The following is a 72,089-nucleotide window of genomic DNA, read 5'->3' as shown; positions in this document are numbered from 1 at the left end:
GTCCTGGGAGAAATATGCAGTCACCTTTCTTGGGGAGCTCCTTCTCACTGACTTACCCTGTACCATTCGGATCACTGTGTCCTCAGGTCACCACGTAACTTATATAGGCCTTCCCAGAGTGATTTTTCACCTTGTTGTGCCAAGTTGAAGCCGATCTCTGCTGGAGCTCCTGCACTACACAGCCAGTGCCATCCAAAGCTTGGCCACGCCACCGGGACCCAGACTTTTAAGACAGAAAATCAATCTCTCTCTCACGAACGTCCCTTGAAACTCAACATTGTTATGGACTTCCAGGAAAGGCTGTGCCCTGCTTTTAGAAACCGGAGAGTAACTGTCCAGTACAACCGCCGAACTTGTAAGTTTGGGTTCTTTCGTCTCTAGCAATAAAGTTTCATAGTTGGAGTCTGCCAACTGGGATCACTACGAAAGTAAGAATGTGAAAAAGGGGTCCACCGTGCTGTATTTTAAGTGACAGAACAAGCATCGTAATGCTACATGATTGCCAATGGAAAGTGGTTAAGTCAAGGGTTCTTGCAAATGGTGGGGGTCTCAATGGTTGGTGTTATGATCTGGTGACTTTGGAGCCGCATGAGAGACTTTCTCAGGAGTAGGTGGTACCTGTACTGACCGCAAACCCTAAACTAACACCGCAGCTAGAAGTAGCCGTGGGATGTACCTAACACGTCCTAGACATCTCGACACAGCCGGAGGACTAAATACCCCTATAGATGGAAATAGGAATTCTATCTTGCCTCAGAGCAGAACCCCAAAGAATAGGCAGCCCCCCACAAATATTGACTGTGAGTATAAGAGGAAAGACACACACAGGCAGAAAAACAGGATTTAGCAAAAGAGGCACTTCTAGCTAAATAGAAAAGGATAGGACAGAATTCTAAGCGGTCAGTATTAAAATCCTAAAAATATCCACAGCAGATAATACAAATATTCCACATCTAACTAAAGACATAGAAAGTATATCTGCATCTCCTGAGAATCCAGCATGACAGAAAAATCCAAAAAAAGTCTAAGCTGGACAAAAACACAATAAATTGCACTGAATTGCAAAGCACACTGCATGTGTGCACAGAGACAAAAAAACAGTCACTTATCTTAGATGAAATAGCAGCAGGGCATGAGGAGCCAGAGAGAGATGCAATCCCTCCAAGTACAATGGACAACTGGCACGGACTCATGGATCCTACACACCTAAATACCTAATAGAGCTGCAATCAGCAGAAACACCTGCCCGGATCACAACCCCAAGACAACTGCACTACCACCAACAACCACCGGAGGGAGCCCAAGAGCAGAATTCACAACAGGTTGGACTCCATAAATCAGACTTTCAAAATGAAGGTTTTTTATTAGAAATCTATATAAGATGCAGTAAATTTGCCATATACAAAAACAGATAATATGTAGAGATCATTATAAGTTGTGGCAATGCATGAGCCCATCACTACTACTACATCTTAGGTAAACCTGTGAGACAAATATTAATTAAATGGCAAAGGAGAATAAACGTTACAAAGCATTTCTCTAGAAGATGTATGAAAAGAATGTTTTTTTTATTTCAACCGTTGAACCATAGTTGGTAGCTGAACAAAAGGAAATAATGAATCCTTTAGATGTGGAACATTTAGAAAAAAAGGTTTCATGCAGAGAGTTCGCCATTGAGGTTAACTGGATGGACATTAGATTGCCCTGAGCCAAGCTATCTCATCACTGCATGTAATGTTCTGTACCTGAGATCTCCCAGTGATACATGAGACAGGTTACAAGTCACCGGTATATGGAACAGGACACTTCCTTAATCAAACAGTAGTTCAGATATGTTATGTTCATCCCCATGAGATTTAACTATAAAAAGAACAGTAGAAAATAATATTTATTTAAAGGGTAATATATATGTAATATCCCTACATTAGAGTTAATCCCTCTCCTGCTAATTTGTACTGCTGATATATACAGGTTCATACTGTTTGGCTGTTGTTATTGACTTGTACTTTATTAATGAGTAATACTCCGCTGATGTAGATGGCTAAGCCTTCTTCTTATACATAATTCACTGAGCCCCATCTGAAAAGAAAGTGCCTGATTGACTTTATTTTATTTTGAGGTTTCTCCAGGTGGAAGGGGCTAAAAAGGGGCTAAAAAATAAATAAAGGTTTGCTCATCTGTGCTTGGCTTGTCAGTCACAAATCTTACCAATACATTTTCCTGCCTAGTTCTCACTCCCGTCTTTGAATCTACTGGTCTCATCTAATAAATTGGGGGCCTTGTCAGTGCTGGAATATCCTAAGACAAGTGGAAGCATTTAGAGTACTAGGCCGGAGCCTACAAAAAGTATTTCAGCCACTATTTATCTTCCTATAAACAAATTCTGTGGGACCACCAGAGCTAATGTACTTTGATTGGCAAAGGATTGGGGGTGCAAGTATTTTGGTTTTTGATAAAATGCGATACTATTTTTAATTTTTTTATTTGTAATAACTTTTTCCAAAGTTATCTTTACTGGATTCTCTGAGATGTGGCAACCATATTTCTATAAGTGCATGCAAATAGTTGAAACTAGATGGAATTGTACCTTTTTATTAACCTATTTTGCAATTTTAATTTCTTTTCACCACAGGTTGTAAGTATTCCCTGGAGCCCTCTATTGCTTAGGTAATGTTAGGTATTATATGTCTTGTAGCACACGGAAACGACACAGTTGATGGATTAATGAACTGACTGCTTAAAGATGTCCTGAACACGCAAAACACTTCTAGAATTATAACATAATCTCGACTTACACATACAATCCCATTACAGATTATAATTCAGCTACCATTAAGCAGAATACAGATAGTCCTTGGTCCTAGACAATCTCGTCCTGTTTAATTCGTATATTTAGTGGCTGCCGTGTTAACTTATGTAAGAGCCCGACAGCAGGAACAGTGTGTTATATCTGAAGGAGATCTTGCAGCTTCCTTGATGTTCATTAACAGACAGTAATACATCTGTCTCTGTCACCTTATGCTGTAAAAGCCATCCTTACACCACAGCTCTCTCCACGCAAACCATAAAAAGTGGCTGATAGGGTGATAGATCTTATTTAAACACTAGGACATTGCTGTGTTTTTATGAAGCACTGAACTTTCTGAAGGAGCGACAAGTGCAGGGTAATGCACACATGACTGTCTGCGTAGCATTAAAAGTGGAAATACTTTGAGCCAGGGAAAATCATAATTATCCAGCAGGGGGTTGGGGATTGCAGGTGCTTTGAAAGATGCATGGAATATCTAGACTCAAACTTATTATTATTATTATTATTATTATTATTATTATTTATTCATATAGCACCATTAATTCCATGGTGCTGTACATGAGAAGGGGTTGCATAAAATTTATAGATATCATTTACAGTAAACAATTTTACGATGACAGACTGGTACAGAGGGGAAAGGACCCTGTCCTTGAGGGCTTACATTCTACGGGATAATGGGGAAGAGACAGAAGGTCGGGGGTGCAGCAGCTCCGGTGGTGGTGAGGAGGCAGCTCGGGCGGTGGTGAGGCGGCAGAATGGTTATTGCAGGCTGTAAGCTTTCTTGAAGAGATGGGTTTTCAGGTTCCGTCTGAAGGATCCAAGGGTGGTGGATAATCAGACGTGTTGAGGCCCAGAATTCCAGAGGATGGAGGATATTCGGGAGAAATCTTGGAGGTGGTTGTGTGAGGAATGAATAAGTATGGAGGAGAGTAGGAGGTCTTGTGAGGATCGAAGATTACGTGAGGGAACATATTGGGAGATTAATTCAGAGATATAGGGAGGGGATAGGTTGTGGATGGCTTTGTAGGTCAGTGTTAGTAGTTTGAACTGGATTAGTTGGGGAATTGGGAGCCAGTTGAGGGATTTGCAGAGGGGAGAAACAGGGGAGTAGCGAGGAGAGGTGGATTAGTTGGGCAGCAGAGTTGAGGACAGACTGAAGTGGTGCAAGAGAGGTAGCGGGGAGGCCACAGAGGAGGGTGTTGCAGTAATCGAGGCGGGAGATGATGAGGGCATGCACAAGAGTTTTAGTAGAGGGCTGAGGAAGGAATGGATTTTGGAAATATTTTGGAATTGGAGGTGACAGGCGGTGGCAAGAGTTTGGACGTGCGGTTTGAAGGACAGGGCAGTATCGAGAGTTACTCCAAGGCAGCGGATTTCAGGTGAGGGAGAGAGCGTGATGCGGTTTACCATAATAGATAGGTTGGGTAGGGGAGGTACGTGAGATGGAGGAAAGATGATGAGTTCGGTTTTGTCTACATTGAGTTTTAGGAAGCGAGAGGTGAAGAAGGAGGATATCTCTGATAGACACTCCGGGATTCTGGACAGCAGAGAGGTGACATCTGGGCCAGAGAGGTAGATCTGAGTTTCAACTGCATACAAGTGGTACTGGAAGCCATGGGACTTTATGAGTTGTCCTAGGCCAAGGGTATAGATGGAAAAAAGTAGGGGCTACAGGACAGAGCCTTGAGGGACTCCAACAGAGAGAGGGCAGGATGAGGAGGTAGTGTGGGAGTGGGAAACACTGAATGTGTGGTCGGAAAGGTATGAGGCAATCCAGGACAGGGCAAGGTCTTTGATGTCAAGGGAGAAAGAATCTGTAGGTGTAAGCAGTGGTCGACCATGTCAAAGGCAGATGACAGGTCGAGAAGGAGGACGATGGAGAACTGTCTGTTAGCTTTGGCTTTAAGTCATTAGTAATTTTGGTCAGGGCAGTTTTGGTGGAGTGATGGGGGTGGAAGCCAGATTGGAGGTTGTCAAGGACAGAGTTACATGAGAGGTGGGAGGAAAGTTGAGCATGGACATGCTACTCAAGAAGTTTGGAAGCAAATGGGAGCAATGATATGGAGCTATAGCTGGGCATAGCAGTTGGGTCAAGGTTAGGTTTTTTGAGAATAGGTGTGATGGTGGCGTGTTTGAAGGCAGAGGGGAAGGTACCAGAAGATATACATAGGTTGAAGAGATGGGTTAGGGCTGGGATGAGCATGTTAGTGAGGTTGGGGAGCAGGTGGGAAGGGATGGGGTCGAGTGCACAGGTGGTGCTTATCATTTTTTATTTCTTCCCAAAAAATTTTTTGGGTCATGTGGTATTTGCTGAATTTTTTATGCCAAATTGTTCAAAATGGTCCATAAATGTAGTGCAAATATTTTTTTTTCTTAGTGAGTTTTCTGCTACTTTGTAGCATCAAAAGTTGCAATCGCATTAAAAAGTCAAAAATTTAACCAAATTTAAGCCTCATCTGGAGACTGGGACTGAAGTGAGATATCATTCTAAAACATCAGGATAGGCAAAGTTGTCGAGGACAAAAAATACAAAGAATTAAAAAAATTGAGGAGAATGTGAGGATAAAACACAAATACTAAAGTCAATAAAAAAGGAGGTGTGAAGAAACCAGATTGTAAAGTATTGCCACACTGCTTTACCTTAACCCTGTGTTGTCTGTGTAGTGTATTGCCCACTGGGAGATAGAGCGGGAGTTCAGTGGTATCAGCCGTGGTCCATGCAGTCTTGCTAAAGACAGCCGGGCCAGGGGATGAGAGCACCCACTGACCTCGTTTCTCCACAGGAGGGAATTACACCAGAAATGTGGAGAAACAGCATGAATCAGGACCTTAGTGTGAGAGTGCTTCTATTAATCTGCGACATGCTAGTCCCCAATCTCGCTTTCCCCTTTGCAAATAAAAGGATAATACAAAAATTTACTAGTTATTTGAAAGGGTGTCAATTATTATGCTGGCGGCATGGATCTACAGTGTCTTGGCTTTTTGCCTATTTTGTTGCATTACAACCTGAGTTTAAATATTTTTGTAATCCGATTTGTGTGTCAGGTGCCCAGGACGGTAGTCATGGATGAGGGACTGTCTTCCCACACGCTGGTACCCCACAAATAAACAGTGTACCCCACAAATAAACAGTCTCCCATTCCATGAATGTTGTGCTGTGTACAATACAGTGTACTCACTTTCAGGCTGGAGGCCTCCGCTTTTTCCAGGTTTCCATATCCAGGAACAACCGCACATAAATCAGCAGCTTCTTATCAAACAGTTCTACTTTACTTAACAGTCCGAGTTCAATTGATGGCAAAGCACAGTGTATTTCCTTGTTCTATGTTTTTCAGCCTGAATTATCCCTTCGCTTACTTGCTTCTTCAGCCCCTGGCTTTTCCAATCACCCCTGCGGTATTCTCAAGACCTGTCCCGCTTTCCTTACGCATTTCCCTGTCCAGTTTCAACATGTTGGAAGAGAATAAGGCACTCTTCCTAGTGCCTAGTTAAGGCCCCATTCCCTGAATGTTACAGGATTGTCAGCTGAATAAAGTTGACAACATTCTCATACGGCCAGAACAATATGTACTTCTCGTACCTCCAACCCTCTGCCTTGAGCTCTCACCATCATTATCTCCAACTGATGCAGACAGGAAGTTCTTCCCTTTTTGTATGACCAACCTCCTCTCATGCTGGGCTGGTTTGAAACAAATAAACTGTATTTTAACTGGTGTACTACTTCCTGCGACTAAAATGTCCACAACTGCATTTTCTCTTCCTTAATCTAACCTCTAAGCCCTATACTAAATCGTATGCCTAAACGTAACTCTATAATTTCCCTAAACACTAAATTGTACAACAATTACTCTCTATAAGGTTATATGTATTTTCACATACTACATTACTCCATAGAAATACAGTAAATACAGTAAAATCACATTTCACAAGGCATATTACAGTCCCCACAAAGTGAGAAAGATATACCCATAATTTAAATTTATGGCATCAAATAACAAAAAATTGACGTGAGTCACCCCCGCCAGGGCCGTGGGGTACTCGGTACCGGGTCCTGCGGTTCACAGGGGGATGTCAAGGTGGCCACCCGGTCCGTGAGCCAGGGGGCCCATGTAAAAGGGAAAGGTCTTTAAAAGGAATAAAGTTTATGTTCGTGACGCCACCTGTGGTATTCAGTCAGTGGGGACCGACGCTGCTTTAAGGGGTCCTCTAGGGTGATGTTATGGCAGCTAGATGGTATAACTTCCCACAGGCGAAGTATATCCCCAGGGCTCCCGGTGAGTAGATGGAGGATGGTGAAAGGTGCAGTAAAGAATGAGGACACAGGTTTGCAGTCTCTTTACCTTGTTTAGTGTCGACTTCAGGCAGCCACAGTCCAGGGCACCGGATCACAGGGCAGATAGGGTCCAGCCAGCTTGAAGGCAAGTTAGGAGTCCCCTTATCCAGGTGGAAAACCAAAGTCTTCCTCTAGCGCCGTGGTGTTGTAGTCTCTTACTGCCTAGGACTTCCCTCAAGGTCCTCACAGATGTTATCTCTCTGTCTCTGTCCCCCGGATAGGATAGGACATAACCCGTATGACTGGTGGCTTGAGGCTTTTTATAGGGACTCTAGCACTCCCCAGCCTCTGAGGGGTTCCACCATGCCTCCTGGATGTTAGGTCGGACAGGTAACGTGGAGTTCAGCTGTCCTGCCGGTATCTGATGTAAGTAATAGAGGTCCTTACAACCTCGGTATTCTGGCTACCGGTCTCTGCTCCTCAGAAGGAGGCAGCCTGCTCGGGGCTGGTCTCCCCCTGGTATTCTCTCCTGTGCTTTGCTCTCCTGCATGCTCTCTGCAATGTATTTGGCTTTCTTAATGTCTCTTTCCAGGAGCTGCTGCACTGTGGCTACACAGCTACGTAAACCCTCTGCTGCCTCAGACTGATCCAGTCTGTTTCCTGGCAAGAACTCACTGACTTTCCCTACAGACTACCAGTTATATATATGGGGAGTCACCTAGTAAGTAGGATCAAAATCTCCCCCTGGTGGCCTGGAGTGTGAATGTGTTGCATGTTGGTGGTACCTGGTTACAGTTATCCCATCTTGCCTTCAAGCGTAACATCACTCTCCCCGTGAGGAAAGCAATTCTAGTGTGACAACCAGGACCCTGGGGCACCACAGACATGCATATGTATTCATTACCTTCATAAGTCACATACTTAGTGGAAGGAAGTCACCTGTGTGCAATCTAAGTGTCACATGGTATGTCAGTATATACACTTTACCTTTTATGAAAAGCCACAGAGGCATCAACATCATTATGCAAGAGGCAGCACTACCCAGACAAAACCATGAAGACCAATTTGATCCTGACTTTTTTAGAGAAGTAAAAGTCAGGGCTGGGTTAAAAATAAATCCCAATCTCTGATGATCCCCAGAGCACCATTAATTCCATTATCATCAAATAGGAAGGGCATGGTACCACAACAAACCTGGCAAGATAGGGCCTCCCACCAAAACTCTCAGCCCAGGCAAAGAGGACATTAATTAAAGAGGCAGCACAGAGATCCAAGGTAACCCTGGAGGAGCTGCAGAGTTCCCAAGCAGAGACTGGAGTATCTGGCCATACGACCACTATAAGCCGTACACTTCATAGAGGTGGCCTTTATGGAAAAGTGGGTAGAAAAAAGCCTTTACTAACACACACAAACTGTAAGACTCATTTTGAGTTTGCCATTATACATGTTGAAGACTCCCTAAATGAATGGAGGAAAGTGCTGTGGTCAGATGAGAGAAAAATTAACCTTTTTGGCCGCCAAGGTAAAAGCTATGTATGGCGCCATACCAACACAGATCACCACCCAAAGAACACTATCCCCACACACTATCCCCACAGTGAAACATGGTGGTGGCAGCATCATGCTGTGGGGATGTTTTTCAGCCACAGGAGCAGGGAAAATGATCTGAGTCGAAGGGAAGATGGATAGTGCAAAATACAGGGACATTTTTTAGCAAAACCTGTTTCAGTCTGTCAGTGATTTGAGATTGGGATGGAGGTTCACCTTCCAGCAAGACAATGACCCAAAGCATACTGCTAAAGCAACACATCAGTGGTTTAAGGGGAAAACATAAATGTTTTGGAGTGGCCTAGTCAAAGCCCAGACCTTAATCCAATTGAGAATCTGTGGTCAGACTGAAAGATTAGAGGAAACCATCTACTGTATCTTGAAGGAGCTGGAGCAGTTTTGACTTGGGAAATTGGCATACATTCCAGTGGCAAGATGTGAAAAGCTCATAGAAACTTATCTAAAGTGACTTGCAGCTTTAGTTGCTGCATAAGGAGGTTCTACAAAACACTGACTTTAAGGGGAAAATAGTTATGCACTCTGAAGTTTTCAGCTATTTTGTTCTATTTGTTGTTTGCTTGACAATAAAAAGAAACCCAGATGTTCACAGTTGTCGGCATGTTTTTTACATGAACTCATAGAAACCCTCAAAAAACAGTGAAATTCCAGGTTGCGAGGTAGTAAAGCACAAAAAATGCTAAGAGGGTAGGTGAATATTTTCACAGGCCACTGTACCTCTTTGGCATGCTGTCCAGAGTATCAATTAACCCCTTAACATCCAATGACATGCAGTGTTCAACATTGGATGCCTCCCCCATGGGTACTTTATTTTTGTAGACTATCAGTAAAACCAGAGCATTACGTTTGTAACTATCACGGGTTGTGGACACTAGTAAAGCTATTAGCCACACATATTTTCCCTTGATTATAAGAACTCTGATTTCCATCTTTTTATATGTCATTGTCAAGAACATAATAGAACTAGTGTGACTGGATGGGATGATAAATGCAGCATACAATCTCACTAGACTCCTAGCCTCATGTAATCAAAAGGAACTTATCAGCGTATAATTTCTGTGCAATTCTGTTGCAGAGTAAGAGGAGCTAAGCATCGTTAAAAGTAAGTTTGAGGAAAAATATTCAGTAAATTTTGTGTTTTTTCATTTATGTCCTTGCTCATTCTGAGCTTAATAGTTCCGTGGGTAATCTTAGTCTCTGATGGAAAGTAGAGTTTAGAAAAAAGATTCAGAGGACCGTACCTGTCACAGAGTAGCAACAGTAAATGCCAGACTAGGGTCCTGCAAATCTTTTCAATCAGATGCTTTAAACCCTTTACGGACATATGACGTACTATTACATCTTATGCCAACTCCTTGACTTTGATGCGAGCTCAAGAACTGAGCCTGCTGTTAGGTGTCAAGATCCTACCCCTGCACAGGGGGAATCTCAAACCATGTCCTCTGCAGTCTCCCATTTTTCCCCAGCCACAGAGGAGCCTGCTCAGCAGAGATGTCGGTCCCAGCATCTTGCTCAAGCTGATGCTGTACGTCTGGTTACTGCTGCTGTTCCAGGTCCAGCGATTATAACCAGCATTAATCAGCAGTGAGCAGACGCTCCAGGGACTAAGTCCTGCTTTTTATCTACTGAGCATGCCTGTGAGATGACCTCTCATTGGAGGTTGGAGGTTACATGCTGAGATCTTGTAGCGGCTCTGATTGGACCACCAGGAAGGTCCTGGAAGGACGCCGCTATAAAAGGTTCGCATGGCCGCTCGGCCATGCGCTAGTATAAACCTAAATTTTGTGTGTGAGCTTGTATGATTGTATCTGGTGAATGCTCCTTAATGTTCCCCTTCCCTCTGGTTGTTGCTTGGGCATTATGGTGAGTGGAGTTAAGATACAGCACCAGTCAGAGGCTAAACCTCCGCCACACACTAGGTCAGCGTCAGTAGCGGTTTACGCTATTGCTTTTCGTTAGCGGTTCGCAGTCACGTCCGCATTAATAATCTTAGTACAATACCTTTGTCAGAGTAGGGTGGAAATTCCTGCTTGAACCCAGAATCTGTCTCTGGGCATCCTCAGGTGCGGTTTCAAAAGCCACTGAGTGACAGAGCAGGTTCAACCACCAGTTTAGTGGGGGTGAGAGTTAGGGATCCCACTAGATCCTACTCTGCTGCACTCTGTGTCAGCTGACAGGGTACAGCATTCTATTGTGCTCTGCGGCTCCGTGAAGTAACAGAGTTCACGTCTTTTTACACCAGGTGACGTTAACCCTTGTGTACTTTCGTGTAATACCACCATAAAGTGCCACCATTACTCAGCAGCAGGTACCATCACTGCACGGTGGACCTCGGGCTGCGAACCCAACTTATTTCCATATTTATATTTATTTGGTGTGTTCCGCCAGTCCTAATACTGCATTTTTGCCAGCAGATGATGGCTATAATATTCAGCTATTTTCTGCCTCTAAAGGTGCAGTCTGATTGCTGTATAATTCGGGGATAGATCGGAATACAGTGCGCAGACTGGCTGGCGACTCTTCCGACCCGTACGTGACAGCTGCATAAAAATATATGAAGCTTTCATGCTTGGGTCGGGAGAGCCGCCGGACAGTTAGTACAATGTGATCTGATCTTGGTCTGATTTTTACAGCAGTCTGACTGCACCTTAGCAGCCGCACGTGGAGTGAAGCGAACTTGTTTATTGCCTTCAATAATTTCTGACAGCAAATTGTTGCGCATGTTCTGAGGGGTGCACTGTTGTCACTCATCACCGTGTCTGTGACAAAATCACAGAGTGCCATTTGGTTGCTTTAACAGCCAAGGGTCAGCTGAAGACCCCCTTACCTGTCATGACTCATGACGATACTCCTTTGAAAACCAGCCTGTTGCTGACATTCATAAGAAACCATGGTTTTTGATATGTGAAGAAATAATGTGGCATTGCTATATATAGCACTCGTGATCGGATGATCGCAAGTCTTCAAGTCCCATAAGGGGTCTACAAAATGCAATAAAAATATGTATTTTTTAATAAAATGTGAGAACAAAATAATAAAAGTTTAATCACTCTCTTTGCCCGTATAAAAAATGAAGAACTAAAAAAATACACATATGTGGTATTACTACATATATACAAGTCTTATCCAACTAAAGGGAAAATTAATTAATCCAAACAGTAAACCGTTTAATGAGAAAAATATCAAAATACCCGAGTTGCATTGGTATCATCGTGATCGTATTCGCCTGGAGGATCATATTTCCAGGTCATTTTGACCATACAATGAGAAATAAATAAATGTAAATAAAAAAAACACCAAAACCATTGGGCTGTATGTGCTTTTTTTCTATTTTGCTTCATTTGGAATTTTTTTCCCACTTCCCAGTAGATTATATGATAAATTTGATGGCGTGATTCAAAGGTACAACTTGTCCCACAAATAACAAGCCCTCTTACAGTTTTGTCTACTGAAAAATAAAAACATTATGGCTCTTGGGAGAAAGGGAAACAAAGTGCAAAAATGGAAAATGTCCATGTTGGGAAGGTGTTAATGAACAACTTCTGCTCAGCATCTTCTGTTCTGCACCAGCATTGCACAGAATTTCCAAGCTGACAGGTTCCATTTAATTAAGTATAAAGTAATCTAGTCAGTTGTATGGGCGTAAAAGGTGTTGAAAAGGAAGTTCACAGAAGTGTGAAACATCACAGCGTGCTGTCAGGATTCTACGGTGCCAGTGCCAGGACAGGCGATCATGTGACCACAAGTATGCTAAGGGGTGTCCAGATTTGGCCACATTCCAACTAGAATTGCACATCCTCATTCACTTCACTTGTATTGAGTGAGTCCACGCATATCTAGTCAGAATGTGGCCAAGAGTATGCAAATCACAAACCTGTGATCACATGGTTACCTTCTCCTGATGCAGGCACCAGAGAATCCTGACAGCTTATGTTGGACATGCCTTAGGGATTCCTAAGTGATATAGAGTGACTGCAGACTTTCGTGTCAAATCTGGACCCCTTTGGGCAAAATGTGCAGAAAGGTAAGGATGGACACTTCTATATGACTGGTGGATGGGCACATGTTCTGTATCGATGGAAAGGCCAATAAGCCCCTTCTTAGCCGAATGTAATATATAAAGCTGGACCATTATTATGTTGAATTTAAAGAGGTTGTCAAGGACTTTAACATTGATGGCCTACCCCTAGAATAGGTAATCAATTTCTGATCGGTGGCTGATCCCGACCCATCAGCCATTCCTGGAGGCGGCGGTGGTTGGAATTTCTCAGTTATGGAGATGCCCTGCGGAGTTCCGTCAACAGTATAGAGGCCATGGCAATAAACTGCACATCTTCCCCCTATTCAAATCAATAGGGGTGATATGCAGTACCCACTCAATGCCACTATTCCATCGACAGAGCATTGCTGCGTAGCCTCATAACTGAACAGTTCTGATGGCCTCCGACACTGGGAACAATTGATCAGTGTAGGTGCCGAGTGTCACATCCCCACTGATCAGACATTGATATGCACATTTCTATGTAGTTCTACAATAACCTTGGAGTCACACTTTCATTGTATGGCCGAGGCTTACACTGGCTATGTATCACTTTCCTAAAATTTTTTGAACTTTGTGATGTCACCCATATCATTTATTAAATTATGCCTTTCTGTTCATGAAGCAATAAGCAGAGATCGTATAATGCGCTCTCAAACCATAATAAACCCAGCAGAACACGTCTCTGCGCAAATGGTTGTGTTTGTTTAGATCGAGGGAGATTTGCATAAAGACAGCTAATCATGTGCATTGTAAACAACGTCAAAACAATAAAAACAGAAATGAACCAATAAATGCTTTACCCCGGGGAGCCTGGGATAAGGAGATGCTTGTCTTGGATATCGCCTTAGTAAGCTAACTTAGGCAATACTCTGCAAAGTGTTAACCCTGTGCTGCACGGAATGCATAGCAGATCAGATATTGAGCAGATATTCTTCATACAAGCCTGGTATGAATAGAAAAAAATAACTAAAATCAATGCTGAGTATTACAGAGAACTGCAGGCTGCAGGGATTGATAGGCTCTAGCTGGTTTTGGAAAAGTGGTGATAAACGAAATAGTCCTTCTAAAATGACAGCTACTGCTCCTTGTGTAGCCACATATGTACCCCCTCGGGATGGTGCTCCTTGCTGTTCAGCAGTACGGTGATTGCTCACTACAAACTACAGCATGAAAATAAAAGTTCACTCATGACTTCAAGGTTTATAGAAAAGGTCACATTAGGAGACGCTTGGAAGGTTTTTTTATTTAAGGTTTATGAAAATACCTTGAATACATGTTTTTGTCTTTGGTAAGCACAGGAGCTTTCTTGTTCATTCCGAGCAGAAAATAATGTCTGAAAGGGAACGTGTCAGCAGGATTATGCACAGTAGCCTACACACAGTGTCAGGTCGGCGACGTTATACTGATTAAAATGATACCTTGGTTGATGAAATCCATCTTGTGGTTGCTTTTTAATTTGTAATTTTCAGTTTGTAGTCAATGATATGCTCGAGCTCCGAGGCGGGACTGTGGGGGGTCTTCATATGGTGCTCTGGTTACGTATTCATAATGTAGACTGCTGACAGGTCACTGCAAACCCCCTAGTTTGCATAATGAAAGGTTTAAAAAACCTTCTTCAGGCAGGTGCCAGCCGTGGCATCTGCTCTGCAGCATAATCACTTGTTTCATGTCCCAATAATATATGTTTTTGATGTTATAGAGCTAGAATAAAAAGTCAATTTAAAAACGGCACCCACAGCAGCGCCATCTTACTGGAGAAGAAAAAAAAATTCCTCCTCCAAGATGGCGCGCCTCCATCGCCTGCGCAGTAGCAGCAGCCGAGAGGGATCAGTGAACTGTCAGCAGTCTGCATTATGAATACCTAATCAGAGCACTACATGAAGACCCCCATCCCCATAGGCCGCCCCGGAGCGCGAGTATATCATTAACTGCAAACTGAAAATAAAGATTAAACAACAACCACAAGACAGATTTCATCACCCAAGGTATCATTGTAACCAGTATAAAGGCACTAACCTGACACTGTGTGTAGGTTATTGTGCACAATCCTGCTGACAGGTTCTCTTTAATGGAAAGTGAAAAAAAATATTTGCAAAAAGTACAGTCATCACTAGAACAAAAATGTAACCTTAACAAAAGTAATGAGTTTACTGCTGATCAGAGGCAGTGTTTGCCACGCTGTCGAATCCGGTGTTTGGGGACCGAACCCGAACAGTAACAAGGACTTCCTGGTGAAGTCCATGTTCAGAGGCCATGCTCAAATAGTGGGTGTTTGGTGCGGACCCTGAACTTTACTGTTCGGGTTCGCCCATCTCTACACATGTGATCAATAAGACTATCATAGAATTCTTGTGAACCAAACCATAAGTAAAAGGCCTTAGTGGGAAGTTGTTGGCTGCATCCAAAGTCAGATCTGAATGGATTTTCATGCTGCTGGAACTTTTGGGATTTAAAGAGAACCTGTCAGCAGCATTTTCTGAAAAAAAGGACAGAGAGGGCCATATTGTCGCTGTCATACTAATTAAAATGACTACTCAGATGTAGAAATCCATTTTGTATCAAACAGGCAATCCCTGCATGTGTTGAGGCTGTCTCAAACATGTTTTTCGAACACGCCGAAGACACTCGGTTAGCATCCTAGCATGCTCGGATAACACCTTATCACAGCACGTTTGCTCATCACTAGTGGTGACAGATTCCTTTTAAGAGGTTATTATTGTGTGATAGCATAGCCAAATTTGACGATAGGACCACAGTCCATCATGAAAATAATATAAGTGACACTTGGCCAGATATATAAGTTATTTTATTAGTAGAATAAAAGAGACAGTTATAGGATTTAAGAATAGGAGCATGACACACATAACTGATGAAGTGGATCATACAGCATGAAATCACATGAGGTTCAACATACAGATCAGCATTAATGGAGTTAAAGGAATGGGGAGGAGAGCGCACAATTTTTTTTTAAGCCCTTCCCAGGTCTACAAATCCAGCAAAATGGAACCTGTCAGCTTTCATTTTTCTAAAGTTATCAAAAATCAAACAATCAACAAACCAAATATCATAAAAAAAATTAAGATTCTGCCAAATCCAAATTTGCAGGGAATATTGAAACTAATTTTAAGTATTAGGGATTGATACTCATCTCTAGTGATAAGTATGAAAAATGAGGAAAATGTTTTCTGGATATCTTGCTTTTGTAAAGAATTCTTTTTTATATATTACATTAACCCTTTCTAGACATAACAATTTTCTTTTTTTGCAGTTTCATTTTTTCCTTTTCTGTTTCCAAGAGCCATAACTTTTTTATTTCTCTGTCGATATAGCCTTAGGAGGGCTTTATTTTTATTAGACGAGATGTACTTTTAAATGACAGAATTCGAGACGTACTGGAAAGTTTGAAAGAAATTCAAAAGGTGAAAATATCCGGAATGATGTGGGCACAATTGCTGAGCCCACCTCAAAGAAGGAGATCCAACATATGACATACAAGTACGTCATGTATCGGGAATGAGTTACGGTAAGCATTTTCCATAGGTCAAAATGGCTAGAAGAGAGACAAATAGAATAGTAAAGTAAATTATTATCGCTGGATGTATTAGAACCTTACAGAAACTGTGCAATATCAGGCAAGAACAGATAGAACATGCTTCCTAAAATATTGGACACATTTTGGACTTTAGCTACAATGTACAGTACATTAAAAAGATTGTTCACTATTGGACAATATTGGTATTATTATTGATATTGTTGTATCACATGCTGGCTGCAACCAATCAACGGCCGTTGATCAGCTGCAGCTCATCAATATTCCATCAGAGTGGATGTCTTCTCTAAGGAAATAGTAAAGTCTGCAGCTGATGAGTGGATGCTCTTTGGTTGCAGCCGGCAATTGATACAAGAAGTCACGTCACTCTCCAGGACTGACAGCATGGACATTGCTTGAATGGAGTTTCTGTAAGAAATTAGTATAAACTGTTTTTATTTCACAAGGTGGACTTAATTAATTATGCTGGGGTTGTTCACTAGCCGACAACCGCCTTAAAGGAAAATTCTAGTGAGATGATAGGCCCTGTCCCCTTTTCTAAGTCCTGCCCGTTTTTAAGGAAAGGGCAAAAAGTCACAACATTTTGCGCAAATACTACTCGTTACAAATTCTGCAACACCTGAAAACAGTTTTTTTTTCTTCTTCAGATTTGACTTAAGTCAATTATTATAGTTATGCTCACTCAGGTAGTAGTCTGCTCTCTACTCACACTAGCTGGACTATTCCGATGTTTTCTATCAATGTCTAGTCTGCTCTTTCTGTTTTTGATTGTTACCAGGGTTTATTTTTCTAGATAAACCCTCTGGATTTGCATAATTAAAAGTGTTTCTTGATAATAACTGTCTCCTTAAGGCTATGGTCACACCACCGATTATGCTAATCCCACCCTGATCAAACTCTGATCAGAGTCTGATCATAGTGTCATCCGATTAGTCTCCATTTTCGACTGTCAGTCGAATATTTTCCACTGACTCATTGACTTGCCGGGTTGAGAACAATCCAAATATCGGATGCAAATCAACCATGATGCAATTTTTCTCCTCCGATACACTTGGTCCAAGGAAAGATTCAGACGTTTATGGCCTCATAGACTAACATTGGTCCTAGTGTGATCCTGTGGTTTGTTGGATTACACTTAAACCAAAAATGCGGTTTTCTGCACGAGCCCTAAAGGAAACCTATCATGTTATTCATACTACCTGAGCCATCTGTTTTACTTGGAAATGCTGTGGCAGATGCCGAAACGCGCGTCGGGGACTGGCACATCCAAGGAGACGGCAGCACTTCAGGTATACTTGGCTCCAGGCACTTTTCTTTTATTTGAACATGTTTACTATACTCCATGTTTTATGGAAAGCACTATGAATGATACCTCCTTCAGTGCCTATTGCAGCAGATACAGTTACCTGTATCAAACAGTTTCTCTAGTTGCTCCAGCAGTTAATTGTTTGCACCTGTGCACTTTATATTTGCACTTATTTCTGCACTTTTGCAATTTATTTATAATAATTTTTCTATGCACACTATGCTGGTAAAAATAAAACAACATATACCATATACCACATATACCAGTCCTATATTTAATGATATATATGTATTTATTTAATTAATTATTTATTTATTTATATTATGTCAGTACTGTAATATTCTGGGACTGTGTTCAGAATACTGCTGTGTCTCCTTGGTACCAATTTTGTGCCCCTTTTTTTTTTTTTTTGGTTTCTTTTCCCCCTACCAATCTATGTATTATTATCCTTTCAAAATAAATTTATTCAATTGATTATTTGGACATTAGTTCGGTTTTTTCTGTTCTCTGTCTTCGCCTATGCACAAATAGAAGGGAGATAAGCCAATCAAGCAATGTCAGCCTCTGAGAAGTTGGTAGGAACCTGACCATTTGACTAGTCTGTTAAGTCATCACCATGTTTGCAGCTCTCAATTTCAAATTTTTTACTCTGCAGGTTTCAGAGTAAAAAATATTTATATTTGAGGAGCCTGTCTCTGATTCAGGCTGCCTGTAGCTTGGACAGCATGAATCCCCTGAGAGGTTCCCCTTTAGAATGTTATGCTTGTTGCATTTCCTTCAGTTTATTGGTGACCTCCTTTTCTTATATTGACATCTCTTTCAACCACATTCTGAGCATTACCATCAAAAACTACTGAATGCAAAATTCTACACTTAGAATAATTTCCAGAGCTTTGGTCCAGATTTATGAAGACCAGCAATTTTCTCGTCGGTCTTCATGAGGGGGTTTGTTGGAATCAGACACTCCTGGTGAGCCTCTTTTCACTATGTCAGAAATCTTACTCCAGTCCCCAGTCGGGTACTGAAGTGAGTTTTCTAATATGGGGACACCAGAAATGAATTAAAGGAGCTATAGCATTACACCCCAGACTCACCCTGTCCCACCCCAACTCTACCCATTTTGGTGGAACTTTAAGAAACTGGTGTTAAAACATCAAAAGTCACACAATTTTGGCGCAACTCAGAATTGCACAAAAATTTTGTGACTTTTCAAAGCTTTAACCCCACTTTTTTAACATGAAAGCTTTGATGAGTTGGGGACTTCTATCTTTTAATGTGTCATTAAATCATGAGATAACCGCTCACACTCAACCATGGGACCATCATAGCAGCTGAGAAGGATCAGCAGGTCTCTGACGAGTAAGTAATATTTTCTTTTGTTAATAACTTTTTTTGCTCTTTATTTTCTTTTTTCCCCCATAACCTGAATAACATGCCTTTAATTTTATTTTGTCCATTTTTTTTCTTTAGTGGATCAACGTGCTTAAAAAAAGAATATAGAAAATGTTCACTTCACCAATTCCCATCACTCCTCCTCCAGCACTGCACCCTTTTCCAGCCAAAGAGGTAAGTGATCGCTAGAACCAATCACTGGGCAGATTGGCCTAGAACAGGATGTTCAGATGATCTGTACATCCTGTTCCTGTCTGGTGGACAAGTTCTCTGATTTTTCACATTTTAACCCTCCTGAATTACAAATCAATTAGACATCATTTAGTAGCTTCACTTCCCACATATTTAAAGGTAAATATCTATATAAAAATGATTGTATTGCATTTTCCCATCGTTTCTATATTAGTCAGTCACTGTCCTACATGAAGGAATCCTACTACTGTCAGTGGCTTATCAGCATGCTGTGATTGATTCTTATAATACACAGAAGATACAGAATAATGCATGGGCAATTGCTCCGGAGAGGCCTGTCATAATATTGGGAGGCTTTGATACATGTAGAATAATGCATTGCATATTCTGCTTGGACTGGATGTTTTATCTGCCACTTCTTACATGTGTAGAATAATGCATCGAGGAATACACTGAGGAAGTCAGAGATTCAGATTTGAGATGATATTGGGATGGACTATATATATATTATTATCAATATATATTATTATCAATTATTAGATTATTATCAATATTATTATTGACTGTTTGTTTACACAAATCTTATAGAAATTTACTGACATCTTATATATGTCAGATCTGTTTGGAGCTGATCTCAATAAACCCTGATTGGCTCCACTCAGTTATAGGCTAGGGTAGACGGCCATAGATTCTCTCATCCGAGAAAATCGAACCGATTATGCAAATTACACTCTGATCAAAGTCTGTTCACAGCATGATCATAGTGTGAGCATAATGTGATCTGACTCTATCGGATGAACAAATTGGAGCAAACAGTGAGGAGAAAAATATTTCTCCATGTTCTCCATTCTGTTATTGTACAGAGATCGGACTGGACTTAGATTTCATCCGAGTGCAGACCGATGTTTTCACGCCACCCGTAGACTTGCATGGCCAAATGCAGTCTAATATTCAGATCAAACTCGGACATTCTGCGACTTTTTTTTGTCTCGGACCGGCTCATTCCGAGAAAAAATCTGACGTTTGCACGGCCACGTAGACTAACTTTGTTCTGAGTGTGATCCTATGTTTTGTAAGGCTTCTTTCACACTTCAGTTGTTTGGTGTCAGTCACTTCCGACATAGTGACGGATCCGTCACAATTGTTGAGAAAACGGTTCCAACGGATCCGTTTTTTGACGGATCCGTTACTTGGGGGTTGTCTGGGAAAAGTATCTACTTTTTGGAGCATGCGCAATTGAAAAAGCGGATTGGGGCGACGGATCCGCCGAAATGACGGTCGCGACAGATCCGTCGCCCATAGGCGGCCATTCTATGGAATGACGGACGCGACGGATCCGCCGTGAACCGTCATGTCGGCATTGACAAAAAACGTTTCAATGTCCGTCTATGTCTAGACAACGTCCGCCAAATTTAGACAGATCCGTCGCATGACGGATGGAACGGACGACCATCCGTCACAATCCGTCGCCAATGCAAGTCTATGGGAAAATAACTGATCCGCCAAAAAAAAATGACGGATCCGTTATTTGAGGAAACTGGCGGTTTTAGACTGACGCCAAACAACTGAAGTGTGAAAGAGGCCTAAGATGAGACTCGTATAGAAAATACGGTGGTATGCACCTGGCCATAACAGAATCTGTTAAGGTTCTGATATTTTTTATGGCAATAATACAGCTGCTGATTATATTACTTCCGCCACCAAAAATACTGGGAAGCACAACAAGCAATAATGCAGATGTGAATCCAAAATCTTCATATACAGTACATTCAAGAAGGAAATACCAGAAATATATTGTAATTAAATGTCATTCACACAAAGAATTTTGGTCAAGATTTTGTTGTTTTTGTTTTTTTGTCACAATTTTTTAATTTTTAATTTAATACATACTGAATATTTGTTTTTTGATTGGAGGGGACAAATACATTGGCCTATAGTTCCGGATTTTAATATGATGGCCCGTTTTTAGATTTAAAACAATCTGGATGCAGTATTATTTTTGCTCTCATTGACATCTGTTTTATAAAAAATGTAGAAAACCACAGTTGCTTTTACAGAGATATTATATAGGTTTCTCAGTTGTTCGCAGGGGTAATTTATTTTTTCAGAACAGCTTATCAAAAAATGACAGACAATATTTTTTATGAACACATAGGAAAGCTGTGAAAAATCATAGATTATAAATGATAAAAAGTACATTATTTTATGTAAAGACGTTAGCTGCATTCACAGTGAACTGTAAAATGATAATTACATGTAATAATAATCTGCATATATTTTTCCAGCTTCAAAGAAAATCATGGACTCATTTTTTTTTTTTTTAATTATGAATGGTGGAAAAAAGTGCTTTATTTCTATGGAGTGTCCAAGAATTTCTGGATGGTTGGCAACCTTAGCAGTTGCATGCTAAATATTTATCCTAGAAGAAGCATATGTCTACATGAGACTATGTCAATGTCTTTAAGCAGATACAGTTTTAGATAAAGTGAGCAAAATTTGAGTGGAGCACCAAATATTATATTCTTGTATCAACAATGTAGTCACATTCAGTCAGTTTTAGCTGGTGTGCAGAAGGCATTAGTTGATCTCTGGCACCTCTAGGGACATATGTATACTAGAATTTAGAGGAGCGCTTCCATCAGGGTTATTAATGATCTATTAATAGGACATCCCATAAATGTCTGATAGATGTGGTCCCCACCACTAAATCCAGAGAAAAGGCCTGGTGCACTGTCAGTAATACAGAGGTGGCCACACATACTGTGCATGACTTTCTCCATTCAATTTTACAAGAGTTCCAAACATTGTCAAGCGAACCCATCTGTAGGACATGGATCATGTTCATCATATTGGGCTGTACCTGTCTTAGATGTTATAATCCCTTTTAGAGATCCAAAACACAAGCCCCATTACATATGAAACAAAAAGAAGATTCTGCGAGAAGACAATCTGCACATGAGGAGGAGTGTGCTTCAAGCTAACTCCATGCTCTATGCATGACTCTTGGAAACTGAACTTTTGAGATTCAGGGAATGGTGACAGAGGGACAGAAAAAATTACAAATAGCGATGAGCGAATCTGAATGGTAAAGTTCAGGGGCCGCACCGAATACCTAGTGCCCGTGCATGAACCACAAACACAGACTTCTTAAGGAAGCCCATGTTACTGTTCGGGTTTGGCAGTCTGAATATTGGGTGTTTCCCACACTGTCATCTGTGTGACAGCACGAGGAACACCAGCTCTGATAGGTGGTAAGTTCATTATAGCCAGTGAGACCACTGCGATTCCCATGCTGATAGATGACAGTATGTGAGCCATCAGCTCATACTGGCAGTAAAAAGGTTATGGGCGGTCACAGGCGTCGGTTGATGAGTACTACTTCTCACACTCAGATCAGTGGCCGATGGCGTGTAGAGCAGTCGCATCACTGATGTGACTGCTCTCCAAACCATCCGGATTGTCGTGGGACATGGCCATTAATGGATTATCATCGGACAGGTGGGGAATATGGTGTTTTATTATTTTTTTATTTTACAGTAATAAATAGGTAAAAGAGGGTGGGGAGCTTTTATTCAAAATAAAGGAGTGTGTGTGTTTATTTTAAAAAATGACTTTATTCTTGCTCTGCACTTTTTATAATATGACTATGGGGTTAGTGATGGGGGTGTCTTATAGATGCCTCCCCATTACTAATTTGTTTTATTTTTGGTAATTTTTTTGGTTGGTTATGTTATTTACTTTTAAGCTATTTATTTAAAAAATAAAAAATAAAAACATTTTTGGCCCTTCCTTTCATGTTTTCATGTACGCCATCATGTCCAACTCCACCACCTCCTCCACTTGAACACCTGCGTCATGGTTGTATTTTTTATTTTTGTTTATTTTATTTTTTGTCTGTTATTTTAAGACATTTTCCTAAACAAAATGTGTGATGAATGGCTGGGTGAAGGATGGATGGATGGATGCATTGATGGATGAGGGAGGGATGGATGTATGAGGGAGGGCGAGGGAGGGATGGATAGATCCATTTTTCATAACCAACCAATGGAAAGTAGACAGCTGAAGGCTGCAGCCCTCATCTGTCTGCTTTCACTTAGCTGGTTATTAAATATTGTGGGAGTCCCCAAACATTTTTTTCATTTATCACTAGTATAAATAAATAAATGCATGAAAAAATATGTGGGGTAACCCATATTTGTAATAACCAGCTGCTGGGTTGGGGGAACGCACCGAGTATATATATATATATATATATATATATATATATATATGTATTATTGGGTGCGTTCGCAACCCAGGGTCCACTGTGTAGGAGAGGAACCTGCTGCTGGCAAATGGCGGCACTATATGGCGGTATAAGCAAACTCTGTTAACTCCACAGAGTTGCTAGGAACAAGATGTTGTGCCCTGTTAACCTCACAGAGGTACCAACCAGAGCAAACTGTGGTCATGCAGTCAGAGAAAACAGACAAACAACTCCTCACTGGAGGTGCCGGTATTCTAGCGGCTTATTTCAGCGAAACCCTAACTGCATCCAGACATGACCACACTGGCGCTGAGCTCATAGACATTGGTTTGATACTAGTGCATGGCTGTGTGGCCATATAAACCTTTTATAGCTGCAGCAACTTCAGGACCTTCCTAGAGGACCAATGGGAGCTGGTACAGTACCTGAGAAACTTCAGAACCTTTTTAGAGGACCAATGAGAGCTGCTGCAGTATCTGAGCATGTGACCCCCAACCTCCAATGAGAGGTCTTACCCTGGGCATGCTCAGAAGGGGAAAAGCAGGACTTAGTCCCAGAGATGTCTTCTCGCCGCTGACCAGTACTGGCTACAAAGGCAGAGCCTGGAAAAACAGTACTAACCAGTCGCCCAGTATCAGCCTTAGCCAGGTGCTGGGACCGACATCTCCACTGAGCAGGCTCCACTGCGGCTGGAGAAGAATGGGAGACCACAGCAGAGGTGGTTTGAGATTCCCCCTGTGCAGAGGTGGGAACTCGACACCTAACACCAGCTGAGGGAATGCTGATGGCTGAGGGCTGATGATAATATTCTGGAAGCATGCCAATATCCATAAAGTTTCCCAGGCTATTAAAATGAGCTCACAGCTGTTTGTTGGCCAATACTGGTTATTATAGAGGTGAAGCCCCCCAAAATTATGAGGGATCCCTCTCTATATGCAATAACCAGCAAAGGCTAAATAGACAGCTATGAGCTGAAATTAATAACCTAGGAAAGGGCCATGGAAATTGGCCCATTCCCAGACTAAAAACATAAGCTCTCAGCTGGCGCTTAGCCCCTGCTCTAGTGCAGTGACAAGAAAATATTTGTGGATTTGATGTCAGCTTTGTAATGTCAGCTGATATCAAGCCCACAGGTTAGTAATGGAGAAGCATCTGTAAGACACCCCCACTACTAACCCCACAGTCTTATTTTAACAAAGATATAGCCAGAATAAAGTCCTTTATTTTAAATAAAACTCCTCATCCTCTTTTACCCATTTACTTTCAAAAATTAAAAATTAAAAGCAGCATCATATTCCTCACCTGTCTGAAAAGAAGATACATATCTGCCCCACGATGCATTCTAACTCTGATCTCAATGACATCAGCCCTGACAGTGTAGCAACTTTCTCACGAGCGCTGACATCAGTGCAGTCACCGGAGTTAATCGGCTATGAACTCCGCTCATCTTATTGATGTCACCGATTGGCGCTGCAGCTGAGTTCTGAGGCCCAGCTCAGTGTTCTCCTGGATTCACAGCTGAGCAGTTGCATCATTTCATTGCTCAGCTGGAAATCTAGTTGTAGTATAGTTGGAGCACATCGTAGGACAGATACGGATTATCTTCTCGACGAACATGTGACAAATATGGTGTTTTTTTATTTAAAATTTTGGAAAATAAATAGGTGACAGAAGGTGGGGAGAATTATTTCAAATAAAGAAGTATATGTGTTTAATTTAAATAAAGCACTTTATTCTGGCTGTATCTTTATTACAATATGACTAAAGGGTTAGTAATGGGGGCATCTTATAGACTCCTCTCCGTGACTAACCCCTGGGCTAGGTGTTAATGGATATAAAACAACTAACATAAACCAGACAAATATTACCCCACTTGCTACTGCACCAGGGCAAGAGGGAAGAGCCAGGCAAAGCAGCAGAATTGCTGAATCTAATAGATGCACCTTTTTGGGGGTGGCTGCAGGCTGCTCTTTTTAGGCCAGGGAGTGCCAATATCCATGGCCCTTACCAGTCTGAGCATACCAGCCCACAGCTGTTTGCTTTAGCTTGGATGGTTGTCAAAAATAGGGGGGACTGTCATGATTCTCAATGGCTAGAGAACATAGCCCAGCATATATAAGAACTAGCTCTTGGAAGATGGAATCTAAACTGACCATGAACTAAACCTGCCGCACAATTAACAGTGGCCGGGTAGCGTGCCTACGTTTTATCCCTAGATGCCCAGCGCCAGCCGGAGGACTAACTAATCCTAGCAGAGGAAAATACAGTCCTGGCTCACCTCTAGAGAAATTTCCCCAAAAGGCAGACAGAGGCCCCCACATATATTGGCGGTGATTTTAGATGAAATGACAAACGTAGTATGAAAATAGGTTTAGCAAAATCGAGGTCCGCTTACTAGATAGCAGGAAGACAGAAAGGGCACTTTCATGGTCAGCTGAAAACCCTATCAAAACACCATCCAGAAATTACTTTAAGACTCTAGTATTAACTCATAACACCAGAGTGGCAATTTCAGATCACAAGAGCTTTCCAGACACAGTAACGAAACAGCAGCTGTGAACTGGAACAAAATGCAAAAACAAACAAGGACGAAAGTCCAACTTAGCTGGGAGTTGTCTAGTAGCAGGAACATGCAAAGAAAGGCTTCTGATTACATTGTTGACCGGCATGAAACTGACAGAGGAGCAAGGTTATATAGAGACTCCCACATCCTGATGGGAACAGGTGAACAGAGAGGATGATGAACACAAGTTCAATTCCACCAGTGGCCACCGGGGGAGCCCAGAATCCAATTTCACAACAGTACCCCCCCCTCAAGGAGGGGGCACCGAACCCTCACCAGAACCACCAGGGCGATCAGGATGAGCCCTATGAAAGGCACGGACAAGATCGGAGGCATGAACATCAGAGGCAGTCACCCAAGAATTACAGAAAAACGGGGATACCAAGGTGGCAGAGCTGGCCCGATTATTGAGGGCGAACTCCGCCAATGGCAAAAAAGCAACCCAATCATCCTGATCCGCAGACACAAAACACCTCAAATATGTCTCCAAGGTCTGATTAGTCCGCTCGGTCTGGCCATTAGTCTGAGGATGGAAAGCAGACGAAAAAGACAAATCTATGCCCATCCTAGCACAGAATGCCCGCCAAAATCTAGACACGAATTGGGTCCCTCTGTCAGAAACGATATTCTCCGGAATACCATGCAAACGAACAACATTTTGAAAAAACAGAGGAACCAACTCGGAAGAAGAAGGCAACTTAGGCAAGGGAACCAAATGGACCATCTTAGAGAAACGGTCACACACCACCCAGATGACAGACATCTTCTGAGAAACAGGCAGATCCGAAATAAAATCCATCGAGATGTGCGTCCAAGGCCTCTTCGGAATAGGCAAGGGCAACAACAATCCACTAGCCCGAGAACAACAAGGCTTGGCCCGAGCACAAACGTCACAAGACTGCACAAAGCCTTGCACATCTCGTGACAGGGAAGGCCACCAGAAGGACCTTGCCACCAAATGCCTGGTACCAAAGATTCCAGGATGACCTGCCAACGCAGAAGAATGAACCTCAGAGATGACTCTACTGGTCCAATCATCAGGAACAAACAGTCTACCAGGTGGGCAACGATCCGGTCTATCCGCCTGAAACTCCTGCAAGGCCCGCCGCAGGTCTGGAGAAACGGCAGACAATATCACTCCATCCTTAAGGATACCTGTGGGCTCAGAATTACCAGGGGAGTCAGGCTCAAAACTCCTAGAAAGGGCATCCGCCTTAACATTCTTAGAACCCGGTAGGTATGACACCACAAAATTAAACCGAGAGAAAAACAACGACCAGCGCGCCTGTCTAGGATTCAGGCGCCTGGCAGACTCAAGGTAAATTAAATTTTTGTGGTCAGTCAATACCACCACCTGATGTCTGGCCCCCTCAAGCCAGTGACGCCACTCCTCAAAAGCCCACTTCATGGCCAAAAGCTCCCGATTCCCAATATCATAATTCCGCTCGGCGGGCGAAAATTTACGGGAAAAAAAAGCACAAGGTCTCATCACGTGGCAGTCGGAACTTCTCTGCGACAACACCGCCCCAGCTCCGATTTCAGAAGCATCGACCTCAACCTGAAAAGGAAGAGCAACATCAGGCTGACGCAACACAGGGGCGGAAGAAAAGCGGCGCTTAAGCTCCCGAAAGGCCTCCACAGCATCAGGGGACCAATCAGCAACATCAGCACCCTTCTTAGTCAAATCACTCAATGGTTTAACAACATCAGAAAAACCAGCAATAAATCGACGATAAAAGTTAGCAAAGCCCAAAAATTTCTGAAGACTCTTAAGAGAAGAGGGTTGCGTCCAATCACAAATAGCCTGAACCTTGACAGGATCCATCTCGATGGAAGAGGGGGAAAAAATGTATCCCAAGAAGGAAATCTTTTGAACCCCAAAAACGCACTTAGAACCCTTCACACACAAGGAATTAGACCGCAAAACCTGAAAAACCCTCCTGACCTGCTGGACATGAGAGTCCCAGTCATCCGAAAAAATCAGAATATCATCCAGATACACAATCATAAATTTATCCAAATAATCACGGAAAATGTCATGCATAAAGGACTGGAAGACTGAAGGGGCATTTGAAAGACCAAAAGGCATCACCAAATACTCAAAGTGGCCCTCGGGCGTATTAAATGCGGTTTTCCACTCATCCCCCTGCTTGATTCGCACCAAATTATACGCCCCACGGAGATCAATCTTAGAGAACCACTTGGCCCCCTTTATACGAGCAAACAAATCAGTCAGCAGTGGTAACGGATATTGATATTTAACCGTGATTTTATTCAAAAGCCGATAATCAATACACGGCCTCAAAGAGCCATCTTTCTTAGACACAAAGAAAAAACCGGCTCCTAAGGGAGATGACGAAGGACGAATATGTCCCTTTTCCAAGGACTCCTTTATATATTCTCGCATAGCAGCGTGTTCAGGCACAGACAGATTAAATAAACGACCCTTAGGGTATTTACTACCCGGAATCAAATCTATGGCACAATCGCACTCCCGGTGCGGAGGTAGTGAACCAAGCTTGGGTTCTTCAAAAACGTCACGATAGTCAGACAAGAATTCAGGAATCTCAGAGGGAATAGATGATGAAATGGAAACCAAAGGTACGTCCCCATGAGTCCCTTTACATCCCCAGCTTAACACAGACATAGCTTTCCAGTCGAGGACTGGGTTATGAGATTGCAGCCATGGCAATCCTAGCACCAAAACATCATGTAGATTATACAGCACCAGAAAGCGAATAATCTCCTGGTGATCCGGATTAATACGCATAGTTACTTGTGTCCAGTATTGTGGTTTATTACTAGCCAATGGGGTGGAGTCAATCCCCTTCAGAGGTATAGGAGCTTCCAAAGGCTCCAAATCATACCCACAGCGTTTGGCAAAGGACCAATCCATAAGACTCAAAGCGGCGCCTGTTGTGAATTTGCTTTTTGCTCCCTCTAGTGGTTACTAGTTTTTTGACTCTGGTTTTTCTGTCATTCCTTTTATCCGCACCTGGGTCGTTAGTTAGGGGTGTTGCTATATAAGCTCCCTGGACCTTCAGTTCAATGCCTGGCAACGTAGTTATCAGAGCTAGTCTGCTGTGCTCTTGTCTACTGATCCTGGTTCCAGTTATATCAGCTAAGTCTGCCTTTTGCTTTTTGCTATTTGTTTTGGTTTTGTATTTTTGTCCAGCTTGTTCCAAATCTATATCCTGACCTTTGCTGGAAGCTCTAGGGGGCCTGGTGTTCTCCCCCCGGACCGTTAGACGGTTCGGGGGTTCTTGAATTTCCAGTGTGGATTTTGATAGGGTTTTTGTTGACCATATAAGTTACCTTTCTTTATTCTGCTATCAGTAAGCGGGCCTCTCTGTGCTAAACCTGGTTCATTTCTGTGTTTGTCATTTCCTCTTACCTAACCGTCATTATTTGTGGGGGGCTTCTATCCAGCTTTGGGGTCCCCTTCTCTGGAGGCAAGAAAGGTCTTTGTTTTCCTCTACTAGGGGTAGCTAGATTCTCCGGCTGGCGCGTGTCATCTAGAATCAACGTAGGAATGATCCCCGGCTACTTCTAGTGTTGGCGTTAGGAGTAGATATATGGTCAACCCAGTTACCACTGCCCTATGAGCTGGATTTTTGTACTCTGCAGACTTCCACGTTCCTCTGAGACCCTCACCATTGGGGTCATAACAGGCGCCAGAGTCGACATAGGCGTCCGCGGTAATAGATGATAAAGAACAAATCAGGGTCACAGATAGAATAAACTTAGACTGTAAAGTGCTAATTAGTGTTGAGCGATACCGTCCGATACTTGAAAGTATCGGTATCGGAAAGTATCGGCCGATACCGTCACAGTATCGGAATCCAATCCGATACCGATACCCGATACCAATACAAGTCAATGGGACTCATGTATCGGACGGTATTCCTGATGGTTCCCAGGGTCTGAAGGAGAGGAAACTCTCCTTCAGGCCCTGGGAACCATATAAATGTGTAAAAGAAAGAATTAAAATAAAAAATATCGCTATACTCACCTGTCCGACGCAGCCGGGACTTCAGCGAGGGAACCGGCAGCGTTGTTTGTTTAAAAATCGCGCTATTACTTGGTTACGTGAATTCCCGGCTTGTGATTGGTCAGGTCGGCCATGTTGCCGGGACGCGGACCAATCACAGCAAGCCGTGACGTATTTTCGTCACGGCTTGCTGTGATTGGTCCGCGGCCCGGCAACATGGCCGCCCTGACCAATCACAAGCCGGGACTTCGCGTAACCATGTAAAAGCGGGAATTTTAAACAAACAACGCTGCCGGTTCCTGCGCTGAGGTCCCGGCTGCGTCGGACAGGTGAGTATAGCGATATTTTTTATTTTAATTCTCTATTTTACACATTTTAACATTAATGTTGTTCCGATACCCGATACCCGATACCACAAGAGTATCGGAATCCCGGTATCGGAATTCCGATACAGCAAGTATCGGCCGATACCCGATACTTGCAGCATCGGAATGCTCAACACTAGTGCTAATTGAAACAGACTTGTCAAGCTTCTTAGTACGCTTAGAGCATGCTGATATAACATGAGTTGAATCACCACAATAGAAGCACAACCCATTTTTTCGTCTAAAATTCTGCCGCTCGCTTCTGGACAGAATTCTATCACATTGCATATTTTCTGGCGTCTCCTCAGTAGACACCGCCAAATGGTGCACAGGTTTGCGCTCCCGCAGACGCCTATCGATCTGAATAGCCATTGTCATGGACTCATTCAGACCCGCAGGCACAGGGAACCCCACCATAACATCCTTAATGGCATCAGAGAGACCTTCTCTGAAAATCGCCGCCAGGGCGCACTCATTCCACTGAGTAAGCACAGACCATTTACGGAATTTTTGGCAGTATATTTCAGCTTCATCTTGCCCCTGAGATAGGGACATCAAAGCTTTTTCCGCCTGAAGCTCTAAATGAGGTTCCTCATAAAGCAACCCCAAGGCCAGAAAAAACGCATCCACATTGAGCAACGCAGGATCCCCTGGTGTCAATGCAAAAGCCCAATCTTGAGGGTCGCCCCGGAGCAAGGAAATTACAATCCTGACCTGCTGTGCAGGATCTCCGGCAGAGCGAGACTTCAGGGACAAAAACAATTTGCAATTATTTTTAAAATTTTGAAAGCAAGATCTATTCCCTGAAAAAAATTCAGGCAAAGGAATTCTAGGTTCAGACATAGGTGCATGAACAACAAAATCTTGCAAATTTTGTACCTTCGTGGCGAGATTATTCAAACCTGTAGCTACACTCTGAAGATCCATTTCAAACAGGTGAACACAGAGCCATTCAAGGATTAGAAGGAGAGAAAGAGAGGAAGGCTGCAGTATAGGCAGACTAGCAAGTGATTCAATTATGAGCACACTCAGAACTAGAGAAAAAAAAAAAAAAAATTCAGCAGACTTCTTTTTTCTCTCCTTTCTCAGCCAATAATTTAACCCTTTGCGGCCGGTCAAACTGTCATGATTCTCAATGGCTAGAGAACATAGCCCAGCATATATAAGAACTAGCTCTTGGAAGATGGAATCTAAACTGACCATGAACTAAACCTGCCGCACAATTAACAGTGGCCGGGTAGCGTGCCTACGTTTTATCCCTAGATGCCCAGCGCCAGCCGGAGGACTAACTAATCCTAGCAGAGGAAAATACAGTCCTGGCTCACCTCTAGAGAAATTTCCCCAAAAGGCAGACAGAGGCCCCCACATATATTGGCGGTGATTTTAGATGAAATGACAAACGTAGTATGAAAATAGGTTTAGCAAAATCGAGGTCCGCTTACTAGATAGCAGGAAGACAGAAAGGGCACTTTCATGGTCAGCTGAAAACCCTATCAAAACACCATCCAGAAATTACTTTAAGACTCTAGTATTAACTCATAACACCAGAGTGGCAATTTCAGATCACAAGAGCTTTCCAGACACAGTAACGAAACAGCAGCTGTGAACTGGAACAAAATGCAAAAACAAACAAGGACGAAAGTCCAACTTAGCTGGGAGTTGTCTAGTAGCAGGAACATGCAAAGAAAGGCTTCTGATTACATTGTTGACCGGCATGAAACTGACAGAGGAGCAAGGTTATATAGAGACTCCCACATCCTGATGGGAACAGGTGAACAGAGAGGATGATGAACACAAGTTCAATTCCACCAGTGGCCACCGGGGGAGCCCAGAATCCAATTTCGCAACAGGGGACCCTATACCTTTTTTGTTTAATTCTTTATTTGAATAATTTTAAAAAATGTCATGGAGAGCCCATTATTTTTGATAATCATGCAAGATATCACTGACAGCTGAGGCAGACAGAAATGCTGTTATTTGCCATCTGATATCAGCCCCCACATTCCTGTACTGTTATCTCTCCACAGGGTCAGTGAATAAACCTGTTTACTAATATGCTAATGATATATTGAACTAGCTTGTTGAAACAATGACCCCCTGTAGTGCCTTAATCCACCAGGCACTTTTGTCAGGTGTGGGAGGCCTGAAAACCACCCCAACCTGTCTGACTACTCCTGGACATAAGGAGAGGACAGGAGCTGGGGGGAATTCAGATCCTGTGTAGAACCAAGATGTGAAGACAGCACATCAGAGAGAGAAAGAAGGGAATATGGACTGTTATCCTCTGTGCTGGATTGTTGGACTTTTATCCTGTTACTGAACCCCATTCGCGTTCTGGAATATTTTATCCATTGTGTGGTACCGGAGAAGGAACCCGTGACAGGGGCCAGATGACACATCTTACTAAACCGATCCACAACAACCCAGATGACAGAAAAACCCTCAGAGACCGGCAGATCGGTGATAAAATCCATAGCAAGATGTGACCATGGCGAACTAGGAACCTCCAAAGGGCACAGCAACCCTGCAGCCGGGGCATGTGAGGCTTTCGACCTAGCGCACACAGTACACTGAAGCACCCACTTGATAATTTATCTTTGCCACCCTGGCCACCAGAAACTTCGACCGATCGACTTTCCAGTTTCCGAAATCCCTGGATGACCCGCCAATCAAGATTCATGACATTCAGCAAACAAAGCTCTCTGCAAGGCTCTAGGCACAAATAATTTACCATACGGAGTGTTAGTTGGTGCAGCATTCTGGGCCTCTAGGATGCTACTCTCCAACTTAGAACCCAATGCTGCCACCACCACCCCTCTCTGCAATATATGTTCCTCCTTCTCAGTATTAACTGCTGGAGAGAAACTCTGAGACAAAGCATGCGCTTTAACATTCTTCATCCCAGGGATATATGTTATGGAGAAATGAAACTGGGCAAAAACCAGTGCCCACCTAGCTTGACGGGCATTCAAACGTTTAGCGGCATCCAGATATATTAGATTCTTATGATCAGTCTAGCCCCCTCCAAAAAATGTTGCCGATGCTCAAACGCGAGTTTAATAGCCAGGAACTCTCTGTTCCCAACATCATAGTTGAGCTCAGTTTCCGAATTTTTTTTTAGAAAAGAAAGCACAGGGATGCACCCCAACCTCTCCCTTTTGGGACAGAACTGCCCCCACCCCTACTGAAGAGGCATCAACCTCCACCAGAAATGGCTTGGTCTCATCTGTCTGGATCAAAACAGGAGCAGAGCTAAACCTCTCCTTGAGATGCTCAAAAGCCTTAACAGCCTCAGTGGACCATTGGACAGTATTGGAACCCTTCTTGATGAGATCAGTTATAGGTTTAGCAATCACAGAATAATTCTTTATGAATTTTCTGTAATAATTTGCAAACCCTAAAAATCTCTGAAATGACTTCAAACATTAAGGTCTAGGCCACTCTAGCACTGCCTGAAACTTCACCGGGTCCATCTCAAACCCATGACTGGAGACAAGGTACCCCAAAAAACTCTTTTTCTGTACTGCAAACTCGCACTTCTCCAATTTAGCAAAGAGTGAGTTTTCGCTCAAAATCTGTAGAACTTTGCGGACTCTCTGCCAATGCGACTCCAAATCGGACGAGTAGATCAAAATATCATCCAAATAAACAATAACACTCCTACCGATCAACGACCTCAGAATGTCATTAATGAAATTTAAAAAAAACGCAGGCACATTAGTAAGGCCAAAAGGCATCACCAGACACTCAAAATGACCTTCTGGGGTATTAAAGGCTGTCTTCCATTCATCTCCCTCATTCACCCGCAGCAAATTATATGCCCCACGAAGGTCAATCTTAGAGAACCACTTCGATCTGGTAAGTTGGTTAAACAAATCCGGAATCAGCGGCAATGGGTAAGGATTGCGCACAGTGATCTCATTAATCTCCCAAAAATCCAGACACGGCCAAAGGCCCCCATCCTTCTTTTTGACACAAAAGAATCCTACAACCACAGGAGACTTAGAGGGTTTTATATGACCTGCAGCTAAACTAGTCTGTAGGTATTCCTTTAAGGCCTCCCTCTCGGGAATCGTCAGATTAAATAAACGACTCTTAGGAAGTGTGGCACCTGGGATGAACTCAATAGCACAGTCGTAATCTCTATGGGGTGGTAGAGCTTGCTACTCAACCTCCTAAAATACCCTCCAGAAATCCTTAATGGCTTCAGGTAGCTCCTTCTTTACGACAGCAGCAATGTGAACATTACAGCAATTACCATAACACCCCTGACCCCAGGACCTTATAGTACTAGACGACCAGTCCAGCAAAAGATTGTGCATTTTTAACCAGGGTAAACCCAGGATGACTGGACAAGGTAATTTAGCAAGGACAAACAAATCTATATACTCCTGATGCTCCATATTCACAGTAAGTGGGAACCCGGTAACCTTTTGAGAAATACACCCATGTTCCAGAGGAGTGTTATCAATAGCCACAACAGGAATAGGAGATGACAATGGTTCAGAATCAAACATATTTGTCTAGGAATTGTTGATCAATCAAATTAAGTGCAGTACCACAATCCACCATTACCTGAAAATCAATGGAATGACCATGATATGTGGTATTACCAGAAAAAAAAAATCCTGCGGATCGTAAAAACGCAATATGAACTGGAGTGTTATGCCTACTGACCTTTTTTTTTCTTTCCTTATGCGAACCTCACATTGCTAAATAAAATGGTCAGCCTTACCACAATACAATACAAGGAACGAGAGGACATTGCCCCAAGTTGCATCAGTTCCCCGCTGTCGATGGGGCTATCCTGAGAGACGGGGTTCAGCATTATAAGAGCCTCCTCTTCATTCTGTCTGTCTCTCAATTTTCTGTCCACACGGATAGCTAACTGCACAGCAGTTTCCAAAGTATCAGGTGCAGGATATGCAATGAGCAAAGCTTTAACTCTCACTCAAACCTGCTAAAAACTGACTCTTGAGCGCTGGGTCATTCCATCTGACCTCTGCGGACCATTGTCTGAACTGGATGCAATACCTCGCAGCATCAACAGAACCCTGTTTAAGCCATCTGAGCTCTGCCTCAGCTGATGTGACCTGATCAGGATCATCATATCACAACCCCATAGCAGAAAAAAATGCTTCTACTGATGTCAAACAAGGATCATCAGGATGTAATGAAAATGCCCAGATTTGGGGTTCATTTCACAATAAAGACATAATAATCCCCACACGCTGTAATTCACTCCCTGAGGATCTGGATCTAAGCCTAAAATATAGTAAACATGCATTTTTAAGCGTAAAAAATTCCTGCAGTTTACCAGAAAGAAACTCAGGTAATCCTACCTTAGGTTCTTCAGAGCGTGTTCAAGAGTAATTACTCACGTGCTGCAAGGAGACTAGGCTGATACCCTACAATGCAGTGGGCGACCCATTCCTTGTGAATAGACCCACCGACAATCCTAGGCTAATCTCAGCGAAGACCTATAGACAGGGGGAAGGAGGTCCCTGAAAGACAAAAGGACTGGGTATAAAAACAGGTCAGAACCAGAGATCCCAAAACTGCACAATATCAAACACAGAAAGCTATCAAATCACCTCGCCAAAACTCAAGCGGATTAACACTGTTGTCCAGCAAGGAATGGGAGGCAGGTGCTGGGTAATAAAGGGTGATACAATCACCTGACCTAAGACAACTCAGCACCAGGGGAAAAAGACCAGCAGCCAGAAAACCACAACAAGATGGCGGATGGTAAAAAAAACAAAGCAGATTCTAACACTAGTGATGGGTGCAAGTGTCAGGGTTCTTTGCAGTGTCCCCTACTTACCAGAGAGTTGGGGTGCCACACCTCTGGCTGAGATGCAGTACCTCTGTGGCAAATGGACCCTCAGGGGTGCCACATCCCCCCCATTAAACACAGCACTTCCCCGGACTGGAGCAAAGCAAAACAGCTGTGAGTGTACAGGACCTGCGATGACGTCGCGTTCTTGTGATTGGTCACGTGACCGCTCATGTGACCGCTCACGTGACCGCGACATCATCGAAGGTCCTTCACTCACTGCATTCTTAGGAATGGAGGCTGCCGGTTACACCGCTAAGGTCCAGGGTCCGCCGGAGGGGTGAGTATATCCATATTTTTTATTTTTATTCTTTATTTTTTACATGAATATGGATCCCAGGGCCTGAAGGAGAGTTTCCTCTCCTTCAGACCCTGGGAACCATCCAGGATACCTTCCGATATTTGTGTCCCATTGACTTGTATTGGTATCGGGTATCGGTATCGGCGATATCCGATATTTTTTGGATATCGGCCGATCCAATCCGATACCGATACTTTCAAATATCGGACGGTATCGCTCAACACTACTGAACACACATAACCAGGTTAACCAACTATCAACATTAGCTTTCTGCATTCACTTTCTTTTCCAGGGCAGTTCCAGGTGCCCACAGCCTCCTGCTTGGGAAGTTCTCTTTTCTGTATCACAGCGGGTGATATCAACGGGGCTAGTTTATCAGCCAGTGTCTGCGTTGCCTGTGATTGCACCATCCCATCAAGAGCATACCATCCCCTTTCACCTTTGTGCCTGGTGAATGTCACCTGGTCTCCAAGGTATAGGTCACGGTACGGGTGTCCATTTAAGAGATGTGACTCCATGTCCTGGTGGTTCACAAAACGTTCTAAGGATTCTCCTGGCTCCCTGATGAGTTCCCAACCCTTGTTCAGGTTTAAAGAGGCCACAGTGCCCTGCTTTAGCAGACTCCGATCAGCCAATTCTGACTTTGCGGGTCTGGGCCTTCGCCTGCATGTTGCGCTTCTCCATAGCTTCCTACTTGGCTCTGCGCCGGCAGAAGTCCTCCCCACTAGTGATCTCCACATGGTTGGCCCCTGCTTGGGCCTACTCTGGAAACCCCATCAAGTCTGGTTCCGGGTGCTTCCAGCGGATTGCCTCTCTTTTACCGTCCACCCCCAGGGACAATTGTTCTGGCAGCAGCAGATCCACAAACACACAACAAGGTCTGTCATCCGGTCCCAGGTCACATCTGTTACTACCTGGCCGGGTTTTATGGTAAGCGGGGATTTTAAAGATCCCACCAGGTTCTCCTCTGCTACCAGGGAAATGTTCATACATGCTCCTCTGGTGCCGGTCTCCTCCTCTGCCACCGCTGGGATTGAGGACGCTGACTGCAAGGATTTCTTCTGTGCCATTATTCTTTCAGCAGGGCCTCCTTCCATGCTGTCACCGCTGCAAGCTGTGATTGCAGAAGTTGTGTCAGCTCCTCCCTCTCAATGCTGAGGAGCTTCGGATCCACCGCTTGCAGCTGGTCCGGGGCTTCATCTCGCTGGTTGGGGGAAGCCACCTATCCCCCTGTATGCTCCCACAGCTTTGGACCTCCGTCCACCATTGCGTCCACCTGGTAGCGTTCTGCCATGCTGGTCCCACGCTTCCCCGCGTGCTTCTTCTGCACTCTGTTTCTTGGGCAGTCCCTTCCTTCCTTTCCCGCCATCCATCTCAGGAGGCGGATCCATCCCCCTGAGGGACAAGTTTTCTCCACAGTAAAGTCTTTACAGTCGGTGGATATAGCTTTCGGGCCCTTTCCTGGGCTTTCCCCACAACAACTCATCTCCTTCATTTTTCACACACCACAAGGTGCAACAATGGCGATGATTAAACAGTTCAACAAAGTCCTTGACACACAGGACCCAGTTTGCTGGGTCAAACCATCCTGTTGGTGACGTCAGATATGTGATACCCGCTAGGGCCGTGGGGTACTCGGAACTAGGTTGGACGATTCTTAAAGGGGTGGTTACGACAGCAGTGACCCGGTCCGTGGCCCTGGGCACACAATAAAAGTGATGAGGGGAATGTTTGTAGGGGATTTCACATGATGCCACCTGTGCTGCTCAGCAATGGGAAGAGGACCGCTGGTGCCGATGGTGTCACAGCTGAGACGGTTCTGCTCCCCACAGGTGGAGCAAGGCCCTGGGCCCACGAGTACAGTCTATCAGGGATTGTGGATGTTGGGGTGCAGGACAGAGGGTGCGGGAAAGGACTAGAGGACACAAGGGCTGCAGTTTTCTTTACCTTTAATTCCTTGTTGAAGGTGCAGTCCGGAGCACAGGTAACAAGTGGTATTGGAGATCCGGGCAGCCTGGAAGCAATTCAGAATCCACCTAGCCAGTGGGGTTGGAGGCCTCCCTACTGCGCTGTTCTCTGGGTTCTTGATGCTTTATGCTCTACTCAAGTCCCTCTCTCAGTCTGTCCATTAAATGGCAGCAGCTCAAGCAGGCAGCTTGAGCCTATTCCAGGAGTCACTCCCTCGTGGTGACTCTGGGCTCTTGTATGTTGCTGTACCTCAGGGTGTCAGCTGGTGCCAGGAGACCTGCAATCTCCTGCCCTCCGGTTTTACTTGCTGGGCCTGCAGTTCCCACACAACCACGGACTCCAGTGTTCGGTCTTTGGAGCTCAGTCCTGGGGTGAGCTCAGTTGCTGCAGCTCCAATCCTTCCAGGTTCTCCTCACTTGCCTCTCCCTCCTTCACTCTCTCAGGCTCTCTGACTAAAAACTCACTAACTCCGCCTCCAGGACAGAACTTATAGGGAAGCTCCCCTGAAATCAGGTGTTAGAGCTGGTCTGGTCTGGAGTAGGAAAGGTGTTTCATGCTGATGTACCTGGAAAGGGGATCCCTCCTTGCTTCCAGGCATGACATCACCCCCTGTGAGTGAGGCATTGCCACTGTGGCAACTGGACTCCTGGGGTGCCACAGCAGGGTTAGTTTTCTGAGATTTGCTATTTCTAAAAACACTAATTGTGTCACAACTGCTGCATCCAGTAAACTAAGTGATACATAGCTGGAATCAGGGTATATTTTCCTACAATATGCTGCTCTCAGATGAGATAGCAAAAACCTCATGAAAGATTCCCTTTAATTAGGTGCGTATCATTTTAATTGTATTTAGATGCCACATTTGCATTTTTCTTACTAGTGTTATTATTTTCTAATTCTCTCTTTTTCTGTCTAAATAGTCTGAGATAAGCAAATGATGCTACAGATTCAGCAGAAAATGTAGTCAAGGCAATTTTAATTGTGTAGCAAATTTCAGTGAACCGTAAGAAAACTCTGAAAGCTCCATTAATGTGCATATGTAGATCTGAACAGCTTGCACACTATAGACTGTGACAGTGATACTGATAAGTGAACCTATTTGTGACCCTTTCAAGCTAATTCAGAAATGTTTCTTGACATTCTATTAAGAAATTACCATATGTATCTTTTCATACAACATAGGGAAACTTAATAAAATAGTGAGAACTGTAGAACTGTACAATCTTTAGATGCGCTATCTATCTATCTATCTATCTATCTATCTATCTATCTATCTATCTATCTATCTAATGAACTGTAATAAAAAAGGCAGCACTCCTTGCTTATGGTGAGTATTTGTGGTTTAATTCAGACCCACATGATGGCAGGCTATAATATTTCCACATTATTGGAGGTGCTAAAATGCCCTATGCGGTAGAATATATAAGCGCCGCAAGATAATAGAGATTTATTGGGGAATAGACATAAGAATACATTCCTTCCCCATCTAAGATGGCGCCTAGATGTCTGGAATGACACAGTGCGCAAGCGCTGAATGGAAAACAGACACACATAGAAATGTATTGGTTGAAAGCGTCTATTGCATGCGCAATAGAGATCTAAGCACGCCGACCTTAGGAAAGAGGAGTCCTCCATGTGTTTTGTTGTGCCCCCATCAGAGTGAGTTTATTTTCAATATATCTAAGCACAGCTGCACTATATTAATAACATCTATTGGATGATAGCACTGTCTACAGCAATTTTGCACAAATGGAACTTTATGAAACCGCCACGTTTTAGAACAAGTCACAGTATATTGCACATTGATTTCATGAATATAGCACGATATTCTATATTTGTTAAAAAGCATTTTCTATGTATTTTATGTGAAGATTATGAGCAATCACTGCATTTATTTAAACTCACTGTTGCATATGATTCACTGCTTGAGAAAGGCTCGACAGGAGCCGAAACGTCGCCTGCCATGTGGGTCTGAACTACACCACAAATACTCACCATAAGCAAGGAGTGCTGCCTTTTTTCTGAAAGTTCATTAGATATTCCTGCAAAATAGATGAATTGCAGTAAGGGCCTGTGCACCCGATAGTCCAAAGTTGTGCTGTCCATTTTTTAGTCTATCTATCTATCTATCTATCTATCTATCTATCTATCTATCTATCTATCTATCTATCTATCTATCTATCTCTTTCTATCTATCTATCTATCTATCTATCTATCTATCTATCTATCTATCTATCTATCACATATCTTTCTATTTAGCTATATATCTATCTTTCTATCTATCCATCCATCCATCCATCCATTCATCCATCCATCTCATATCAACATACCTATCTAGTAACTATTCATCTGTCTATATTTCCATGCTGAACATATGTCAAATGTATCTATGATGTATCTGTCTCCTGACAGAGACTGAATCAGCATCTTTGTGACATATATCCAGCTGATATGGCGTTGTCTGCTGTGTTATTCCATACAGAGGAATGCTACAAGAGCATATATTGTACATATGCATATTAGTCCATAGACACCTTTACCAACTAAGGTCACACTCCAATATCATAATACACTAACAAAACTTCTACAATAAAGAAGAAAAGAAATGTATTAAATTAACCAATATATTTATACTTCAAAGTCATACAATAAATCAACATTAGCAAAAGGATGCCTCATGTCAAAAGGACAGGTAAAGTTCGCTAACCACCCATAGGTTTGTTATAAAATAGTCCCAATCTAAATGGTCCCATGAAGTTTGCTGAGCTTACTGGGTCATAGCAGCTATTCAATTGTACATATTACCATACCACCTATGTATATTTGTATATTTTTTTGTCAGAATATGGATACACAAATCCTAATTACAGATAAGGTGCCTTAGTGCCAATAAGGTGGGTAGAAAATGTAAACAATTACAAGCTGAAGAAAAGTAACAAAAAAAAAGTAAACTAAATGCAGCCCAGGTTCAAGCAACATGAAGAAACCAAATGAAAACGCCCCCGGATGAAGACAATGTCGAAACACGCGTTGGGGTGGGTGACAGGACAATTTCGGCTTTCCACCAAGGTACCAAAACTCTATGTACCTTTTCATTTGGCTTCTTCATTGGGCCGCTCTACTAGAGAGGTGCTGTCAGTTTTCTCTTTTGTCACCGAGAAAAAGGATCAACAGTTTGAAATCGGACATGCCAGGTCCTTATCTCCCTCGACATCAGAGTGAGTCACAAAAAAGCCATATATACATTAGACTGCTGGCAATATTAGCAGGTTTGGTCGACATGAGTCTAATGTGTATAGGGGTCTTAAACCCACTGAACACAATGAAATGCTCAAAACGGTGCTGCATCATACACTAACCAAATAGCATTGATGTACATGTTCGTAATGTCTGTCAAAGGCTGAATACTATGAAACTAGCTTTATACATATTTCCTACATCATAGCTGAACACTTTTTCCAGTGCTGCCCAACGTGCCCTTTTTGATTTATATCTGAAGGACAATTGCAGGATTCCAATTTATTCATAGTCCTTTGTGTAAACAATCAAGGGTTACTTTTCCAACATAGTTACACAAGTTCATGGACAAGTGACTTATTACATACATCGGTCCTATTGATAAGTACGATATTGACTCACATTTACTTCTTTTGTGACAATTATGACTTTGTTTTTCCATCTTAAGTCAGGCTTCTGTGGGTCTATTCATTAACTATATTTTATCTATTTTGCTATTTTTCAGCAATAACTTCTAGTATTTATATTGATCTTGTCCCACACCCAATTAAGTACCCCTTATTCATCTTTCGCTCTCTCTTGCTCTTATCAATACTCTGTATACATTTATATACAGATATCACCATATATACTAGAGTATAAGCCGACCCAAATATAAGCCGAGGTGCCTAATTTTACCACAAAAAACTGGGAAAACATATTGACTCAAGTATTAGCCTGGTATGCATGGCCCCCTCATCCCTGTCCTGGTATGCATGGCCCCTTCATCCCTATCCTGATATGCATGGCCCCCCATGAGAAAAACATTATAAAAGCAAACCATTCTACTTACCTTCCCTGTGCTCCTTTGCAGCGTCCTGTTCTGATGCCAGTAGTTGATTAATGCTTCTAAGCAGTGCATCATTGCAGTGACATTATTCGCTGGTTACAAGCATAGGACAGCTGCCAGAATACTCACTGCTCTCCACACCGGTAATATGGGTGAGGAAAGCAGTGAATATTTATTGATAATTAATAACGGGCACAGTAACCTCAGCCACTGTCTTGCTGCAGCGGCCGGGCTATCATGTGTGCCCGCTACTATAGGGAATGAATCTTCACTGCTCTCCACACCCATGGAAGTGGAAAGCAGTGAATATTCATTCCCTTAAGTAGTGAGCACACTATAGAGCCCGGCAGCTGCAAGAAGCCAGCTGCTGTGGCTAAGAATGTATCCACTATTAAAGAGAAATGAATATTCACTGCTCTCCACTTCCATGGGTGTGGAGAGAGGTGAATATTCATTCTGTTGAAAAGTGGGCACATGTGATTGCCAGACTGCTGCAGCAAGCCAGCATGCAGGGACTCTGAACTGAATAATCAAAAATGTCATCTTGAAGCTCTCAGGGAATGCCCATCTCTTCACACACGGCTTCCATAAGTCCTTAGCAACATAAATGCCATCTTAAAACTCATAGGGAATGTCAATCTCTCCAACACAGGGATTCCTGTTGTGAATTCTGTTCTCGAACTCCCTCCTGTGGTCAGGAATGGTACTTCGGCGAGTTTTGTCCATGGACTCTGGTGGCTGTGAGTGGAGCTGCTGGTTCTGATGTTCTGTCTTCAGCTGACCTCGTTTAGTTCTGGCTGGCTGCTCTATTTAACTCCACTCAGATCATTACTTGATGCCAGCTGTCAATGTCCTAGTACTGGTTCAGTTTTCTCTTGGATCTTTCAGATGACCTGTTTACTCCAGCAAAAGTCCCTGCTAGCTTATTTGTTCACCACTGTTTTCTTTTCCAGCTTGCTATCATGATTTTGTCTTGTTAGCTGGAAGCTCTGGGATGCAGAGTGGCACCTCCGCACTGTGAGTCAGTGCGGGGGTCTCTTTTGCACACTCTGCGTGGTTTTTTGTAGATTTTTGTGCTGACCGCAAAGATACCTTTTCTATCCTCAATCTGTTTAGCTAAGTCTGGCCTCCTTTGCTGAAACTTGTTTCATTCCTGTGTTTGTGACTTCCATCTTAACTCACAGTCAATACGTGTCGGGGGCTGCCTATTTCTTTGGGGAATTTCTCTGAGGCAAGCTAGGCTTAATTTTCTATCTTTAGGGGTAGTTAGCTCTTAGGCTGTGAAGAGGCGTCTAGGCAGAGTTAGGTACGCTCCACGGCTATTTCTAGTGTGTTGTGATAGGATTAGTGGTTGCGGTCAGCAGAGCTCCCACTTCCCAGAGCTAGTCCTGTATTACTAGTTTGCTCATCAGGTCATTCCGGGTGCTTCTAACCACCAGGTCAATCATAACAGTACAGCTGGCCAGTAAAGTGTTAATGCATCTCAATAGAGGGATAAGAGAAGTTCTGAGACCATTTTTTTTTCCTCTGCAGCGTGTTTTGTTTTTCCTTTCCCCTAAATCTCTGTGTGGTTCAGGACACAGGTGTAGATATGGACATTCAAGGTCTGTCCTCTTGTGTGGATCAACTCACTGCAAGGGTACAAGGCATTCAAGATTATGTAGTTCAGAATCCGATGTTAGAACCCAGAATTCCAATTCCTGATTTGTTTTCTGGGGATAGATCTAAGTTCCTGAATTTCAAAAATAATTGTAGATTGTTTTTTGCTTTGAAACCTCGCTCCTCTGGTGACCCCATTCAGCAAGTAAAAATCATAATTTCTTTGCTACGTGGCGACCCTCAAGACTGGGCATTTTCCCTTGCACCAGGAGATCCTGGATTGCGTAATGTAGATGCGTTTTTTCTGGCGCTTGGATTGCTTTATGATGAACCAGATTCAGTGGATCAGGCAGAAAAAATTTTGCTGGCTTTGTGTCAGGGTCAGGATGAAGCGGAGGTATATTGTCAGAAGTTCAGAAAGTGGTCTGTGCTTACTCAGTGGAATGAGTGTGCCCTGGCGGCAATTTTCAGAAAGGGTTTGTCTGAAGCCCTTAAGGATGTTATGGTGGGATTTTCCACGCCTGCTGGTCTGAATGAGTCTATGTCCTTGGCCATTCAGATCGATCGACGCTTACGTGAGCGCAAAACTGTGCACCATTTGGCGGTGTCTTCTGGGCAGAGGCCTGAGCCTATGCAATGCGATAGGACTTTGACCAGAGCTGAACGGCAAGAATACAGACGTCAGAATGGGCTGTGTTTTTACTGTGGTGACTCCACTCATGCTATCTCTGATTGTCATAAGCGCACTAAGCGGTTCGCTAGGTCTGCCACCATTGGTACTGTACAGCCAAAACTTCTTTTGTCCGTTACTCTGATTTGCTCATTGTCGTCCTATTCTGTTATGGCATTTGTGGATTCAGGCACTGCCCTGAATTTGATGGACTTGGAGTTTGCCAGGCGCTGTGGTTTTTTCTTGGAGCCCTTGCAGTATCCTATTCCATTGAGAGGAATTGATGCTACGCCTTTGGCCAAGAATAAGCCTCAGTACTGGACTCACTTGACCATGTGCATGGCTCCTGCACATCAGGAGGATATTCGCTTTTTGGTGTTGCATAATCTGCATGATGTGGTCTTTTTGGGTTTGCCATGGCTACAGGTCCATAATCCAGTATTGGATTGGAAATCAATGTCTGTATCCAGCTGGGGTTGTCAAGGGGTACATGGTGATGTCCCACTGTTGTCAATTTCGCCTTCCCATCCTTCTGAAGTCCCTGAGTTCTTGTCGGATTACCGGGATGTATTTGATGAGCCCAAATCCAGTGCCCTACCTCCTCATAGGGATTGCGATTGTGCTATTAATTTGATTCCTGGTAGTAAGTTTCCGAAGGGCCGACTATTCAATTTGTCTGTGCCGGAACACGCCGCTATGCGGAGTTATATAAAGGAGTCCTTGGAGAAAGGGCATATTCGCCCGTCCTCGTCACCGTTGGGAGCAGGGTTCTTTTTTGTGGCCAAGAAGGATGGTTCTCTGAGACCTTGTATAGATTACCGCCTTCTCAATAAAATCACCGTCAAATTTCAGTACCCTTTGCCGTTACTGTCTGATTTGTTTGCTCGGATTAAGGGGGCTAGTTGGTTCACCAAGATAGATCTTCGAGGGGCGTATAATCTTGTGCGTATTAAACAGGGCGATGAATGGAAAACAGCATTTAATATGCCCGAGGGCCATTTTGAGTACCTGGTGATGCCATTCGGGCTTTAATGCTCCATCTGTGTTTCAGTCCTTTATGCATGACATCTTCCGAAAGTACCTGGATAGATTCATGATTGTATATTTGGATGATATTTTGGTATTTTCGGACGATTGGGAGTCTCATGTGAAGAAGGTCAGAATGGTGTTTCAGGTCCTTCGTGCTAATTCCTTGTTTGTGAAGGGGTCTAAATGTCTCTTTGGAGTTCAGAAGGTTTCATTTTTGGGCTTCATTTTTTCCCCTTCTACTATCGAGAAGGACCCTGTTAAAGTTCAGGCTATTTATGATTGGACTCAGCCTACTTCTGTGAAGAGCCTACAGAAATTCCTGGGCTTTGCTAATTTTTACTGTTGCTTCATCGCTAATTTTTCTAGTGTTGTTAAACCATTGACTGATTTGACCAAGAAAGGTGCGGATGTGGTCAATTGGTCCTCCGCGGCCGTTGAGGCTTTTCAGGAGTTGAAGCGTCGTTTTTCTTCTGCCTCTGTGTTGTGTCAGCCAGATGTTTCACTCCCATTTCAGGTCGAGGTGGATGCTTCTGAGATTGGAGCAGGGGCTGTCTTGTCTCAAAGAAGTTCTGATGGCTCGGTGATGAAACCATGTGCTTTCTTTTCTAGAAAGTTTTCGCCTGCTGGGCGCAATTATGATGTGGGCAATCGAGAGTTGTTGTCTATGAAGTGGGCTTTCGAGGAGTGGCGACATTGGCTTGAAGGAGCCAAGCATCGCGTGGTGGTCTTGACGGATCACAAGAATCTGACTTATCTCGAGTCTGCCAAGCGGTTGAATCCTAGACAGGCTCGATGGTCGCTGTTTTTCTCCAGCTTCGATTTTGTGGTTTCGTACCTTCCGGGTTCAAAGAATGTGAAGGCTGATGCCCTTTCAAGGAGTTTTGTGCCTGATTCTCCGGGAGTTCCTGAGCCGGTTGGTATTCTCAAAGAGGGGGTAATTTTGTCTGCCATCTCCCCTGATTTGCGGCGGGTGCTGCAGGAGTTTCAGGCTGATAGACCTGACCATTGCCCAGCGAAGAAACTGTTTGTTCCTGATAGATGGACTAGTAGAGTTATCTCTGAGGTTCATTGTTCGGTGTTGGCTGGTCATCCTGGAATCTTTGGTACCAGAGATTTGGTGGCTAGATCCTTTTGGTGGCCTTCCTTGTCACGGGATGTGCGTTCTTTTGTGCAGTCCTGTGGGACTTGTGCTCGGGCTAAGCCCTGCTGTTCTTGTGCCAGTGGGTTGCTTTTGCCCTTGCCGGTCCCGAAAAGGCCCTGGACGCATATTTCCATGGATTTTATTTCAGATCTCCCTGTCTCTCAAAGGATGTCGGTTATCTGGGTGGTTTGTGATTGCTTTTCTAAGATGGTCCATTTGGTACCTTTGCCTAAATTGCCATCCTCCTCCGATTTGGTTCCATTGTTTTTCCAGCACGTGGTTCGTTTGCATGGCATTCCGGAGAACATTGTGTCGGATAGAGGTTCCCAGTTTTTTTCAAGGATTTGGCGGTCCTTTTGTGCTAAGATGGGCATTGATTTGTCTTTTTCTTCAGCTTTCCATCCTCAGACAAATGGCCAAACCGAACGAACCAATCAGACTTTGGAAACATATCTGAGATGCTTTGTTTCTGCTGATCAGGATGATTGGGTGTCTTTCTTGCCTTTGGCTGAGTTCGCCCTTAATAATCGGGCCAGCTCGGCCACTTTGGTTTCACCTTTTTTCTGTAATTCTGGTTTCCATCCTCGTTTTTCTTCCGTGCAGGTTGAGTCTTCGGATTGTCCTGGTGTGGATTCTGTGGTGGACAGGTTGCAGCAAATTTGGACTCACGTGGTGGACAATTTGACATTGTCCCAGGAGAAGGCTCAACGTTTCGCTAACCGCCGTCGCTGTGTTGGTCCCTTCCAGCTTCTTTCGCCATTCATAATGTGTTCCATAGGTCGTTGTTGCGGAGATATGTGGCTCCTATGGTTCCCTCCGTTGACCCTCCTGCCCCGGTGTTGGTTGAGGGGGAGTTGGAGTATGTGGTGCAGAAGATTTTGGATTCTCGTATTTCGAGAGGGAAACTTCAGTACCTGGTCAAGTGGAAAGGTTATGGTCAGGAGGATAATTCCTGGGTTGTTGCCTCTGATGTTCATGCTGCCGATCTGGTTCGGGCCTTTCATTTGGCTCGTCCTGATCGGCCTGGGCACTCTGGTGAGGGTTTGGTGACCCCTCCTCAAGGGGGGGGTACTGTTGTGAATTCTGTTCTCGAACTCCCTCCTGTGGTCAGGAATGGTACTTCGGCGAGTTTTGTCCATGGAATCCCTCTGGTGGCTGTGAGTGGAGCTGCTGGTTCTGAGGTTCTGTCTTCAGCTGACCTCATTTAGTTCTGGCTGGCTGCTCTATTTAACTCCACTCAGATCATTACTTGATGCCAGCTGTCAATGTCCTAGTACTGGTTCAGTTTTCTCTTGGATCTTTCAGATGACCTGTTTACTCCAGCAAAAGCTAAGTCCCTGCTAGCTTATTTGTTCACCACTGTTTTCTTTTCCAGCTTGCTATCATGATTTTGTCTTGTTAGCTGGAAGCTCTGGGATGCAGAGTGGCACCTCCGCACTGTGAGTCAGTGCGGGGGTCTCTTTTGCACACTCTGCGTGGTTTTTTGTAGATTTTTGTGCTGACCGCAAAGATACCTTTTCTATCCTCAATCTGTTTAGCTAAGTCTGGCCTCCTTTGCTGAAACTTGTTTCATTCCTGTGTTTGTGACTTCCATCTTAACTCACAGTCAATATGTGTCGGGGGCTGCCTATTTCTTTGGGGAATTTCTCTGAGGCAAGCTAGGCTTAATTTTCTATCTTTAGGGGTAGTTAGCTCTTAGGCTGTGAAGAGGCGTCTAGGCAGAGTTAGGTACGCTCCACGGCTATTTCTAGTGTGTTGTGATAGGATTAGTGGTTGCGGTCAGCAGAGCTCCCACTTCCCAGAGCTAGTCCTGTATTACTAGTTTGCTCATCAGGTCATTCCGGGTGCTTCTAACCACCAGGTCAATCATAACAGATTCCCAAAATCCATAGAGATAAGGCATCAAGTGGCCTAGCCCAAGATGCTGTGTACTTGGTTGTCCTCACTGAGTCGGTTCATGTCAAGCTGAATAACACATCCCAGAGTCACCAACAACAGAACCAGAGTCTCACCGCCCTAACTTGACTTCCTTTCAAAGATCCGCAGCTTGACATCCATCCACAATCTCCTTTGACCCCTTCCACTAACAGCCAAAAACCCCTGAGCTCCAACTTCAGCATCTCGCTACTGCCGTCTACTGGCCAAATTACATATTACATCGTAAATTTCCAACAATACTGTAAACTGTGATTAGCCCTTACACTGGTACTCAGGTTTCTGGATAGAAAAAGTAGATTGTGTGACCCATTGGACACTAGGACTGATGTAATTGGTAATCTATGTATACTGCTGTTGAATATGTTGGTGCTAAGAAAAGTAACATACAATGAAGAACAATATATAAAGACTTACTGAATTGTTGGAGCTAGAAAAGCAAGGCAAGATTGACACTGGAAACCATGTAGAATAACGGAGGACGTTCCTCTTGGCCAGGGTAAAATAACAATTCAAATTTCATATTATTGTATAAAAATATAATAAGAAAGGAAAAGACACAGAATGTTAGACAAAGAAAGAACATGGGGACATTTACTTCATGCAGAAGCGTAAATCCATTGCGTTATAATAAGTACACAGGTGGCAGATTTCATTTTCCAGGAAACAAAGTAGCTGTCACAATTTTTATTATGGTATTTATAATATATTTACCTTTACATGAACTAAATACAGGTGCTTATCACAAAATTAAAATATCATCAAAATGTTAATTTATTTTAGCTCTCCAATACAAAAAGTGAAAGTCATATATTATATAGAGTCAGTACAAACAGAGTGATCTATTTCAAGTGTTAATTTCTGCCAATGTTGATGATTATGGCTTACATCCAATGAAAACCCCAAAAGCCATTATCTCCGTAAATTAGAATACTTTATAACACTAGCTTGAAAAATATTTTTGAAATCCGAAATTTTGGCCTACTGAAATTCATGATCAGTAAATGCACTCAATACTTGGTCGGGGCTCCTTTTGCATCAAATACTGCATTAGTGTGGCGTGGCATGGAGGCGATCAGCCTGTGGCACTGCTGAGGTGTTATGGAAGCCCAGGTTGATTTGATAGCAGCATTTAGCTCATCTGCATTGTGGGGTCTGGTGTCTCTCATCTTCCTCTTGACAATACCCCATAGATTCTCTATGGAGGTAAAGGTCAGGCGAGTTTGCTGGCCAATCAAGCACAGTGATACTGTTGTGTTTAAACCGGGTATTGGTATTTTAGACAGTTTGGACAGGTGCCAAGTCCTGCTGGTGAATGAAATTTCCATCTCCAACAAGCTTGTCAGCAGAGAGAAGCATGAAGTGCTCTAAAATTTCCTGGTAGACGGCTGCGCTGACTTTGGCCTTGTTAAAACACATGGACCTACACCAGCAGATGGCATGGCTCCTCAAACCATCATTGATTGTGGAAACTTCATAATAGACCTCAAGCAGCTTGGATTGTGGCCTCTCCACTCTTCCTCCAGACTCTGGGACCTTGATTTCCAAATGAAATGCAAAATGTACTTTCATCTGAAAACAACACCTTGGAAAAGTGAGCAACAGTCCAGTTCTTTTTCTCCTTGGCCCAGGTAAGACAGATCTGGCGTTGTCTATTGGTCAAGAGTGGCTTGACACAAGGAATGCGACACTTGTAGCCCATGTCCTGGATACATCTGTGTGTGGTGGCTATTGAAGCAATGACTCCAGCAGCAGTCCACTCCTTGTGAATCTCCCCAACATTTTTGAATGGCCTTTTCTTAACAAACCTTTCAAGGCTGCGGTTATCCCGGTTGCTTGTGCACCTTTTTCTACCACACTTTTTCCTTCCACTCAACTTTCCATTAATATGCTTTGATACAGCAATCTGGGAATAGCCAGCTTCTTTAACAATGACCTTTTGTGGCTTACCCTCCTTGTGGAGTGTGTCAATGACTGCTTTCTGGACATCTGTCAAATCAGCAGTCTTCCCCATGAATGTGGAGCCTACTGAAACAGACTAAGGGACCTTTCTGAACACTAAGGAAGCATTTGCAGGTGTTTTTTCTTAATTATTCTAATTTACTGAGATAATGACTTTTGGGTTTCCATTGGCCGTAAGCCATAATCATCAACATTAACAGAAATAAACACTTGAAATAGATCACTCGGTTTGTAATGACTCTATATAATATATCTGTTTCACTTTTTGTATTGAAGAACTGAAATAAATTAACTTTTTGATGATATTCTAATTTTGTGAAAAGCATTTGTATGTAGGAACGAGTTAATGCAAGAAATATCTCCACAATTTTCCATCATAAGGCTTTTGGAGGTAGAGGAAAATTCAGGAGCGAAATCAATAAACTGTGCAGTGTTTAGGAATAATTGCTGAAACATGTTGGCTAGCATTTCTGACCAGTTTATATAATTGCATCATGTACTCTTTTGATGCTAGCTTCTCTGTGCCGCTACTGTCTACAGCCGCCTTGTCGCTGTTTAACTGTAAAAATAATTGCTTTGCTAAGCCAAAAAAAGAGGTGGTTATTTATTTAGAGATGTGAAAAATCCTCACCCACAGCAGTATGGGTGTGAACTGTGTCTTTCAGATAGATGGGTTGTTACATTAACCTAAATGACCTTCTATTCTTTGCAGTAACGGGAGAACTAAGATTTGTCTTTTAGAGGATCAGAGAATTTTACAACATTGGCTGAGAATGAAAATGAACCATAGCATGTCACACTCATGAGAGACCAGTATGATCTGGGTGGATTGGGCTTCCAAGGCTCTAACAAGAAATGCTAGGATGATCAATGAGAAGGAACTCATTCTCATATACAGTGTAGCAGGTGGAATAAATACTTCTGCAAAATCCAATTCATATGGGGGTGTAACACTAAACGCTCTGCTGATCCAGAATATCTCTTGTGCTGTTGTAGAAAAAAAATGAAATATGGAAGGAAAATATTCCAGTACAAATGACAGAAGAAAATTACAATAGACAGCATGAAATGTTCTCTTTTATTTTTCCAGTCTAGAATCCACGTCCTACGAGAAATATTGGTGCCCTCAACTCTATCCCCCCGTATGACTACACAAGTTATATAGAATTTTCTATAAGTAAATATATTCATGTAATTTCTATTCAAGAAAGATTGGTGCCCTCAATTCATATCCCACCATATTCCTATTCTAGTTATCTGGAGTGGTCTAGAATGTAAGTTTTAATAGGAGCATAATTCTCTAAAAATATATGCCATTTTAAAGAGTCTGTCCTCCAAGCTAAAAGGGGCTCGAGGTGAAATGATAAAATAACTAATGAAAAAGTCATTACCGGCAAATGCATAAACACATTTAATTGGCACATCACAATTGTTTTATCTAGGGAGGTAATCACTATTTAAATAAAATACATGCTGCTTGATACAGTGACAGAAACCTGTCCTTGAATTTTAGAGCTAGTGCACGTTTGTGTAGTATAAGCTCTGCCTCTTTCCTTCATGTATAGGAAGATGTGATCTAATTCTAGAGATACCAACATTTCTAAGGCAAGACAAAGCTGCTCACATTACTACCCACACTGTCTTTCTGATCTAATACAGGAGATACCAGGAGAGCTGAGGTAAGAAGAGGCTTCTCACACTGCTGTCCTCCATGTCTGTCTGATGTAATACAGGAGATACCAGGAGAGCTGAGGTAAGAAGAGGCTTCTCACACTGCTGTCCACCCTGTCTATCTGATCTAATACAAGAGATACCAGGGGAGCTGAGGTAAGAAGAGGCTGCTCACACTGCTGTCCTCCCTGTCTATCTGATCTAATACAAGAGATACCAGGGGAGCTGAGGTAAGACAAAGTTGCTCACACTGCTGTCCTCCATGTCTATCTGATCTAATACAAGAGATACCAGGGGAGCTGAGGTAAGAAGAGGCTGCTCACACTGCTGTCCACCCTGTCTATCTGATCTAATACAAGAGATACCAGGGGAGCTGAGGTAAGAAGAGGCTTCTCACACTGTTGTCCACCCTGTCTATCTGATCTAATACAAGAGATACCAGGAGTTCTGAGGTAAGAAGAGGCTGCTCACACTGCTGTCCACCCTGTCTTTCTGATCTAATACTGGAGATACCAGGGGAGGTGAGGTAAAAAGAGGATACTCACACTGCTGTCCACCCTGTCTTTCTGATCTAATACACAAGATACCAGGGGAGCTGAGGTAAGAAGAGGCTGCTCACACTGCTGTCCACCCTGTCTTTCTGATCTAATACTGGAGATACCAGGGGAGGGGAGGTAAAAAGAGGCTACTCACACTGTTGTCCACCCTGTCTTTCTGATCTAATACAGGAGATACCAGGGGAGCTGAGGTAAGAAGAGGATGCTCACACTGCTGTCCTCCATGTCTGTCTGATGTAATACAGGAGATAGCAGGAGAGCTGAGGTAAGAAGAGACTTCTCACACTGCTGTCCACCCTGTCTATCTGATCTAATACAAGAGATACCAGGGGAGCTGAGGTAAGAAGAGGCTTCTCACACTGTTGTCCACCCTGTCTATCTGATCTAATACAAGAGATACCAGGTGTTCTGAGGTCAGAAGAGGCTGCTCACACTGCTGTCCACCCTGTCTTTCTGATCTAATACTGGAGATACCAGGGGAGGTGAGGTAAAAAGAGGCTACTCACACTGCTGTCCATCCTGTCTTTCTGATCTAATACACGAGATACCAGGGGAGCTGAGGTAAGAAGAGGCTGCTCACACTGCTGTCCACCCTGTCTTTCTGATCTAATACTGGAGATACAAGGGGAGGTGAGGTAAAAAGAGGCTACTCACACTGTTGTCCACCCTGTCTTTCTGATCTAATACAGGAGATACCAGGGGAGCTGAGGTAAGAAGAGGATGCTCACACTGCTGTCCTCCATGTCTGTCTGATGTAATACAGGAGATAGCAGGAGAGCTGAGGTAAGAATAGGCTTCTCACACTGCTGTCCACCCTGTCTATCTGATCTAATACAAGAGATACCAGGGGTGCTGAGGTAAGAAGAGGCTTCTCACACTGCTGTCCTCCCTCTCTATCTGATCTAATACAAGAGATACCAGGAGTTCTGAGGTAAGAAGAGGCTGCTCACACTGCTGTCCACCCTGTCTTTCTGATCTAATACTGGAGATACCAGGGGAGGTGAGGTAAAAAGAGGCTACTCACACTGCTGTCCACCCTGTCTTTCTGATCTAATACAGGAGATACCAGGGGAGTTGAGGTAAGAAGAGGATGCTCACACTGCTGTACTCTCTGTCTTACTGATCTAATACTGGAGATACCAGGAGTCATGAGGTAAGAAGCAGCTCGAACTGCTGTTCGCTTAGCCTTTCTGATATTATACTGCAGTTATGAAGAGGCCACTCACTCTGCTCTTCACCTTATCAGATATAATATTGAAGATGACAGAGATACTGAAGTAAGAAGAGACTGCTTACTCTGCTGATCATCCTTTCTGTCCTACCTAATACTGTGGATGCCAGGAGTGGTAGTATACAGTGTGAAATATTTGCTCACTCTCCTGTCATTCTGTTCATATCTCTTGTCAATATTATGTTCATTTAGGCATTTTGGTTGGTTTAACATGTACTGTATGAACTGCTTTTTGGCTTTTCTACATAACTCCATAGTTTGTGCCTTTTACTAGGTCACTACAAACCTTTTATTTTGTTGGTCTTTGTCCATTTTGATATAAGTGAGTTCAAGTCTTAGTCTTTCATATTGTTTGTCTCACTTAAAAAAAAACACTTTAGCTTTACTATAAAGAGAGAGGAAATTTTACGTGCAGTAAAGGTACATAATTCATGTAAAAATAAGAAGGCATCTCCCTTCCAATAATAGTAGGACTCGTGGCTTTTTTTCAGCTCCATATCCTGGCTAGCAGTGGCCGCATGTCTTGATTGCTGGCAAACCGGATGCTATTTTGTTCCTTCTCTAGATCATGTATTTCACTGCGGCTGAGACTTTCTATGACAGTGGTGCTTGAAAGTTTGTGAACTCCTCAGAATTTTCCATATTTCAGCATAAATTTAACATAAAGCTACATTGAATTTCAACACAAGTCCTAATAGTAGCTAAATAAAATCAAATTAGACAAATGAATAAAAAATATTAAGCTTTGCCAATTTTTCAGTGACGAAAATTAAGCAATATCACATGTCTGTGAGTGGCAAAAATATGTAGATCTTTAGGATTAGCAAATACATTTAAGGTTAAATTAGAGTCTAGTGTTTTCAATCAATAGGATGACAATCAGGTGTGAGTTGGTGACCCATTTTATTTTAAAGAACAGGAATCTATCCCAGTCTGATCTTCACAACACATGTTTCTGGAAATGTATCTTTGGCAATTGCATGAAAAAAGGAGATTTTCGAGGTCTTCAGAGAGAAAGATGTTGATGATCATCAAGCTGGAATAGGTTACAAAACCATTGCCAAGGTGTTTGGACTCCACTAATTCACAGTCAAACACATTGTGTACAAATGGAAAAAGTTCGCTTTGTTGGTTGTATAATCTGTGAGGAAGGCTGTACTAACAGGTGCAGGAGGGGAACCTGTAATACATATACATTAGTAAAAATGTCCAAAGCACATTTGTTAAAATAAGGATGAAGTGAACAACCACTTTAAGAACTGGAACCTTCACTTAGAAGCCTATGTAAAACACATCAGTCATATGTGGCGTCCCTGAGGGTCCAGTCACCACAGAGGTACTGCACCTCAGCCAGAGGTGTGGCACTCCGCTCTCAGTTAAGCACGGGGCACTACCCGAGACCCACACTAGCATCCAATACCACCCCAATCCAGGCCAGGGGATCTGGGCAGACCCTATTGAGAGAGGGCCCCATCTCAGGCTGGAGGGGGAACTGTTGTGAATCCGCTTTTTGGGCTCCCCTGGTGGTTGCTGGTGGTACTGGTGACTTGTGTGTGCTTTGCTGTCTCAGTTCACCTGCTCCCATCAGTGTTTGGGAGTTTCCTATTTAGCCTTGCTCTCCAGTCATTTCCTTGCCGGTCATCATTGTAACCAGAGCCTTCGGTTGCATGTTCCTGCTACTAGTCTGCTGATCAGCTAAGTGGACTTTGTCCTTTTGTTTTGTATCTTTTGTCCAGTTTGCAGTTTTTGTTATTCTCTGTAGCTGGAAGCTCTTGCGGGCTGAAATTGCCACTCCTGTGTCATGAGTTGACACAGGAGTCTTAAAGTAATTTCAGGATGGTTTTTTGAAAGGGTTTTCAGTTGACCGTGAAGTCCTCTTTTGTATCCTTCTGCTATCTAGTAAGTGGACCTCTGTTTGCTAAATCTACTTTCATACTGTGTATGTCTTTTCCTCTTAACTCACCGTTATTACATGTGGGGGGCTGCTATCATCTTTTGGGGTATTTCCCTAGAGGTAAGCCAGGTCTGTTCCTTCCTCTACCAGGCGTAGTTAGTCCTCCGGCTGGCGCGTGGCATCTAGGAAGTCGTAGGTATGCTCCCTGGCTACTGTTAGTTGTGTGGTAGATTTAGCTCACGGTCAGCTCGAGATTCCATCACCCAGAGCTCGTCCGTTATTTTTGTGTTCTGATGTTTCCCTGCCATTGGGAATCATGACAGTATGACCGGCCAATGTTAAAGTTATTGGCAGAAGAAAGGAGAGAAAAAAGAAGTCTGTAGATTTTTTTTTTTTTCCCCCCTATGCTTGCTCCATAGTTGGATCAGTTGTATTTCAGCTCTAATTACAGCCTTTGCCTTTCTCTCCTTCTAATCCTTGAATGGCTCTGATCTCACCTGTTTAAAGATGGACCCTCAGAGTTTGGCTGTAGGTTTAAATAATCTTGCTACCAAGGTTCAAAATTTACAAGATTTTGTTATACATACTCCGATGTCTGAACCTAAAATTCCTACACCAGAGGTGTTTTCCGGAGATAGATCTCGGTTCCTGAATTTCAAATATAATTGTAAATTGTTCCTTTCTCTCAGACCTCACTCCTCTGGAGATCCTGTCCAGCAGGTTAAGATTGTAATCTCTTTGCTGCGAGGTGACCCTCAAAATTGGGCATTTTCATTGACACCAGGGGATCCTGCGTTGCTCAATGTGGATGCGTTTTTTCTGGCTTTAGGGTTGCTTTATGAGGAACCTAATTTGGAGATTCAAGCTGAAAAAGCTTTGATAGCCCTATCTCAAGGGCAAGATGAAGCTGAGATATACTGCCAAAAATTTCGTAGATGGTCTGTGCTTACTCAGTGGAATGAGTGCGCCCTAGCGGCAAATTTCAGAGAGGGCCTTTCTGATGCCGTTAAAGATGTTATGGTCGGGTTCCCTGCACCCACAGGTCTGAATGAGTCCATGACAATGGCTATTCAGATTGATCGGCGTTTGCGGGAGCGCAAACCCGTGCACCATTTGGCGGTATCTTCTGAAGAGACGCCAGAGAAAATGCAATGTGACAGAATTCTGTCCAGAAGCGAGCGGCAGAATTATAGGCGTAAAAATGGGTTATGCTTCTATTGTGGTGATTCTGCTCATGTTATATCAGCATGCTCTAAACGTACAAGGAAGGTTGACAAGTCTATTTCAATTGGCAATTTACAGTCTAAATTTATTCTGTCTGTAACCTTGATTTGTTCATTATCAGTTATTACCGTGGATGCCTATGTGGACTCTGGCGCCGCTCTGAGTCTTATGGATTGGTCCTTTGCCAGGCACTGTGGGTTTGATTTAGAGCCTCTGGAAGTCCCTATACCTCTGAAGGGTATTGATTCTACGCCTTTGGCTTGTAATAAACCACAATTCTGGACGCAAGTGACTATGCGTATGACTCCAGACCATCAGGAGGTGATTCGCTTCCTTGTGTTGTACAATTTGCATGATGTTTTGGTGCTTGGATTACCATGGTTACAATCTCATAACCCAGTCCTTGACTGGAAAACAATGTCTGTGTTAAGCTGGGGATGTCGGGGGGCTCATGGGGACATACCTTTGGTTTCCATTTCGTCATCTATTCCCTCTGAGATTCCGGCATTTTTGTCTGATTATCGTGATATTTTTGAGGAGCCAAAAATTGGTTCACTCCCTCCCCACAGAGATTGTGATTGCGCCATAGATCTGATTCCTGGCAGTAAATTTCCAAAGGGTCGTTTGTTTAACTTATCTGTACCTGAACATGCTGCTATGCGAGAGTATATTAAGGAGTCCCTGGAAAAGGGACACATTCGTCCTTCTTCATCTCCTTTAGGAGCTGGTTTTTTCTTTGTATCTAAAAAGGATGGCTCTCTGAGGCCTTGTATTGATTATCGACTCCTGAATAAAATTACAGTCAAATATCAGTATCCGTTGCCTTTGCTGACTGATTTGTTTGCTCGCATAAGGGGGGCTAAGTGGTTCTCTAAGATTGATCTTCGTGGGGCGTATAATTTGGTGCGAATTAAGCAGGGGGATGAGTGGAAAACCGCATTTAATACGCCTGAGGGCCATTTTGAGTATTTAGTAATGCCTTTCGGCCTTTCTAATGCACCTTCAGTCTTTCAGTCCTTAATGCATGATATTTTTCGTGAATATTTGGATAAATTTATGATTGTGTATTTGGATGATATTTTGATTTTTTCTGATGACTGGGAGTCTCATGTTCAACAGGTCAGGAGGGTTTTTCAGGTTTTGCGGGAGAATTCTTTGTGTGTAAAGGGTTCAAAGTGTGTTTTTGGGGTTCAAAAGATTTCCTTTTTGGGGTACATTTTTCCCCTTCTTCTATTGAGATGGACCCTGTCAAGGTTCGGGCTATTTGTGACTGGACGCAGCCTACTTCTCTTAAGAGTCTTCAGAAATTCTTGGGCTTTGCTAATTTTTATCGTCGATTTATAACTGGTTTTTCTGGCGTTGCTAAACCTCTGACGGATTTGACCAAAAAGGGTGCTGATGTTGCCAATTGGTCCCCTGCTGCTGTGTAGGCCTTTCGGGAGCTTAAGCGCCGCTTTTTGTCTGCCCCTGTGTTGCGCCAGCCTGATGTTTCTCTTCCCTTTCAGGTTGAGGTCGATACTTCCGAGATCGGAGCGGGGGCGGTTTTGTCGCAGAAAAGTTCCGACTGCTCAGTGATGAGACCTTGTGCGTTCTTTTCTCGAAAATTTTCGGCCGCCGAGGGAAACTATGATGTTGGTAATCGGGAACTTTTGGCCATGAAGTGGGCATTTGAGGAGTGGCGTCATTGGCTTGAGGGTGCCAGACATCAGGTGGTAGTTTTGACGGATCACAAGAATCTGATTTATCTAGAGTCTGCCAGGCGCCTGAATCCTAGACAGGCACGATGGTCGTTGTTTTTTTCTCGGTTTAATTTTGTGGTTTCATACTTACCGGGTTCTAAAAATGTTAAGGCAGATGCTCTTTCTAGGAGTTTTGAGCCTGACTCTCCTGGGGATTCTGAACCTGCTGGTGTCCTTAAGGATGGGGTGGTTTTGTCTGCTGTCTCCCCAGATCTGCGACGTGCTTTGCAAGAAATTCAGGCGGATAGACCTGATCGTTGTCCGCCTGGTAGACTGTTTGTTCCTGATGATTGGACCAGTAGAGTCATCTCGGAAGTTCATTCTTCTTCGCTGGCAGGTCATCCTGGAATTTTTGGTACCAGAGATTTGGTGGCTAGATCCTTCTGGTGGCCTTCCCTGTCTCGGGATGTGCGTGTTTTTGTGCAGTCTTGTGATGTGTGTGCTCGGGCCAAGCCTTGTTGTTCTAGGGCTAGTGGGTTATTGTTGCCCTTGCCTGTTCCGAAGAGGCCTAGGACGCACATCTCTATGGACTTTATTTCTGATCTCCCTGTTTCTCAGAAGATGTCTGTCATCTGGGTGGTGTGTGACTGTTTTTCTAAAATGGTTCATTTGGTACCATTGCCTAAGATGCCTTCCTCATCTGAGTTGGTCCCTCTATTTTTTCAAAATGTGGTTCGCTTGCATGGTATTCCGGAAAACATCGTTTCTGACAGGGGAACCCAGTTCGTGTCTAGATTTTGGCGGGCATTCTGTGCCAGGTTGGGCATTGATTTGTCTTTTTCGTCTGCATTCCATCCTCAGACTAATGGCCAGACGGAGCGAACTAATCAAACCTTGGAGACTTATTTGAGGTGTTTTGTGTCTGCTGATCAGGATGACTGGGTTGCCTTTTTGCCATTGGCAGAATTTGCTCTTAATAATCGGGCTAGTTCTGCCACTTTGGTTTCTCCTTTCTTTTGCAATTCAGGGTTTCATCCTCGTTTTTCATCTGGTCAGGTGGAATCTTCGGATTGTCCTGGAGTGGATGCAGTGGTGGATCGGTTGCATCAGATTTGGGGACAAGTGGTGGACAATTTGAAGTTGTCCCAGGAGAGGACTCAGCAGTTTGCTAACCGCCATCGTCGTGTTGGTCCTCGCCTTCGTGTTGGGGACTTGGTGTGGTTGTCTTCCCGTTTTGTCCCTATGAGGGTTTCTTCTCCTAAGTTTAAGCCCCAGTTCATCGGTCCTTATAGGATTTTGGAGATACTTAACCCTGTGTCCTTTCGTTTGGACCTCCCGGCATCTTTCGCTATCCATAATGTATTCCATCGGTCGTTGTTGCGGAGATATGAGGTACCGGTGGTTCCTTCTGCTGAACCTCCTGCTCCTGTGCTGGTGGAGGGTGAATTGGAGTACGTTGTAGAGAAGATCTTGGATTCCCGTATTTCCAGACGGAGACTTCAATATCTGGTTAAATGGAAGGGCTATGGTCAGGAAGATAATTCTTGGGTAACTGCCTCTGATGTTCATGCCTCGGATTTGGTTTGTGCCTTTCATAGGGCTCATCCAGATCGCCCTGGCGGTTCTCGTGAGGGTTCGGTGCCCCCTCCTTAAGGGGGGGGTACTGTTGTGAATCCGCTTTTTGGGCTCCCCTGGTGGTTGCTGGGGGTACTGGTGACTTGTGTGTGCTTTGCTGTCTCAGTTCACCTGCTCCCATCAGTGTTTGGGAGTTTCCTATTTAGCCTTGCTCTCCAGTCATTTCCTTGCCGGTCATCATTGTAACCAGAGCCTTCGGTTGCATGTTCCTGCTACTAGTCTGCTGATCAGCTAAGTGGACTTTGTCCTTTTGTTTTGTATCTTTTGTCCAGTTTGCAGTTTTTGTTATTCTCTGTAGCTGGAAGCTCTTGCGGGCTGAAATTGCCACTCCTGTGTCATGAGTTGACACAGGAGTCTTAAAGTAATTTCAGGATGGTTTTTTGAAAGGGTTTTCAGTTGACCGTGAAGTCCTCTTTTGTATCCTTCTGCTATCTAGTAAGTGGACCTCTGTTTGCTAAATCTACTTTCATACTGTGTATGTCTTTTCCTCTTAACTCACCGTTATTACATGTGGGGGGCTGCTATCATCTTTTGGGGTATTTCCCTAGAGGTAAGCCAGGTCTGTTCCTTCCTCTACCAGGCGTAGTTAGTCCTCTGGCTGGCGCGTGGCATCTAGGAAGTCGTAGGTATGCTCCCTGGCTACTGTTAGTTGTGTGGTAGATTTAGCTCACGGTCAGCTCGAGATTCCATCACCCAGAGCTCGTCCGTTATTTTTGTGTTCTGATGTTTCCCTGCCATTGGGAATCATGACAGGGAACTAGGCAAGGGGTGTGGGTGGAGAAAGTTGTGAGTTGTGAGGAGTTGTCATGGAAATAAGAGGGAGTTAGTCAATTAGTTTGTGGGGAGCAGTGGATGAGAGCAGACGTGATGGAAGTAGCTCCGGAAAGAAGGGGTCCTAGGGGCCAGGGAAATGAGGAATCCACCTGTTTCACCCGAATCCATGCCAACCATAGTCGGGTGGAAGGACCAGGTAACAGTGGGGGGACCTGCCCCCAGACTAGTGGAGGAACATGACTCAGCTAGCAAGCCGGAGGCTGTGGTATCTGTATGTGCCACAGCCACATTCACACACATTAGCTGAAAAGGCAGCCACATAGGGTCAAGATGACCACGAGAATGTCGCCCCACTGGACCCTAGGCTGCTGACTTAGGACACTGTGTGTGTGGCGCAGGGCATGAGGGCAAGGCCAGCGAAGAGAGAAGGCCAGGGATGGTACACAAGGAGGGGAGTCTCAATTACATGAGGGCTGGCTGGACCACAGACCTAGAGGACACAGTGCCCGACTGGTGATTGTACCAACAGACTGTGAGTAAAAGTGTGAAAACTGCACCCTGCTGTGTTCTCAGAATTATTACTGTGTCACCTGCCCTGCACTACAACAGTCTATCATTGACATTTACACTTTAACTGCCCTGGGGCCTAGCTCTACCAATGGAGAGCTGTAACACCTCTGCTGCGTCACTAACTGCCCCATTGCACCAGAACCGCAGCGTCAGCCATTTTCCTTATTGCCAAACACCATGGGTGACATCACAAACTAATCCCCTATAAACTTTATTCCCACTTAGTTTCAATTTTATTGGACGCCCAGGGCCATGGGTCACTGCTGCCGTGACAACCCCCCGAAAAATCGTTTGACCCTGCCTGAGTACTCCACGGCCTTGGCGGGCGCTCCACATACAGGTCCTATACGAAGAAACTGATGTAATAAAATGAGTAACAGAACAATAGCTCTTGCTTTGGAGGTAGTAATGGGCCCCTTTACCTCTTGGACACCTGTGTGGCTGCACAGGTGGCACCAATGGTTTGTCCGCCCCTGCACAGAAGCCTATATAAGACAGAGTGGTCATACAGATCCTTTGCATAGAAACCTACAATATATAGGGGTGTATTATACTCTGTGTGCAGAATTATTAGGCAAGTTGTATGTTAGAGGATTATTTTTATTATTGATCAACAACTTTGTTCTCAATCAACCCAAAAGACTCATAAATATCAAAGCTTAATATTTTTGCAAGTTGGGTTTTTTTTTTTTAGATTTGGCTATCTTAGGATGATATCTGTTTGTGCAGGTAACTATTACTGTGCAGAATTATTAGGCAATTTAATAAAAACCAAATATATTCCCATCTCACTTGCTTATTTTCACCAGGTAAACCAATATAACTGCACACAATTTAGAAATAAACATTTCTGACATGCAAAAACAAAACCAAAAAATTTGTGACCAATATAGCCACCTTTCATTATGATGACACTCAACAGCCTTCTATCCATAGATTCTGTCAGTTGCTTGATCTGTTTACAATCAACATGGCGTGCAGCAGCCACCACAGCCTCCCAGACACTGTTCTGAGAGGTGTACTGTTTTCCCTCCCTGTAGATCTAACATTTTATGAGGGACCACAGGCTCTCTATGGGGTTTAGATCAGGTGAACAAGGGGGCCATGTCATTATTTTTTCTTCTTTGAGACCTTTACTGGCCAGCCACACTGTGGAGTAGTTAGAGGCATGTGATGGAGCATTGTCCTGCATGAAAATCATGTTTTTCTTGAACGATACTGACTTCTTCCTGAACCACTGCTTGAAGAAGTTGTCTTCCAGAAACTGGCAGTAGTTCTGAAAGTTCAGCTTCACTCCATCCTCAACCCGAAAAGGTCCCACAAGTTCATCTTTGACAATACCAGCCCATACCAGTACCCCACCTCTACCTTGCTGGTGTCTGAGTCGGAGTGGAGCTCTCTGTCCATTACTGATCCAGCCTCTGGCTCATCCATCTGGCCCATCAAGAGTCACTCTCATTTCATCAGTCCATAAAACCTTTGAAAAGTCATTCTTAAGATATTTCTTGGCCCAGTCTTGACGTTTTATCTTATGTTTCTGGTTCAAAGGTGGTAGTTTTTCAGCCTTCCTTACCTTTGCCATGTCCCTGAGTATCACACAACTTGTGCTTTTTGTTACTCCAGTAACGTTGCAGCTCTGAAATATGGCAAAACTGGTGGCAAATGGCATCTTTGCAGCTTCACGCTTGATTTTCCTCAATTCATGGGCAGTTATTTTGCGCCTTTTTTGCCCAACACGCTTCTTGCGACCCTGTTGGCTATTTGCCATGAAGCGCTTGATTATTCTGTGATCGCGCTTCAAAAGTTTGGCAATTTCAAGACTGCTTCGTCTCTCTGCAAGACATCTCACAATTTTTGACTTTTCAGAGCCCGTCAAATCTCTCTTCTGACCCATTTTGCCAAAGGAAAGGAAGTTGCCTAATAATTAAGCACACCTTATATAGGGTGTTGATGTCATTAGACAACAGCCCTCCTCATTACAGAGATACACATCACCTGATTTACTTACTTGGTAGTTGGCTCTCAAGTCTGAACAGCTTGGAGTGGGACAACATGTATAAAAAGTATCATGTGATCAAATTACAACTTACCTAATAATTCTGCACACAGTGTAGTTTGTGAGATCACAAAGGAACCCAAGGTAACCTTTAGACAACTAAAGGCCTAATTCATAATAGGTAACATTAATAAATTTACTATCAAGAGTCCACTCATCAACAACAGTCTATATGTCAGGATTATAAGGAGACACTTGTCTCCAAAAAGAACATCTGCAGTTTGCTATATATCACTTAAACAAGCCAAATGTCTATTGAAAGAATGTTTTATGGATGTGTGATACAAAAACTAGAGTTTTTTGGTTTAAATGAGAAGCGTTATGTTTGGATGTAAAATCCAATAATAATATATATAATCACTTACATATTGAAATCAAATAATGAACCAGAGGCCTAAGGACAGTGTGTGTGTGTCAGTATTCCGGAGATCCTGGGTTGACCATCTGTCCCCTGCATGTCAAAAGCTAGAGGGTGTTTGTCAAGCCCAACCTATATTTGGATGTCTAGCGTTACTTCTAGCCGGTAAACAAGTATAACTAGGCAACCTAACATGAGGTAATGCATAGAATCATAAGGAATATTCTGGAATCTACTTTTATGGTATAGACAATGGGCATGGAACTGAGTTACCTTATGTGGATATTTTGTAGGAGAAAATAGTAACCCATGAAAGTCTATGGGACGGATTTGTATATAAACCGTCTCTTCTCAGCATGGGGTAGTCCTCATACCTTGAGACTCTCTACATGGACGAACTCATCATGCCACAAGACCATATGTAAGATCTCTGCTTGCTTTCATTTTCTTTTAAACCTAATACTTAAGATTTGTGTGCAATGAACTTATAATTTACTTTTTCTTCATTTTTGTAATCACTTTTTTTGAATGGACATTAAAATAAGCTCTGTTTTATCCACACAAAATCTATTTTTGTTTTTCTTCACAATCCTCACTGAGATAACTTTTCTAACATTGGAAAAATAGAAAACTCTACATGACAGCATAAAAACCTCATACCCATATGTGAAACATGGTGCTTGATAAATCATGATTTGTTCCTGTTTTGCTGCATCTCGGCAAATACAGCTTGCCATTATTGATAGACTAATGAATTCTGAATTTTACCAGCAGATTGCAAAAGAAAATGATAGGACATCTGTCCTTGAGCCAAAGCACACAAATAATTCTACAAAATAATTGTTCAATAAAGGTAAAGTTTTCAAATGACCAAGTCAAACTCTTGACGATAATACTATCAAAACGCTATAGAAGGGCGTGATGTGAGGAATTGACGGGAGAAAACCCACCAAACATAACATAGTTGAAACTGTTTTGTTCGAAGGAATGAGCTAAAATGATTTCAAATCAACAATTGTTGGAAATGATTTCATGCATATATTGCTGCACAAAGGGTGTCACATCAGATACCGAAAGCAAAAGTTCACATACTTTTGAATCCTTTGTTTGATTTTGTACTCTTTATCTACTTATAGGACTTGTGTGGAAATTTGATATAATTTCAAGTCAAATATGTGCAGAAATCTGGAAAATTTAATAGTTCACAAAGTTCAAGCAGAACTGTATGTTTTACAGTATTACCAGATTTTAGGGCAACCGCATCTCAATGCTTTGCCTTGTTATTAAGGTGCATCCTATCCCTGGCTCTTGTTCCTGTGCATTACTACTGACTACTTTGATCTTGATCCTGATCTCGGCCTTATTCCTGGTCATGAGAAGAGAAAAAGTACCACTCTACAGGATTGCACACCAATAAGAAACTATAACAATGTAAAAAGGCAAACTTTTATTGAAATACCAATAAAAACAATTAAAATGGTATTAGACCAAAATCCCCACACTGACCCGCCAGAATGACACTGATAAATAGCAGCACATATCTAACAGAATGTACAATAATAATGTTTAGTATGACCAAATCACCAATATGCTATCAAGAGTTAGAGTATAATGTGCATATAATCAAAAATATGGCGTAATAGTACAAATAAAGCCCCCTGGGGCTTGAGAATACATAAACAATGCCTGTTGGTAGGAGAAGGTTTGTCCAGGAGAACAAGGCAAACCGTGTGCAATGAAAAAGATGCACTGAACCCTATGTGCTAATAGCCAGAAACAGCTGCAATGATGAAGCAGTAATATACGACCTGGGCATGTGTGGAAGCAATTGCAAATCCACAAAAGTGTCTCAGTTTGGCAATACAATTACCATATAAAAGGAGAATGCATCGGGGTCCTAGGTCCAGCCACATAGAACAATCAAAGGGCAATAAGAAAAAAAAAAAAAAAAGCCACCAGGGGGACCGAGCGCCGAAAGGCAAGGGAAGGCGTGGGGAGGAGACCCAACGCGTGTCGCCGTTACACGGACGGCTTCGTCAGGGGAAGATGATACACGGTAATCAACACGAGTTTAAATACCTTTCAATCTGGCAAGGTACAGAGCGAGGTACACGAGGGGCCGGAACCGGAAGTGACGTGGTTAGGGCGGAAGAGTGAGCAGTGGCAGACGTCTCTGCCAGTACAGCATGATGCGCATGCGCCGGAAAACACCAGCGCCGTACATCATGTAGTAGAATTAAAGCCAGAGTGGGAAGGCTGCATGCACGGGGGACCTAGCTAGCTAACTAAATGCAGACTATAGAATAGGAATATGGAGGAAACAGACAGTGCGAACACACAGAGGGAACATAAAACGGATACCACATTTGGAGGAGTAAGGACAGAATATTTGTGATGGAACAAGGGTATGTGAACACTGACATTGTGTATACGCAAATAAGTGACGGGCCAGAACATAGAGGCCATGATGAAATGGAAGCATAATAAATGAACAGGGGTATATAAGGGCCGTAATTAAAGGAACTAATGTTTGCCAAGCCAATACCTGAAGGAAAGAAAAGCCATTATAGAAAGATGGACACAAAATTACATGGATGCAATTTGCATAAGTTTATTAAATACAACACAATTACGTGACAATATAAAGAGCGCAGAAAGGGAACCATGTTGACAAAAAACGTATGAAGATAATACCCGAAGGGACCCACAGAGGTAAGGATACGAATATCAGGAAAACAAAGAACCTGACCAAATGGACCCGGATGAGAAAGATCCATGAACTGGGGCAAGAATGATGGAAACAAATGTAAAGACGATCAATCAACAGACCTAATTGTAGGGCAATATTGAATAAAATACTACTAATAAAGGGCAGCAGTCCCTGTGACATATATAGACTCCTAATGAGCAGGATGAAGAATAGATGACACACCCATATAGCCCCAGGAAACCCACTCTGAACACAAATGTAGGTGTGCATGAAATGGATTCAAATTTCAAAGGCATAAACATCTTATCCAACTGAGGTCCGAAAATTGACATGAATATAACCATCCTTGATGGTCTAGTCTGGCTTATTCCATCAAGGCATCACTCCGTCAATCCTGCAAAAGTAGATGCTGGAGAGCCTATAGGGAGCCTCGATCATATTATGGTCCATAGTTCAAAAAAATGTAGTGAACACATGGTATCCTTAATGATCTTGTCTTGCTTGTTCCTTGGAAACATAGCTCTATCCCGGCATGCAAAGATGGACGCTGAAGGGCTTATTAGGGACCTAAACCAAATTAGGCTCCATGAATCCAAAAGATGTTGATACCGTCCCAAAATCATCTGTAGATGCTGGAGTTACACCCGATGATCACCTGGAAAGGACATGTAAAGCAAGAGATTGTTCATTTAATAGATTCAGCCCAAGAAGCCCGTGAAAAGAAGATCATCATTTATACCAGAGGGAACTATAGAGTGTAACAAAAAAATCCAGCGGGCTTCTGCTTGTAAGAGCCTATTTTCAAGTGATCCACCCCTGCCCGAACCACGGATGTGCTCCAAACCCACTACTCTGGCACCTGCATACCTGCCCGCATGGTGTAATAAAAAGTGGGATGCTACTGTAGTTAGAGCTTTGTCCTTACGAGAGTCGGCTAGTGCGGTGTTGATGGTAGAAAAATGTTTCTGTACACGTCGGCACAGCTCTTGGGACGTCTGTCCCACATATACGAGTGGGCAGGGGCAGATGATGGCATAAATGACATTTGTAGTCTTACAATTAATGTAAGACTTGAGAACATGTTTAGTTTGATCAGTGGGATTACAAAAATTAGTCCTAACGGGATGCATGTGCTGGCATATGTTGCAGTCACCGCAGGGAAACGAACCCCTGAGTGAGATACCCCTGCTCAATTTTGTAGTAGGTCTTACATAGTGGCTCCTTGTGAGAATGTCTCTCAAACTAGGTGCCCTCCTTGCAGTTATCAGTGGCCTTTCACTGACAATTTGTGATGTCGCCAAGTCTGTTGTAAGAATGCCCCAGTGTTTCTGCAGGATATGTCTTACCTCGGACATTTGTTTCCATCATTCTTGCCCCAGTTCATGGATCTTTCTCATCCGGGTCCATTTGGTCAGGTTCTTTGTTTTCCTGATATTCGTATCCTTACCTCTGTGGGTCCCTTCGGGTATTATCTTCATACGTTTTTTGTCAACATGGTTCCCTTTCTGCGCTCTTTATATTGTCACGTAATTGTGTTGTATTTAATAAACTTATGCAAATTGCATCCATGTAATTTTGTGTCCATCTTTCTATAATGGCTTTTCTTTCCTTCAGGTATTGGCTTGGCAAACATTAGTTCCTTTAATTACGGCCCTTATATACCCCTGTTCATTTATTATGCTTCCATTCCATCATGGCCAATATGTTCTGGCCCGTCACTTATTTGCGTATACACAATGTCAGTGTTCACATACCCTTGTTCCATCACAAATATTCTGTCCTTACTCCTCCAAATGTGGTATCCGTTTTATGTTCCCTCTGTGTGTTCGCACTGTCTGTTTCCTCCATATTCCTATTCTATAGTCTGCATTTAGTTAGCTAGCTAGGTCCCCCATGCATGCAGCCTTCCCACTCTGGCTTTTATTCTACTACATGATGTACGGCGCTGGTGTTTTCCGGCGCATGCGCATCATGCTGTACTGGCAGAGACGTCTGCCACTGCTCACTCTTCCGCCATAACCACGTCACTTCCGGTTCCGGCCCTTCGTGTGCCTCGCTCTTTACCTTGCCAGATTGAAAGGTATTTAAACTCGTATTGATTACCGTGTATCATCTTCCCCTGACGAAGCCGTCCGTGTAACGGCGACACGCGTTGGGTCTCCTCCCCACGCCTTCCCTTGCCTTTCGGCGCTCGGTCCCCCTGGTGGCTTTTTTTTCCTTTTTTTCTTATTGCCCTTTGATTGTTCTATGTGGCTGGACCTAGGACCCAGATGCATTCTCTTTTCATATGGTAATTGTATTGCCAAACTGAGACACTTTTGTGGATTTGCTATTGCTTCCACACATGCCCAGGTCGTATATTACTGCTTCATCATTGCAGCTGTCTCTGGCTGTTAGCACATAGGGTTCAGTGCATCTTTTTCATTGCACACGGTTTGCCTGGTTTTCCTGGACAAACCTTCTCCTACCAACAGGCATTGTTTATGTATTCTCAAGCCCCGGGGGGCTTTATTTGTACTATTACGCCATATTTTTTGATTACATGCACATTATACTCTAACTCTTGATAGCATATTGGTGATTTGGTCATACTAAACATTATTATTGTACATTCTGTTAGATATGTGCTGCTATTTATCAGTGTCATTCTGGCGGGTCAGTGTGGGGATTTTGGTCTAATACCATTTTAATTGTTTTTATTGGTATTTCAATAAAAGTTTGCCTTTTTACATTGTTATAGTTTCTTAGTGGTGTGCAATCCTGTAGAGTGGTACTTTTTCTCTTCTCATGATTTTGTAGCTTCGACCACTCTTTTGCACCCCTTATATTACTCATAGTATTGGTAGTGCGCTGGTAAATTTGTATCACAATGGCCTTATTCCTGGTCACACACCTGCCTTATCTTTTGGTTAGTTTGCATGGTACCTGTTGTGTAATTCCTCATTCAGATTCTTACATTTTTAATGATTCTGTTACTAATTTATACTCTGACTTGTCACTTTCTAATGATTTCCTAATGATGACAATCCACTTTGTTCTTGACAACACCACTATTGCATCGGCACTACTACCAATCCATGAGCATTCAGGGTAACGGCACCTTACGGCAGCAAAATTCACATTTTGAATGCTTGAGTATTTTTTGACAATTCCATTTCACCCCCATATTAATGACTATGTTTTCTCTTACTAAGCAACAGGTCCACTTTTGATTCAAGCCATCATAGATTTGGCATATTTCATCCCTCGCTACACTTTGGAAAATCATCCAACTGCTCATCTGCAAATGGGGGAAAATCATTGGTGATATCCTTAGTAGAAATGCTTTCCAACCTGACATTTTCCCATAAGTTCAGTTTTTGCCCAATCTCTTTCTTATTCATCATTGTATTGACCCTGACTTTTGGCCAGGCTAGAGTAGCCTGGATGCTTGGGGATTTTCTTCATGAGTTGTCACTATACCCTCAGAGAACTATCGACTTAGTGGCCACTCATGGGAAGATTCACCCTTGATTCAGGTCTATATTTAGAGGTAATAGGTTTTGCAACAGTTTTCGGGCTCTTGTACCTTAGCAACAACTTTGTATCCCGTTCTAAACTGATATAATAACTTACGTACCTTTTCCAAAACATCATTTGGCCATTTTTAGAATATCATTGTTTTTTTTTTTAATGTAGAGGCTCAACGTATATGAATGAGGTTTAGACAGAATAGTAATCTTAAAGATTGCAATTACAGGAAGCATCTGGATCAAATTTAGTTAGTCATAGATGGAAAAATTAGTCTCTAGGTTTAAAGGGAATCTGTCAGCCAGGTTATGTTGTTTAATCAAGAGCAATATGAGGTAGGAACAAACATTTTTATTTCAGGGCTGTGTCACTTATTAGGCTTTGTGATGTAGTTTCAAAACAATCAGTGTTTCATCAACAGGAGTTTATCACTGCCTGACTATGTCTCACGTGCATGCCAGTCCAGCAAATTTGTGTAACTCCGCCCCCACCACTTATTGGCAGCTTCCTTACAATTCACAATGTACTGAGATATCTGTCAATCAGTGGTGTGGGTGGAGGTTACTCAGGGATTAACTTTTTTGAGCACTGCAACATCTGCGACAGAGAATTCTATCAATAGTCCACTGATCAAGCCAGTAAGTGACACATTGCTGGAATCAGGCTCAATGCCTCTGCATCATGCTGGTCTCATATTACATAGCAAACAACTGCTGACAGGTTCCCTTAAAAGATATAGGCACTTGTGAGGAGGACATGTTTTCCCATAAGGCGTGGATTATGGTTAAAAATAAGATTTGCTTAAGGATTTTGGTACAAATGTTGGACTATGTAGCTTCTACAACGTCTATGTATCACAGTAATTAGCAGATTATTATTATGCACACTGAGGTGTACTATAGCAGGGTGTATAGGGACACGGAAGTAACCACTGGTCAGCCTCGTCCCTTACAGGGATACAGGGAGACCGCATCACAACATATTTATTCATTTTTTATATGTTCTTCAGCAGTATATGAATGTCATTACTGTGCAAGACAAGCGACATGGCCATATTTCTTGTCCATGTGCGATCCAACAAAACATCTGATCGCACTCTGACCAATGTTAGTCTATGAGGCCGTGCACATGTCCATTTTTTTCTTTGCTGCATGCCTCAGTTTGATCAGATATCTGGAACGCTCTCAGCCATTCAAGTCAATGAGTGAGTGGGAATTCTCGGACTTCACTCGGACAACACCTGAGCACATCCGATTTCTGCTGCCTCACAGAATGGAGAAGATGGAGAATTGATTTTTCCATCTTATCCTCCTCCGAGAAAATCTGAGCACACTATGGTCACACTCTGATCAAAGTTTGATCAGAGTGTCATTTGCATAATTGATTTGATTTTCTCGGTTGACATAAAATACTCTACA

The sequence above is a fragment of the Ranitomeya variabilis genome, chromosome 5, assembly GCF_051348905.1.
Source record: "Ranitomeya variabilis isolate aRanVar5 chromosome 5, aRanVar5.hap1, whole genome shotgun sequence".
Taxonomy (NCBI): domain Eukaryota; kingdom Metazoa; phylum Chordata; class Amphibia; order Anura; family Dendrobatidae; genus Ranitomeya; species Ranitomeya variabilis.
Note: the sequence above shows the minus strand (reverse complement) of the source record.